Source organism: Xyrauchen texanus, chromosome 34 (genome assembly GCF_025860055.1).
Source record: "Xyrauchen texanus isolate HMW12.3.18 chromosome 34, RBS_HiC_50CHRs, whole genome shotgun sequence".
In the NCBI taxonomy this organism is placed as follows: Eukaryota; Metazoa; Chordata; class Actinopteri; order Cypriniformes; family Catostomidae; genus Xyrauchen; species Xyrauchen texanus.
Window position 1 is genome coordinate 16696987 of NC_068309.1, and position 62604 is coordinate 16759590.

Below are 62604 nucleotides of genomic sequence, written 5' to 3' on the forward strand. Positions count from 1 at the left end.
CAGTACTGCCAGTATTTATTTGATCTTTGCACAGACACATCCTGGTCCGCTAATGAATTGGTATGTAATTTGCCAGTGAGGCATGGTGTAATCTCCTGTTCTTTGCTGGTCTAAAATGAGCAGTATTCTCAAAGGACAGCTGTAAAACAACACATTGTTTTACTGATTAGCCAAATCCATTATGCTCTAATTAAATCACTAGATATTGTGCAATACTGCTCTGTAAGTGCTGCTGTGGCATTTATTACTAAAACCCTGAGACATTCATTTGATTTATTTGATTAGGTTGTTTTTCATTTCAAAGGAAGACCTGGAAAAAATCCAATTTTCAAAGTGAATTTTATATAGCCCCCTTTTTAATATTTTTCCCATTTTCAGCTTAATGGATCCGTTTAGAAGACTTTACAGTTGTGCCTCAATTGTAAAACATCATATAACTTATTTATCCTATATACTACTGTGCATTGAGTGCTTTTTATCACTAGCTTGAAAGTTTCTGTGCAGTGTTAAACACTGAAATAAGCCAATATTTATATCAAAAGGAAAGCTGTCAAGCTAAGGCAATTTCTCATATTATTTTGCTTCCTTCCTCCTTTTACCCTTTAACCTGATGTTAGACTAATGCTCTTGTCTAGAGCTAACCCACCTGGGGAGAGGGCAGCAAAGTTAATTGGAAGATCACTGTGACCCCTGAGGCTTCGTGACTTCATGTTGAATTGTCCAATACCGTCTCTCTGAATCTCTCATTACTATCACCAGAACCAAAGAGTTTGATTTTGATTCCTCTTAATGATTCTGGTTCCTTAAATGTTCCAGTATCAATTATTTTAGCATTTTTGAGGAAGAAATGTTTGGGAATAAGAAATGTAATTCTTATTGGATTTACTGCCCTCAGCAGTCTGTTACCAAATGATGAGTTCATTTAATATTTATACAGAACAGATTCTTGAAAATAGTGTGTTTTTAAATAATTAATACATTTTTATAAAATACTTCTACTTACAACTAAACTCATAATGTGTGTATTTAACTACATTGTCATATACACAACCACACAGTAATTTAGCTTCTTTAGCTTCATCTAAAGACGGACATGACAAAATGAATGACTTGTGGTTTAGTAAGATTTTGATTTACTAAATAGAACAAGCTGATAAAAGTAAAATGAACCAACTCCTAATGAGTGATTCAATCTGATTACATTGGTTGCATTGTACACTGGGGAGCCAAAGCATTATGACCACCTGCTTAATATGATGTTGGTTCTCCTTGTGCCGCCAAAACAGCACCGACCCACTAAGGCATGGACTCTACAAGAACCCAGAAGGTGCACTGTGGTATCTGACACCAAGACATTAGCAGCAGATCCTTCAAGTCCTGTAAGTTGTGAGGTGGAGCTGCCATACATCGGACTTGTTGGTCCAGCACATCTCACAGATGCTCAATCGGATTGAGATCTGGGGAATTTGGAGGCCAGGGCAACACCCTGAACTCAAACCATTCCCAAACAATGTGTGCAGTGTGGCAGGGTGCATTATCCTGCTGAAAGGGACCACTGCCATCAGGGAATACCATTGCCATTAGGGGTGTACCTGGTCTGCAACGATGTTTGGGAATATTATTCATTAATCAATTATATCAATATTCATTTGATGGCATGTGTCATATGGTTTCCCAGCAGAACATTGCCCAGAGAATCACACTGCCTTCACCAGCTTGTTGTCTTCCCACTGTGCATCATGTTGCAATCATTTCCCTAGGTAAGCAGCACACAAAACACAGCTGTCCACATAATGTAAAAGAAAATGGGACTCATCGGACCAGACGACCTTCTTCCACTGCTCCAAGATCCAATTCCAATGGTCCCGTGCCCATTGTAGGTGCTTTCGATGGTGGACAGGGGTCATCATGGGTACTCTGACTGGTCTTTGTCTACACAGCCCCATACGCAGCAGGGTGCGATGCACTGTGTGTTGTGATGCATTCCACCCATAACCAACATAAACATTTTCTGTTACTTGAGCCTCAGTAGACCTTTTATTAGTTTGGACCAGGCAGGATAGCCTTCACTGCCCTTGCGCATCAATGAGCCTTGGGCACCTAACACACTGTCACCGGTTTGTGGTTTGTCCCTCCTCAGACCACTGTCAGTAGGTACTCGCCACTGCTGACCGGTAGCACCCAACAAGCCTTGCCATTTCAGAGATGCTCTGGTCATAACAATTTGGCCCTTGTCAAAGTCGCTCAGGTCTTTTATTCCTGCCCATTTCTCCTGCACTCAACACGTTGACTTTATTCATTTGAAAATCAGACTACACTGGTCACGCTGGATGTTTCAGATTGTAGATTAAAAGAGCAGACTCATAGTGAGTCATTCATTTTCAAATCTGATTACTCTGGCCGTACTGTATGTTTCACTTTGTAGATTCCAATAAACAGACTCATAAAAAAATTATTCGGGAATCTGACCACACTGGTCATGCTGTATGTTTCGCACTATAGATTCAAATTAATCTACTCACGATGAGTCAATCTTTCAGGAATCGGACTACACTGGTCGCGCTCGATGTTTCACATTGTAGCTTAAAAAAAAAAAGACTCCTGATGAGTCGGAGGTTTGATACTGTGCTTGATACAATAATACTCTATAATGCTATAAAACCACTATACAAACATGTCAGTCAAATATTAAAAACATTAACCTATTATTTAAACATTTCGAAAAATGTCTAAACATTTATTGAAATATTTCTACAAACATATTTAAATTAATGATCATAAAATATATAACAGAGGCATACAACTAGAAAATGTCAGTAGACACATTACAGCACATTTAGGGTCTCTCTGTATCCAATCTCCAACCAGGTGGTTTAAATATCCTGACATGCAAACGCTTTACCATAATATACCATATTTATTCTGAACAACGCATGCTGGGGGGTATATAAATTGAGACTGATTAACAGTAATTGGCTATTTTACAGAAGACAAAATAATGAAAACAAATGTAAATGGTACACTTATTCGTTCGGACACTTACAGCGTTCCTAACCCAGTGTGTCATGCAGTCGTATCTGTCCGTCTAATAAATTTACCCCAAGCAGCGAGACATTGATGGTAGGTTTCCCCTTGCAAAGCTCTCACCGCACATTAACTTATAAGCACCTGACACATGGAAATTGGCTTTTACATTTTCTGCCCCTCTGCTCCTTTGGAACTTATCCCAGACAGACGTGTCTTTTTGAAAGATTACACTGAACTGCAACCAAATTTTTTTTTATAAAAAATCACTTCCATTCGAGTCAGTTGAGATGTTAGAGAGAAATTAACAGGTTTGAGGTTAGACAGAGGCTTCTAGATCATTCTAGATCCTTTTAAGACCACTCTGTCACTGCCAGTGTTATTTACAATGTTCAAATTTATTTTGGGATATGAGGTGCCAAAACTTCACAGGTGCTGTTGTGAAAAAAACCATCTGGTTCATTAATTTAAAGTATTCCAGAAAATTGCAGTCCCCTTTAGATAGCTTAAGTGCTCACAGCATGTGTAAATTGATTAGAGAGGAAAGTGTAAAAACGAATCACTGAGGAATTCCTGTAGCTTATGATGATTAAATGGGCTGACAGGCTGGTTTTTGAATACTAATACCTGGAAGTGACCTTTGAGGTATGGGGGCAGACCTCTCTTGGCACTGTTTGGCATGTGATGTAGTAGTGTCTTGAGAGGTGGGCATACTGTGAATTTATGAAAGACCCAACCCCCAAAAATTATAGTTCCACATAAACTTACAAAATGTATATCAGGGTTAGTGTCCTGCTGGTATGGTGTAGAGAGTAGACTAAGAATAATGGTATGGAAATATGGTGATGCAGTGACATCAGTTGCTCTCCCGCCTCCTACAGCTCAGTACGCATACACTTTTAAAAAAAAAATAAATAAATAAAAAAATAAAAAATATATATATATATATATATACTCTGATGGCCAAAAGTTTGGAATAATGTACAGATTTAGCTGTTTCTGAAGGAAATTGGTACTTTAATTCACCAAAGTGGCATCCAACTGATTACAAAGTATAGTCAGAACATTACTGATGTAAAAATAGCACCATCACTGTTTGAAAAAGTTATTTTTGATCAAATCTAGACAGAGCCCATTTCCAGCAGCCATCACCCCAACACCTTATCCTTGAGTAATCATGCTGAATTGCTAATTTTGTACTAGAAAATCACTTACCATTATATCAAACACAGCTGAAAGCTATTTGGTTCGTTAAATAAAGCTTAACTTTGTGTTTGTTTTTGAGTTGCGTGGCATAGGTCAATATTAGGTCAGAAATGGCAAAAAATAAACAGTTTTCTCTATAAACTCATCAGTCAATCATTGTTTTGAGGAATGAAGGCTTTACAATGCTTGAAACTGCCAAACAACTGAAGATTTCTTACAAATGTGTACACTACAGTCTTCAAAGATTTCAAATTGTTATAGTAATCTGTCACATGTCCTGACTATACATTGTGATCAGTTGAATGCCACTTTGGTAAATAAAAATACCAATTTCTTTCCATTAAGCAAAATCTGAACGGTATTCCAAAATTCTGGCCATCAGTGTGTATAAATACATACAGACAATTCACTCAACGGTGCTGCGGCATCGCTTTAGTAGATTGAAAAAGTTTCGGGTCAAAAGCCTACTCATTTTTCTGGCGGCCATACCTGTCATCACTTATTTCAGGTGGGCATACACAAAATCCTAAGAAAGATAGGTGGTCATACAGCGTACTGTATGCCTGTGTGCGCCCTAGACTACACTACTGATTCGCCCTAAGAGGGCAGGGCGGCGGTAATCTCCCACACTCTGGTTAACCTCCTGTCACTATGGGGCAGCGGATTTGAACCCCAATTAATGAGTCAACCACTCACATATGCTTTATTTAAGACCATTTGCCAAAAAATAGGTCCAACATATTCTAACCAGTGGAATCTTTAAGGGATTTTGACTTTATATAGTTGACTTTTAACAGTTTTTGCTGACCGACTTACATTGTCTCAGCTTTAACCATATAGGCCTTAATGCTTAGCAATACTTGTATCGCCCATGCCACCACTTTATAAAAACATACTATAATATAATTTTAATAAATTATGATGATGTAGGCTATTTATAATTATCTGGAATCAACTATTCTACACAGTGTAGTTCATTATCCAAACTGTAGGATATTTTCGGTTGCCAAGCGACATAGCAACTTGCCGCATTAATATTGAAGGCACAGCCACAGATGTATAGTAATTTGTGTAGGGGGAGGCTGCTCCCCATATAGAGTCATATTGCACTGACTTCGAGGCTCATCGGATCAGAATTTAGTCCGAACTTATAACACGCATTTTGAAAACATAAAATCACAGTTTGGACAAAATTATACTTTTTTTAAAGTGAAACATTCAAACTCATAAACAAATAGGTACAATAATTATCTGACAATTTATAATAAATACTGCAAGCAATAAATAATTATGTTCACCTGCTGCGAGTAGAATACACTCCATTATATCTAGACTTGGCAAGGCAAAGAAAAGAGGGAATAAATCAATTTGCCGTTTTAAGGGCCATCTGTCAGCACAGTGTTTTTAAAGTCAACATATTCATGCACATTCACTCCTTTATTCTGCTAGTTTAAGAAAAGACAATTAAACATACATTAGTACGTTTTTATGAGGGCAAAACCCCACAACAACTTAGTAAGTGGTGGACTAACATGTGTTTCCTCTCAAGATATCTGTGTGCATCTTTCAGGGATTTCTCACAGACATCACTAATGAAACCTAATGAGTGTGGAGACCCACTGTTCAGAATCCTTCTCAACGATTGTACAGGTGTTGGCACATGTGGGCAATAATGCTTCTTACAGGTGCATGTAACCTAAAAACTTAGAGAAGAGACTAACTTTTTAACAGTTAAAACTTGAGTCTACCATCTGCGTAATGCAGGTTTATGTGGGTAAATGCAATTGAAGAAACTGTTTACCAATGTGTCAATCAAGGAGGTCACTGGTGAGGTCGTATGCTGAAGTAATCAGATATGAAGTTCTCAACAGGGACTCAAATGAAGTCATTCCTGTGGCATGAGTTCGCTAACTTTTTTAACTTTTTTCAAAATATTTACTAAGCATTTTTGTCTTGTTTTCCAGTAAAAATATCTAAGAATCTTTAACCTCCTGAGACCCGAGCGTAACTCCTGTGTGCATTTTCCATTTCCCTTTTTGATTTGTATCTCGTAGCACCTAATAAACATGCAAAAAAAACAAAAAAATTATATTTGGAACAAGTAGTTTTCCTAAAAATGTATGGCAACATACACCGATCATCCGCAACATTAAATCTACCTGCCTAATATTGTGTAGGTCCCCCTCGTGCTGCCAAAACAGCGCCAACCCTTATCTCAGAATAGCATTCAGAGATTATATTCTTCTCACCACAATTCTACAGAGCAGTTTGCTGAGTTACAGTATACTTAGTCAGTTCAAACTAGTCTGGCCATTCTCTGTCGACCTCTCTCATCTACAAGGCATTTCCATCCACAGAACTGCCGTTGACTGGATGTTTTGATTTATTCTGAATAAATTCTAGAGACTTGTGTTTGAAAATCCCAGGAGATCAGCAGTTACAGAAATACTCAAACCAGCCTATCTGGCACAATATTCATGCAACAGAACAGAATGCTTGTTGATGAGAGAGGTTAACAGAGAATGGCCAGACTGGTTCGAATGGACAAAGTCTATTGTAACTCAGATAATCACTCTGTACAATTGTGGTTAGAAGAATAACATCTCAAAATGCTATTCTGAGCTGCGAGTTGGCGCTGTTTTGGCGGCACAATATTTGGCAGGTGGTTTTAATGTTGTGGCTGATCGGTGTTTGTGGACAGTGGGACTAAGTTGTGAAATTTTAAGTAATACCAAGCTATGGAAAGTCAAATTGTTTGTTATGTTTTCAGGAGTGTTTGTTATTCATGTTTTTGAGACGTTACAGACATTACATGAGAAATAATTTTGATTCAAAGTAATGGCCAGCATCATCAAATAACTGCCAACAATGTACAAAATAAAATTAAAAATGATAAATTCTGAATCATAGAACTGATTACCACTGTCCCATGTCTGCTAAACATGTGGTCCAAACATCATCTGCATCCTGAAATTGAACTTTTGATAGGAAGTTTGGAGTGAATGCACTTAGCTGCGTAGAGAATTATAGGATGCTCCCTTGCTCCCTATTTAGTGAACTACTAAACCTCCAGTTTGCTGTCTGTCTGCACTGGTCTCAGAACAGTTCGATATGAACCTTATTTCATCCTAACTCCATATAAAGCCTCCGAAAGCAAACTTTTTTCAGATTTTGAATGAACCCATTGATTCTAAATATAATGCACAGTAAATATAACATTTGTAATAAAACCTGGTGCTCTTGTACACACTAGTGTACATTGTGTACACATACATGATAAATGGTAAAATAAAAAAAAAATAGCATATATCGGGGGTGCCTGGGTAGCTCAGTGAGTATTGATGCTGACTACTACCCCTGGAGTTGTGAGTTCAAATCCAGGGTGTGCTGAGCGACTCTAGCCAAGTCTCCTAAGCAACCAAATTGGCCTGGGTGCTAGGGAGAGTCACATGTGGTAACCTCATCGTGGTCACTTTAATGTGGTTTTTGCTCTCGGAGGAGCACGTGGTAAATTGTGCGTGGATGCCGCGGAGAATAGCACAAAGCCTCCACACGCGCTACATCTCCACGGTAACACGCTCAACAAGCCATGTGATAAGATGCACGGATTGACATCTCAGATGCGAAGGCAACTGAGATTCGTCCTCCGCCACCCGGATTAAGGAAAGTTACTACCCCACCACAAGGACTTCTAGCACATTGAGTGCATTCCAAATTGGGGAGAAAAAGTAGAGGAAAAAAAATGGCTTATCGGATGGAACTACTCTAATATTTTGACTCAGACAGGTTTCAATGTAAAACATAATTAGGTTTCTTACCAGCTGTAGTTTTGTTGGCTTTTTCCCCAAAGACAAACTTGTTTGGTCACATGAGTGTGTCGAAAGTTTAACCCTTTACTGACTACTCAGAATCTCCTGAACTGAATAATTTAATTTAAATTAATTAAAATTATGCCTTGCGTATAGCGAAGCCAAAATACAACGTTCATGCATGTGTATGCGGGATCGTACGAGGTTAAAACAAGATGCATTTTCTTGCAAAGCAATAAAGGGAAATTGCATTAGATATCAAGTCTTGTTTTCAGAGAAATCTAACAAAATTAAGTGAGGTTTATGCTTAAAGCAAGAAAAAAACTATTTGCCAGTTGGCTAAGAAAAATAAACCTAATTTGAAGAGGAAATCTGTTTATTTTTCTTACCCCTTAGCAAATACTTTTTATTATTTTAGTATAAACTACCTAAATTTTGTAAGATTTATCTAAAAACAAGACTTAATTTAATTTGATAATTTTACTCTAAAATGTCATGGAGATCACAATCAACAATAAACTTGACTGAGAGTTCACAAATGAAGCCGTAGGTCTATGAATACTCATATTTCATCCTCTGTTATAATGCAGAATCAATTCAGGCACATACATCACAAACAAAACATCAGTGATTGCAAATCTACATTATTTCCCAAGTCAGGGCAAGACACAGCGATGGCAAATTCCAGCCAAATAAATAGAGATGCCTGTGAAACTATTTTTGTCACTTGGTGATGTCAATAAACAAAGAAGACATTGTAATGAGCTAAATAACAAACATCTATCAGTGCAGATAGGAGCAAACAAGAGAGGGATGGTTATTGAATGTTCATGTGCTGCTCTCCCTCAGAGTGATGGATCTCGCGCCACCGCTCCAGGGCTCACGCGACCCCAACGTCAGATTAAATCTGACACTCATGACCGCAACTGTCAGGGCCACAAAACGAATAGAATACCAAGAGCGACAGACTAATTAGGTCTTTCCTGAGAGGTTGTTTATTTTCATATTTACTCCAGAGTAGTGAAGGCCAAATACCGGCTCACCCCCAGAACTACCGTTCCACACAAACTTATCATAATTACAAAGAAAATAGCCCTGATTGCTTTTTGATTGGTTTAATAGGCATATTGAAACATACTTCATCTACTGACACATGCAGAGCACGTCAGGGGTGAGAAAAAGCACAGATTATTGGCCTTTATTAGTAGCAGAGACACAGATTAATGGCTTGTAATGAATATTGTTTGTATTCATCATGTCTGTGGGGAAACAGATTGAAAGCACAGGGCTGGGATTCCATTATTAGTCAGAATCGCACACAAGCACAGAATGAATCATGGGTCAAGAAAACAGTGAAGAATTCTGTAAATTACAAGCCATATTTGGGATTTATGGGACTGGTCTCTTGGTTTTTTGGGGTTTGTCAAGAAGAGGAAGGGGTGAGGTAGCTACCTACTCAAGATTTTAGAATGGCTGTTAAATGTGAATATTAAGCTGTGTGTGATATGAGGAGATATTATGAGATGTTCAGACAAGAATTCAGGGTTGAGTTCTAAATTAAGGCAAACATGTATTTTTAATTTTTTAATTTTGTTGACAAAGTAATGTTAACAAACTTAACATACATGCTTTGATTTATGAATGCGCAATATATCCTGTTCTAATAATATGTTTGAATAACTTAAATTCTTTCCTTTCCCTAGAGGATTGGCTGACCACAAAAATGGAGCTATACATTAAGCTTCATTACCTTTAGTAAATGATCTTGGTTTATTGTATTTAACATTTAGATGTTTGTTTCCCTGTTAGTGCTGGATTATTTTCAGTTTCATGCCACAATTTACCCTTTTCTATTGTTTACCAAATGTGGGAGGAAAATAAAATAAACCAGCCTTTGTTGATTGTGGCACCCTCTGGTGGCTCTTAAATGGAACAACATGCCTGTGGCTCTCATTCTGCCACACAAAGTGCTTAGCATGCTGCCTCTTAAGCACATAAATGAGCATTACTTGGAAATTATCTCCTTTTCACTTGGAAGCCTATAGGAATTGTCTACTAAATAGCAATTAGGATTTCTTTTAAATAAATGGAGACTTGATTTGGAGCTTGATTACAAACAAAAGTTAGGCACTAGACCAAAGACATTCCTGCCTGTCAAATGACGATGTATTAAATAAAATACATCTATAAAGTATTGGAACGTAATACTGCAAGTGAACAATGTGAAAATGTGTCGAGGCTGCATGTTTAAATATGTTAGTGTAAAAAGCTAATAGGAGTTTTCATTAAAGATAATTGTGGTTTTCTTGTTCAGCGTGCATTTTGTTGATGACATTGGCTGTGAAATATGGGTAGGAGTGTGTTGGGGTGGTAAGATCTATGTTTCCATCTCACTTACTCTATCTGAATCATAATTTGTGTTTTTTTTTTCCTCTGGCTGGATTTGTGATTGATCTTGCCCCAAGAATAATTATAGAGTATGCTTTAGCCTTGCTTTCTGTGATATTCAGACCAATAAAATTACACTTCACTCAGCCCATTTTTCATTCCATTGCCACTGTGCTGTTCTCTAAGTATAATCTTAGGTCTGGTGAAGCTAAGTTTCCCATGCCAACCACAATACAATGGTCCCAGATAGAGTCGCAGTTGCTTGATTATAGCATTTCCAGTGACCTCAAGCATGTACGAAAACAGAAAATCGCTACAACTATTCCCGATGCGCCTGCTTGCTTTGATAAGATTTAGATGTTAAGCAGAATGACAGCATTCTCCAGAGGAACAACTCCAGAGATCCAGACTGTAGGGCTCAGCAAGTATTACTGTAGATTACTTAAGATGTCATTGCAGGCCCCATTTCCCAAATCACCTACTAAATTTCAGACATGGATATTGAGGTATTCTTGATAGATGTACAAGATATCCTGCCAGACATTTGATTTCTGCGTAACCTTGTCCGACATAACAGTCATTGAATTGTTATTATAGGTTACTTTCTTTCCTTGGAACACAAAAGATGTTAAGCAAAATGTACAGTCTCAGTCACCATTCACCTTCGCACATATTGTTTTCATAGTGAAAATGAATGGGGACTGAAGCTACCTTTTACCTTTTGTGTTCCAAGGGGTTGAAAAAAAGTAATACGGTTTGGAACAGCATGATGATAAGTAAATTATGACAGAATTTTCCTTTTGGCAACCCCGTTACGCAATGCATTCGGGTTTTAAAGGGTGAAGAGGAATGCCAGAAAAGCTTTGAGTCCATTTTTATTCAGCCACACACACTCTCAATGAATAATGGAGTTTTGATTATCATTTCAGACCCATAATGATACTTGAGCTGAGATGAACCTTGAGCAATATACTAACAAATATTGGAAAGCTGCATGGAGGCATGGCTGCTTTAAATGTTATAAATATTCTGTGTTGCACAAAATGACTGACAATAGGGCTGGATATTGATTCAGATTTCAAGATTCTATTCGATTCTGATTCACAAGCTCTCAATTCAATTAGATTACAATTCATATGGTTATATTTCAGGGATAATGTTCATTTTGCTTAGATATGAAAGAAATTCTTTTTTTTTTTCTTCTTTTTTTTTGCTGTTAATTATAAAGGGGACCCTGTAACTAGGTACATTACAAAAATATTTTTTTTTTTTTACAAATTGTATTTTATCATTGTCACAAATGTAGACAGCTCTTTATTAAACAGATTTAATAAACAGAACTAGTAATGTTAAGGAAGAGCAAGAAACACTTTTAAAAGCAAATTAAAAAGTAAAAATGAATACATAAATGAATACATAAATGAGTAAATATATAAAGAATTAAAGAAAGTTTATGTTTGTTCTATTGAAGCTTTGTTTGATCATTGCATGTACTGTCTCTTTAAGAATAGCAACAGTTCAGTGAGGGTCTTGACTTGTTTTGGTTGATCGCATGAGGAAAGAGGGATTGAATGGCTTCTTTACTGCACCCAACCTGTGTGTGATTAGAATAAAATTTTAAATAAAAAAATTTAAAAAAACATTATTCACAACTGACTGTAAAGAACAGAAAAGGATATTAATATTCAATGCCAAATAAGTTGTGTGGATCTTGTCTTTGGACACACATACAGAGTCAAAACCAAACTTCTCTCATACTATTTAAAATGTATATCTCCAAATGTCTCTCAGGGTTTTTTTTTTCTTTTTTCTCCATACTCTTGGTTTTCTTTATGACAAAAATAGTACAAAAATAGCATAACGTTGTCTGACGTTAGAGCCATTTCATTATTTTTTTTAAGTAACTGAGGTCTGCTGGAAGGAAGAAGCAGTGATGATCAGTGATAACATAACAGTAATAGCATAAATGTGATCTTAAATGGATTTTGTAGTGAATCTGATATTATATTGTGCTTCTTCTAGCTGTCTATTTTCAGTTGAAATTTTGTGCTTAAAGGGATAGTGCATACAGAAATCATGTTGTTCCAAACCCCTATGATTAACTTTCCTTTGTGGAACACAATATGTAAGGGACTTACAGCCTCGATCACCATTCGCTTTCATTGTATCCTTTTGTATTCCACAGAAGAAAAAAGTCATATGGGTTTGGTACAACATGAGGGTGATTAAATAATGACTTAAATTAAATTTTTGGGTGAACAATTCTTTAAAGCCTCCTTTCAGTCCTTTTAACATTTGCATGTATTTACCTTGCTAAAATCTCAATATTTTCACACAAGATTAATTTACTTCACACCATTGTTTGTTAAGAAATGTGTTATTAAATGATCCATTTTGTCTCAGGATAAATAATAAAGGACCTCAAAACACTTTTTTCACCCTCATCATGTTCCTCTCCCAGGATCTGTAACCCCGGCTTCCTACAGGGGGATTAACCCGAAACACGTTTTGTGTGATGGCACCGGGCGGATCTGCTTATGGGATTTCAATAAGGCTCTATTTCTCTCTTGGCCTGAAAGATAATGGCCCGTATGGAGATGGATCAAGTAATGCTTCCCTTTTGCCACAGCAGATCTGAAAAACTCCAGGTACAGAGTGGAGAAGCGTGAAATAGATTAATAATACTGTCTGAAATGCATTTTGTTTGACACAGCTGCTGCCTCAAAAACCCATTTTGAGTTAAGACTTATATTGTGCTTATAAACAGCCCAGCAGATGCTAGTAAAGAGGAAAATGAAAGAAATTTGATACGTGAATTCTTGGTACACTCTAGGCTGCTGACTTCTCCGGACAAATCCTAACATGAAGAGAGAGAGAGTTTATTCCCCTTTAACCGGATATTGTAAACAACAAGTCTGAATGAAACTATAGCCACAGTTGAGGGCCGTGAGCAGTCATTGATGGGAGATTTTCACTGTGAGCAGAAGGTCAAGTCATTTTTATTTTGTATAGCGCTTTTCACGACACACACAGTTTCAAAGCAGCTTTACAGAAAATCATGCTTTAACAAAAAAAGTTGAAACTGTAATATCTATAGTCTTAGAGTGATCATTGTGTAGTTTGATTAAATATGATTGTAAATTGTGTATAAAAATTAAATAATTGTATTAATAACCCCAGTGAGCTAGCTGAAGGTGACTGTGGCAAGGAACAGAAAAACTCCATAAGATGTTGATTAATGGAGAAAAATAACCTTGGGAGAAACCAGACTCACTGTGGGGGCCAGTTCCCCTCTGGCAATCATCATGAATGTAATGTCAATATTACTTAATTATGTATCGTGCAAGTCATGGTTTAAAATGAGTAAACTAAGTAAGTTTTAAGGGTCAGTGTTTAAACAAAGATTTTGTAAGAACTGTAAGATTAATGACTAATGTCTTTGAAGTATATTCTGGATTAACAGCAGATGTTCACATAGATGCATTGTCCTTTGTTAGTTGGCTGATGAAGGCTTTTTTTGGCAATTAAATGAAAGTCTCTGTATTCCATTTGAAGAGTGTAGTCCATCAGAGATCAGTGAGGTGCATCACAGTTCAACCGGCAGGTCATTTGGCGAGGTTCGTTGTGGTCCATCCTAAATCCAAGGTTTATGCACTGGCATATGAAGTATCCGATGACTTACAGTTGAAGTTGGCATCAGTTCATCCTCTAAAGTCCATCAAAAAATACTAAAATAATGTCTGACTAGCACCGACTGCATTTAGTTGGGCAACACATGCCCCAAGAACAGAGCTGGATCTGGTCGGCCCTGGTAACCTCGGGATTTGAAACAAATAGAATAATATTAGCGTAATTTCAGAGTTATAGATCATGATAGATGTTTCTGGTTCTGGCAGACCTTTCTAAAGCAGCCCAATTGTGAGTTGATGGATAAATTAGGTGTATGCATGGCTAAATAGGTTCTGTATACATTTGCAGTTAGTTGAGGGCTACTTGGGTCATGTATCCTGCATCCCTGTTTATGAATGGCCCTTAAATATCACATTTATGTGAGGATTGGCCTTCTATTGGTTATTAACTCAATTTAGAAAAGTTTGGGGTCTACTGTGAGGGTCTGTTTTGGTTTTTAAAGGTGACTTTCAGAAATTCCTGTGACTTCTTGTGCTTGATCGCTGTGAATAAATTGTGGTTTGCTTTTTTGTTCCAACCTTGTCTCATAAAATCATGTTACCCATACCTACATTTTTGTTGGTTTGTTTTATTGTTTTTTCATCTCTCATTTGCTTTTATAACACTACAGGTAAGTTCAGAAGTTCAGATTTTGTTTTTATAACTTGATAAATCATTAACCTTAAAAACATATATTTTTTTATCTGCTTTTATGAAACTATCAGTTAGGTGTAGGTTTAAGGTTTAGGTAGGGAGGTAGTTTTTTTATTAAGAATTTGATAGAGTGCTAACCTTAATAACCTAATCTGTTTAGTGCAACATTTAATTTGCTTTTAGCGCCACACAGTGGACAATCCACCTCGGAACTGCCTCAATACGTGTAATAAACCATGTAATAAACCATGTAATGTGATTTAGCAAAAATGTCAAAGCGGTTACATCATTTTCAGGATATCAGACTGAAAGAATGAAACAGAAGCATTTTAGACACTGTTGCCATGCATATGACAGTTACCGTCTGATTCCTGTTGTTCTGGTGTACTTGTTACCTCTAAATTATTTCCATGGTATCACTTAGAAATGCCATGGTATCACTACACTGACTTGCATCTAACAGCTTTCTGAGTATTTGATTTCAGAATATTTCTTTTTATCTTTGATCTGTCTGCCCTTTCCACAGTAAGTAAAAAACAATCTGTCTGCCCAACCATTGCAAATGATGCCCACTTACACACTAATGAGCCCTGCTACCTTTCTCTAAACACAGTGAAGAAGCACAAAGGACAGAAAACAGCAATGGTGTAACAGCAAAGGCAAAAATGTTCCTCTCATCTGCTTGTTTTAAACAAACAGTATGCTGCTAACATTGTTGCATACTTTGTATGTTGGCACTCATTTGCCGGTGAATCACTGCAGTTTATTTGTCTGATCTGATTTTTTATTTATTTTTTACAGAACCTTATCCATGTTTTTATGTTACATTCCACAATAACTATGCCAAGAGCAATTGCCTAGACCTGATAAACTGTTCAGCATGCGGTTTTAAATTGCAGACAATGTGAGCGAGAACGACCAGAATGCTATTTAAAAGATAAAGCTGGGGGGAGGCTGGAAAAGCTTTGAGGGTATGTTAGATTCAGTCACACTCACTAATTCTGAATGGATAATGGAGTTTTGTTTTTAATTTCAGGTCTACATTGATACATGACCTGATGTGAACCTTGAGCAAGCAATATGCTAACAAATATTTTATTTTTCACATGGAAAAATCTGTTCAAAACATGAATTGTTACAGACTTGTTTCAGACTCTTGCAAGAAAAATGTCTCCAATTGTTATTTTTTCCACACTCTTGTTTATAGTTCATGACAGAAATAGCACAAGTTAAATGAAAAGTTCACCCAAAATGGAAAATTCCATCATTATTTACTAATGCTCCAAACCATTCACTCTTATATTAAATTTATATTTTATATTAAATATGATGGCTACATTGATTACATCAAACCTTTGTTCTGATTATCTATCTATCTACTGTATCTAATATTTGTATTTTCTTTTTTCAAACTTGAAAGATGGGAATCACAATTTACTTTCATTATATGCAGTGCTGGGTTTATCCGATTACAAATTAATTAGTTCCTGTAATCTAATTACATTTTTAGTCAAAAAGTAGTGTAAAGCATTACTTTTATAAAAAAAAACAAATCATATTAGAGTTACTTTTTATTAAAGTAATTAATTTTAAGTACATTACTTGTGCTAAAGTAATATGTATAATACATGTAAAATATTAATTTGCATATTATGTAAGTCAGTCAGCGTTTCTTTTGATTAATTAGTAATTAGTCATTTATAGTGGATTACTTATTTGAGTAATTTAGCCAACACTGATTATTTGGCAATAAACCATGTAAAGAAATGTTTTTTAATTTACCTTTTGTGTTCCCTGAATGTAAGAAAGTCATTCAGCGACATGAGGAACATGAAGGTGAGTAAATAATGACAGAATTTTCATTTTTGGTTGAACTATTCCTTTGAATCTGCAAATCCAGAGGTAGTAAGAAGATGGTTTATTAAAAAAAAAAAAAAAAAAACACACACACACATATCTCTTTTGAAGTAATACAATTTAGTCCATATAGACATTCAAATCTGCAAATGTCTCCCAGTGCAGAATAAACTGTTATTGACACACCATATATCACAGTAGTAGTTTGGAAAAATGTAATTGGCTTACCCATAAATCCTATCGGTTTTCCCCTAAACACTGGTCAGGCTGCAGTAACCTGCTTGTATTATATCTTTAACAAGGTACGTTGTTTTATGTTTATGAGCTTTATGCTTGGCCTAACTTAGCCCTAATTTGTTTTGTACCATAGGGTATAGAATAACAGCTATCATACTCAACATTCAGTAGATGTACACATTCAATAAAATTACCAAATGTATGAATGAGAAAAACATGTGTCCAGATAGAATAAAATAAACCCACTAGAGAATATTGTGGAACAATCCAAAGGCCAGTTAGGCAGCATTACAGCTTGAGCTCTCTGGTAGTGTTTTTGGCTGTAGTTTGACTGAAGGTATTATTGCCCTCTAAACTGACTGACATGTAGCAGAATCAGACTCTATCCAAACACATAGATGGATTTTAGGACTGAAGACCAGGCCACATACCATGTGGTCTTGCTGTTTAAACCCAATTCAAAGCTTTTTGGAAGGCATGCGGTTCTCAGTGCTGACCCCTGGAATGTGCACTCTGCATTTTCGCTCTTGTACATTTGGCAATGTGGTTCTGATGCAGTAAGGTAGTAACAGAGTAAAGCCCTCTGATTAACAGGATTTAGGAGCTGCCAAACACTCAGTTAGCTGAACACCGCACATCTCTCCTGGATTAAATCTTTTAATACGTGTTTTTGTGCTAACCCGCTCACCCACACATGCCAGAATTCCACCTTTATTTATTGTGGAATGTTTCATAGATCTCACCCCCTCTTTACATAAATTATTTCACTCAGTCCATCAGCTCTCCACCTACAGTACTGAGCCATTCAAAGCTGAGGGAGAGCAAAGAAAAACAGGCCAAACCAGTAAAAGCTGTCTAAAGGGAGAGCCTGCCTCACTTCATCTATTAGTGTACACAAATCGCTGTTGTTATTTTAGCCTTCACGAAGCCATATGTGCAACTGTGAGATTGACACTGTTTTTATTTCAGTCAATACACCTCTCTCTGAGATTGAGTTCTCACCAACTCAGAGCAAAGGAGGAAGTCTGCAAAGAGCAAGTTTAAACCTTAAAGTTACTGAAGTAAGTTACTTCAATATAAAACCAAGCATCATATTGCTAGCTGCAAGTCCCATCAGGCCATTGGATGGCTTTCCATATATCTCCATCTTTTTTAGAAGTTTGTTTTTCCCCATTTCTTGTTGTACATATTGCAAAGTTTGTATCTGCTGGGTCAACAGATTACATTGTAAATGTATTCAGACTTGTATTTTTTGGACAGGAAAAATATTGCTTTATATACTATTTGAACCACATTTGGTTTTCACCCATTGAAAATGTGTTAAATACAACAATTTATGCATGGAGTCACACTGAGAGCCCATTACCTCTGGGAGTTAACCATATAGTACCTTATATATGAAAATACCAAAAGCAAAGTTTGTTCTAAAGCAGAATCTAAAAAAAATATTAAGATGTCTTCAATACTTCTGGATTTAGGGGCACTCCGACTTTGAAAAACAACACAACTAAAAGTTTTTTTTTCCTTCAATTATTGGACTCACAACATTGGCAATAATGCAACCGAAGCCTGCTGACTTTAGTTTTTCACAGCTGTCAAAATCAATGTGTTAACTAATGTGATTAATTAAAAAATATATAATTAATTAAGAAAATTTTACACGTACATTTTTCTTAATTGTTTCTTAATATTTTTTTTTATTTCCATTAACATATTTACCATTAATAAAGCATAAACCAGCAGAAACACTAGTTGAAAGGGCGGAACCTTTGCGATGTGTTCGCCTGGAGTCATTACACTGACGCACACACCACAAACTCACACAAGTTGTGTCTAGCTAGGTAGGACGCGGCCTTTGAAGGGTGCAGTATACCGAGCATCCTCCTTTAAAAAACTAGAAAACCATTCACTGCTTTTGGCTGAACAACTTTAGTAGCTGTAAAAGTATTAATGCAATATAATAAAACAGTGACATTTTTAATAATAATAATATATATAATATTGTTAATTTTATGATAATACCGAACTCTGATGAAGAGAGAGTGTTAATTTGAATAATACATTTCCAGGGAAGCAGAGATGATAAAATAATGTATAATTATGCTCAGCCTTTTTGAAGTTTTTCTAATGCTTTATAGAAAGGTATCAACTTTTGTAGAGCAATACTTTAGGCAGAATATTCCCATCAGTCACAAATACATTTCAGAAAAATGCATCATGCATTAGAATGAGAACACAACTAGGTTGTATTTCAGGGCTAGATTATTCAAGGTCAGTAACGTAATATAAATAATTTGGATTACTCTTTCAGCACTGGCAGATAAAAAAAATATATTATAATTGTATTTCTTTTTTTACTATGAACAAGAGAATAATATCCAAAACATCTGCCAGTACAATAAGACAAAATAAACTTATATTTAAAAGTACATTTTCTGAAAAAGCCTAAAAAACTTGTGTAGTTAAACTTCTTAAGTACATTTATTTTAAGGCTTTATTAGATGTGAGAGAGCCCTCTGTGTGCTATAAATGAAACACATCATCAAAAAGTATTTCACCACTGTTCTAACACTCCTCAGATCGCATGATTTAAATGTATGTACGTTTTCCAACTAAACAGCCTAAATATTAAATTAAACTAATTACAATAAAATTCAGTAATCAAAATAAATTTTTGAATGTAACTCTATTCTGATTACCACTTATTAAATGTAGTGGAATGCAGTTACTTATATTTTGTATTTTAAATACTGTATTTAATGCCATTGATTATGACACTCATAGTTGTTCTTCATGATGCAGCTGATGTAATGTCAGACAAAAGTTTCGATTGGCTGCTGTTTGATACTTTGGCTTCATAGACAGTGCACATTTTGGTCATTATTCTACAGAAACATTGTGAACCATAGTCCTTCGCAACTTTGTAGCATTCTACTGTGACCTTTCTTGTCATTACGTCAAAAAGCAATCACTTCATATTCACTGTATGCTGTTTAAGTTTGTTCACGTGTACAGTACTCCGGTTGAGCGGTAATACATTTCATACTCAAAGCTTTATTACCAAGAGGATCTCCTAAGAATTATGATGTAATGAAAGACTAAAAACTCTTATTTTGGGGCTCATTTTATTCCAGCCCTCACGAATGCTTATGCGTGTGAACGTGCATGTAATTTATGATGCCCAGGGTATAAAAACATTCCTCACTGCAAATGAAGGGCTGTTTTTCAGTGCGGTAATAATGGACCATCAGCATATCATTTATCGGAGTATGAAATATGCAACAAGTTTGCATTTGTTTTGGTGTCATTTATCACTGATGTCATTTCGGTGCTTGGAGCTCCTGAATATATTAACAAGGCTAAATATTTGTGCATTTTGACTTCTGGAAAATTCTCAAGGCAAACTGTGCATCGAGTGTGTTGACGATTAAGGAAAAATAACACAATAAAACAGAATTGTAACAACTAAGCTGACAATAGAATCAGTTTGATTTGCAGGTTTAATAGTGAATTGCTTTATCAAATGCACTACAACAACAAATAAGGCTATTTCCCTTCCATTTATTAGTTTCATCCAAATGTGGAATTTTACAAATGCATAAAATATTTGTAGATAAAACAACAGGTCACAAATTTGAGATTGTTTTTTTGTTTGTTTTTTTAGTGTGTTTACACTTTAAACGCCTGCATCTAAAAGCCTATCTAAATGAAAATAACATCCATCAAACTTTTCCTTTAAGTTCAAAACCTTCGACTTGTTAATATCTCTAATTAAGCTGTAAACGCTGCGATATCGGATGCCTCTTTAGACAACCTTCTTGAGGACGAGAGAGAACTCATCAGGGTTTATTTATCTCGCTTCAGCCAGTCATTGTTTGGGAAGATGTTTCCCCCTCTGCATAATTTGCTGGTAACATTATTAGATCACATTATGTGCATAATCATTTTCTGTTCATCAAATGAGGCATCTGACATGGCCGTGACATTCAAAGGTTTTGTTTATGGGCTAATTTGTTTGATTATGCATGACATGTGCAAGTATGGACATTGATCACAGCATATGACTTCATTTGATCTCTTGCATCTCAGATTCAGATTAAAGCAATTATTTAAACAACTGCAGCTTTGGCAGTTTTATCACCAAAGGACAATACAAGTTTGATGATGTGCTGTTTTGTCAAGGCAGGGTCATTATATTCCCTTTGTTGCAAAGTAGTATAAATCCACACTGAGTTTAAGACTTTTTTTATGTATAAGCAAACATGATGGTATAAGACAATGAATATATGAATACATGACCATAACCTTTGGTGCTGCAACAGTGCCCCGGTGTTGTGACTTGCAAGAGTAAATGTAATTTTACAAGACAACATGTGGAGGAAAAGGACACTTTTTGGAATTACATAAATAGATTTAAAGCAAATATAATTTCAGTGCATGAAAAGAACATTTACATATGCAATTTGCATGAAATGTCAAGACATTCATATATGATGTCATACGTATCTGGACACATATCATTCCCAATATACTTGTTTCCTTCTACAGACTGATCCTTTGCCCAACAAACATAGCTTTGCCACTACAGTAAATGTACTTTCTGTAGACATAGACAACATCATTCAGAAATGAAAGATGGTCATTTTCACCAGGCTGCAGTGGTACAATACCTGTGGTCCATGTGTATTCCCACACTGAACATCCATACAGCACCAAACTTCAGGCCACAAGAATTCATTTGATCTTCTGTTCCTCAGAAGGAAGACTGGTCAGATTGCTGTGTTGTATGGGATTTTGGGTTGGACCATAGGCAGCACTGACAGCATTTTTGAGTTATTTTTCAAATAATTTGATTTAATAAAGAAGCAACTCAAAGCTTAGCAAAAAAGCAACATTTTATTGGAGTTGCCACAAACCACATAACAGCATTCTCCAAAACACTTTCTATGCGTCACCAAAATATTCCCAGCTGTGGCCTCGTTTATAAATTTTTTATTCTCTGAAGTAGTGAAATTTCAGTCATGATAGCTACGGTGTTTTCGAGTACTGCAGGCTGTGTGGTCGAGCTAGCCTTGCTGATTGCAGGGTACTCCAACTTAACTACAGGCTTTATTATAGGACATTAGAAAAAACACTGCAGCTAACCACAGAGTTGCTTGGAAAGGCGTCATATCAGAAACTACACTTGTGAAAAGATTACATCATGGTGGTCCCCTGTTGGCATCCACTTATTTACAACCAAGTTGTTTTCCCACAATGGTTGCACCGATCGAAAAGAGCACCAGCTTCCCAAAAAACACCTAAAGACACACAAGTGCTTGACTCACAACACCAATGCACTTACTCTGTCTTACTTTTTAGTGCAAAAGAAAATAAAAATGTCCTTGCACTTGTCTCACTGTGTCTCATGTAGCAGCTCATTCTTCTGTACTTTTTTATTAAGTCTGGCACTTTGTATGTCAATTCAATGTAAACCCTAATGCTCAAAATAATGAACTGTACAAATTATGTCAAATGAACCTTGATGAGTATAGAACTTTTTATTTTGAGTTCACGGAACAGACACCTTTTAAGTCACCTGCATTGTTTATTGTTTTCAGTTTGTTGTAGTGTAGTAGTGTAGTAAATGTGGTGTAGTAAATATTTCAGAAAATATTAAGTACTTCCTACATTGAGTAAGTTAGTTTAAGTATAAACTTAAATTCATCATATTCACTCAAGTCAAACATGTAAAAATGAATGCTTTAGCTTATAAATATTATTTATGATTGATTGTTATCTTTACCATGCATAATCATGTACCAATCTTAAAGTAGAAAACCTTATCATATTTATTAGCTATTTTGTGTATATTTCACAGGCAAATTAAATATGAAAAATTTGATCTGACTTTTTAAAGCTGGTGTTCCCAGCATGCAATGTGTTTGAATAATTAATGAGCTTGCATGGAGCAATTACTTTGCTAATTAAAGCATAGGTTGAGTTCAGAATGGCATTCCATACTACTTATACTATTTCTGCAATAGTCAGATATGGCAGAAGTAGTAAGATTAGTATGCCATTCTGAACTCAGCAATAGTGTTTTTTGTTAATATGTATGTGTTAGCTTAGTATTTCAAGTTAAGAGCAATTATGGATGTGTAGTACAACATCAAAATCTGAAAGTTCTATTAACTGAAACTTGGTAGTTTATTAACTTACATTTTTTTTTGAAACTCTCTTTGCCTCCATTTTTTTTAGTTCTGCTAACTTATAAGGATTTACAGTGTTGATGGACCCTTTTCAGCCTTATTTAGCAGCATAAATCTAGTAAACATGTTTTATATTTGCAATTTTTACATTATTCAGTGTAAGTTTTTAACTGTATACATTGTATCATATTGTCCTGGAATAAGTTTTAAAAATCGAGTTACTACAGCTGCGATAAGGTTTTGTAGCAAACGGGTCAGCAGAAATGTAATAAATGTAAACGTGAGTTGTTTTTATAAACTACTTGAACAGAAATATCTTAAGCTAATACCATTTTAGATCCTTCTGAAAATCAGTTTAACGCCACGTTAATTCTGCATGTTGCATATGCAGCCACTAGGTGGAGACACAATATTACAGGTTTTCACAGGCTCCGTCCAACAGAAGTGGGTTATTTTTTATTTTCTTTATTTATTTATTTTTAAGTAAGGGACAAAAATACATATTTGCATATATTTATAAGGATAGTTTTTTATAAAATACCTAAAATGTATTTAAAAAAAAATATTAAGATCTATCTTTTTAAAAGAAACTTAGATAAGATACATTTATTATTTTCTACCTCTCCTTGGCCCAGGCCATTGTCCCCACCTGCTTCAAACAGCCACCATTGTACCAGTACCAAAACATGCTGCTTGCACTGTTATGGCCACCTGCCATATAAATATATTTACATATTTATACCTCATTCTGTACAATTCACCTTCAACTTTATACTTCTTCATTTGCACCATGTACTGTATTCATAGACATTTGCATTGAGCTGGTCTCTGCTTCTCTACATCATACATTTTTATAAATGTATATATATATATATACATATTGCTATTTGCACTTCTGGTTAGATGCTAACTGCATTTCATTGGCTCTGTACTTGTATTTTGCACAATGACAATAAAGTTGAATCTAATCTAATCTAAAAATAAAAACAATTGCCTGTGTGATCATGATATCAGTTTTCATCCTAGGAATCTTGTCACTGTAGTCTGTTTGCAGGAACACAATTACTGGGTCATTAAATATGAATAAACAAAAGACAATGGCTGACCCAAGTTACTATTCTGAAAAATATGAAAATATATAATAACATTTCCTATATAAGGTACCTCCTCTATAATGTATTTATACAGTCACAGTGTATAAACAGAGTTAATCTTTGGAAAATGAAATGATTTAAATGAACACTTGCGTTTTAAACGAGTAACACAAGAGGGCGCCATTTAACATTAAAACATATTCTGTTTTTAGCACACTTAATCCGTCGAGTTCCTTCAAAGTGGTTTGGATTAATTAATTATCTTGGGCCTCTTTGAATCTCTGCCTTTTCCTAAAAATAGTGAATGTTTAGATCCTTCTGTCACGCTCTTTCTGAAATAGCACAAATTGCACGCAGAAGAAATGTAGGCCTACTATATCATTCCCCTTCTCGAAACTATTTTCTTTTTAAATAGGCTCTTTAAACATTGTATTCAATTATTTAAATTCTGCTTATGTTAAAAGAAGTAATTCAAATAACTAAGTTCAACTTTTAATTCCACATATAAGAACATTACTAGAGTTTTCCCAATTGCACTAACTTTTTTGGTGGCAGATCAGTTGCTTTGAAGGGAAATAAACTCATAAATACCCCAAAGCTAAATATGAAGACTTTTGTTTGCTGAATTCTTAGTGGTTGTTTAAGCTGTGATAAAAGGCACCGGTAATTTTTAGACAAAAGCCAGGATCCTCTGCCCATATGGCTGCCCTGTGGGACTCTTTTGTGGAATGATTGATATACTCACGTTAAAGGCCATCATCCTTGAAAGTTCTTCTTTCTTTTTTTCTTTTTTTTTTTTTTTGCCAGATCGAATCCCCATACCTTCCCCCTTCTATCCCCTCCTCCCTTTACTGCCACGAGATGTTGTATTTGCAAAGTGTGCCTTTCATTTTGAACACAAATCCTCAATGCCCCTTGTCTCCAAAATACCCCCACTGGTTCCAGACTTTGTATTTATGAAAAGGGGCATCTCAAATGTCCTGTGCAGGCGCAGCAGCTGCCACTGCTACCACGCTATTCTTTCAGAACATCAACAAAGGGAGGGGAGTTTTTTATCCTTTGTACAGGGGCCTCAGTGCACTTTTGTCACCCCTGACTCCCCCCACTCCCTTTCTCTTTGAGCTCAGAGTTGGAGAGAGGGCTGCAGCTTTTGTCTACTGGTGGAAAGGGGGGAGCCTCTCTGCACCTTCTGCTTTCAACCATCTGATATGGCTCCTCTGCAACCCTCGGGGCCCAAGCTGTGCCACTACAGACAAACTCTCTGACCCAAGCTCCTAACACAGTAACAAAAAACCACAACCAACCAGCCTGGTCTAGCACCATCAAGAGTGACTGCAGAGGGTGGTAAGCCTGCAGCAATCTCAAATAGTCATAACAAAGTCTGGCAGATAGAGCTACATTTTGTCAACAGTTGCCAGCATGTATCAGCACTGCACACCCTTGATCTAGTGCTGATATAATGCTGATTTGCTTGAAATCTCTTGAAATTTCAAGACAATGGACTGTTTACACATCCATGAAAGTGTACACAGAGACAGAAGCATGCCATACACAATTAGTGATCAACTCTTGTTAAAGGCAGTGGCGAATTCTCAGGGCCACCAAACATGTCGACACTCAGGGAGATATACAAAGTAAGTGATAAACATTCACTTTATTAAGTAATATCGATAAATGAGTTCATTTCCACAATACAGGATATTGAAGCATGTTTAACAAACGCCTGCAGAAACAGCTGTATAAAACATTATAATCTCTTGATAATCGTACACCTGAAGCACAAATGCTAGCGCTGCATCATTGTTTATCAGTTGGGTTGCTAGGAGACATCTCTAGTGAGAGTCAAACTACTGCTTAGCTAACGGGAGCGTTGCACTTCCGAATATCAGGGAATTGAATGCATTTATGGTTGGAGATATCAAACAGGAATATCCCACATCCAACTTGAATGGTACGTAGCATAACCGTGTACCCTGATGAAACTAAATATATTGCAAGCAACATTTAAATCGCAAATATTATTAGATAGATTTTTCCAGGTATTATAGACTTCCTTAGTAGATTCATATGACAAAATATGATTTTTGAATGTCTGTTCAGGAGAAGTTCATTTCACAAAACATTCATGCTGCAGTTAAAATTAGGCTTGAGCTTTAAGTGTTGTTTCAAGTTCTGGCTTTCGTGCGTGGACATGTTTTTAAAATGTAATTTGGTATTACTTGTTAGCTGCGACATAATGCATGATGCCCAAAGGCATAGGGCATCTTATTCATTGTGAAACTGTGTTTTCTTAATGGCATGAATCACACTGAAGGCCTAGACTTAAAATGCACGGCCCGCCACTGGCGGCATTGCACAGCATTGCAGATGTGTACTTTAATGGGTTGTAAACTTTACCAGTATTGTTCATTAGCCATACTTGAACAGCCACACTCTAGATTCAACATTGCAGAATTGTTTCTTGAACTGAAAAATATCCTTCCATAGATAATGGAATAAAATAAACATTGTTTGCACTATTTGTCACATTATAAAACAACAAAGCATACAGAAGCTATGACTTCTAGTTCTTACAAAGAATTGCATGCAAAATCAAAATGAGATTCAAGAGACTAAAGCTCCACATGTTTGAGCAGGTGATCTGGAGGAGAAAAGGCATTGGCGCTCATGCGGGGCTGTCAGCATTAGGCAGGAGGGCCAAACCTCTGACCTCAGCCATAAAGACAGCTGGCTCACACAATGAGTGATTAACATACACTGCAGACTGGAGCCTCTCTTACTGCAAACTATAATCTGCAGGCCTGCTCTCCAACCTGCCAGAGCAACAAGGGCAAAATATAACTAATTAAGAAGTCTATGCTTGAAGAAACTGATGTTGCCCACTGAACGTTGGAAAGAACCTTTATCAAATTAACAATCTGTGAATGTTTGATATTTGTTTCTGTTCTAACTTCTAAATAATAAGAAATCTAGTTTGATAGCATTCTTCTAGTACACAAATTAGCATATTAAGTGATGTATATGTATGGTAGAAGTAGACTATAGAGTATAAAAACAAAATAAACAGTGTAGCTCATCAAGAAGCTTGTTGATTCTGTTGACATTACAACCGAAACATCCCTTCATATGCTTGTTCCCTCGTTGTTTTGTAACACCCCAAGGCTGTTTTGTGATAAGGTGTTTGTTGGGACAACAGAAATACCGATGGCTGTAGCCTCGGCAACAGGAGACCCCTTCCCAATTCACCCTTCATCACCATCTGCTGCTGTTCCTGGGGCATCACCGGTTCATATTTGGATTGGGAGGGGGATGAAAGGGCCATTCAGACCCATGTAATAGGGTGAGTCAGGGCCAGAGAGATAATGTAATAATTAATTAGTAATTAAAGGGAAAGTTAACCCAAAATGTTAATGATATAATTATTTACTCCCCCTCACGTTGTTCCAAACCTGTAGGGCTTTAATGTTAAGGCACAGTCAAATTTACAACCACACATCTAAATTTCTCAGAAAAAATACAGTCATCTCAATGGGAATCCGTGCAATCTTGAATTTGACTTCCGATGGCGAAAAATTTCCCCTCACTGATTTTGCGTGCATTTCAAGATTCGTGAACATTGACAGGCAAATTCGCCATATTCACAATGGAAAAGGACATCATTTTAGCATCAAGTTTATTTTTAACCTCACTCTCACAAAGTATAAAGTGCAGCATTAAAAAGAGGCTGCTTGGCTCTTCGTTTTTTGATGGTTTCACATGCGCTTAACATCCACCCACACCTTCTTCACCTCCGTGCAAAAGTAAATGTGGCCGAGCCTTTAGGAAGAATGCACAGTCTCAGTCACCTTTATTGCATCTTTTTTTTCCTTACAATATTAGTGTATTGTGACAGAGACTGAACATTCTCCCTAATATCTTATTTTGTGTTGAACAGTAGAAATATCTTTATATGCATTTTAAACAACATGATGAGTAAATGATGAAAGTATTTACATTTTTTGGTAAGCTATCCCTTCAAAGCCTCTAACATACTACGGTGGCTGGGGGGTAATGCTCTTATATCAATATATCAAAGGTGTGTGGACGTAACAGCAGACTTCATCTCTGGAACAGTGCAGACTGTCCCTCAGTTCTCCAAAGTGGTTCACCAGCATGCCCTAATTTGGTGAATCCGCTTAGCTCTTGTGAGAGCCATTGAGTGGTAAGGGTAAGATGCAGATATCCCAGGGGAGAATGGTTGTATAGGGACTGGCTTGTGCCAGGCACAGGGCGGCCATGTCCCTCTCTCTCTCTCCCCCCTACTAGGCACCTACACTCCAGCTCATTATGCACAAGAGCAGATGGAGTAGGTTTTTATGGCCTAGTCTCTGGGTATACTAAAGGTTTTAGTTTTTAGGGCATGGCTTTATTTGTATTCTGCAGGCACTGGCTGTCTGAAAGAGTAAAGTGGGGCCGCCTGCATGCTGGCGTATTGTTCTGCAGGGGCTTATTTGATTGCTTCATTACCCTTATTGGTAGTCTAGAACAAAGCTGGAGATGCAGGGGTAAAGCAAGTTCAGCCATACTGTTGCAAGGTTATACAATGTTTTAGAAAGTGGTAAGAAAGTGTATTGCATGTATATATATATATATATATATATATATATATATATATATATATATATATATATATATATATATGACACAAAAACATTATATGTTGATACCATAAGATACCATTTAGTTCAGTGGAAGAGATGCTTATATTGAAGACAAGTTTTGTTAATATACATTTTTCTGTATACTGGAGATTCTTTGTTGTAATTGGTGCATTATCACTTAAATTCTGCCATTCCCTGCCTATGACAACCATTATCGCCAACCATTATTGACAGTGAGTGGAGAGAGAGAGAGTCACCCTCACACTGAAGCAGTATCAGGTAAAATTAAGTAACAAAATATGCCAAACGTCCTGTAAAATAAGGAATCGTCCCATAATTAAGGGAAAAAATTGTGTTCCGTATGAAATCCATACGCGATGCCATTTGTCCCATATTTTAGGGTCACACTCCCAAACTGCTGAGAATGTTTCTCAAAACGAGAGAAATGGACCTGAAACACACACACACACGCACCTATTCATGACATGCCATTATATTTTATTGCATACTATGTCAAAGCTCATTCTGGAAGAGAGAGAGAGAGAGGTAAGAAAAACTGCATTACTGCATTAATTCAAAATAAAAGTACAGTAGTACAGGTGAAGTTAAAACACTTCATGTGATTTTCTTACATTTCCCTTATGATAAAAACTATTGACATTACTGCCAAACCAACGACACTAATCCAAGGTAAATACACTATTTTCATTTTTAGCCTTTCTCTTTCTTTCACTCTTCTTCTTGGTCGTTATATTAAAGCGTTTTTCATTTTAAGTTTAGTAGGGGACGTTTGCACTGAACGCATTTTGGCCATTGTCCGAGCTGTTTTTCAATGTAAAGCAGTGTTTCGCACAGTAACACCTGTAGATATGGGTCATTTAAAAATTCTCTGTCATTTAAGTCCCCATTTCAGGTGTGTGCTGTACTTATATTGTTTAATTTCACCCGATAACCATTTTGATAGGCTTTTTAAAAAGAATAAAGACTTTTTATAATGTTACAAACTTCTGTGGATTTAAAAGTTAAATTTTAATAATTTAAATCCTTTTATATTACACTGTATCATTTCATGCCCCAAAACTGCATGTCAAACATCTTTGACAAAAATAAATGCTAAATCTCTGGATTTAAAATTTTCACCCACATACAGTTAAGAGTTTAGTGTTATATTCTCTCACTAACGTGTTAATTTTTGGTAAATGTGTCATTTTAACACTGATTATGGAGTTGTTTTGTGTGTCCCTTGATGTCTTGATACTATGACTATCACTGAAGATATACTGAATGCTAGGAAATTACATCACACACACTAAAAGTGTACATCACCCATTCTGCAAAATTACTTTTGAAGTTTATAACTACATTTTTTAATGTTTTCCTTTATTTTTAACATGTCTATCCTGATATGAGAAGATATATGGGAAATTCATATAATTTTTTAATTTCAATATACAGTATTTCTATTAACAGAAATACATTCATAAAATGTATGTCAGCTGGCTATTCTCCATTGACCTCTCTCATCAACAACATCTACAGAAATGTAAGCGCAGCATAGTTCCAGCGTAGTTCTAGCGGGAAGACTATAGCATTAGTTGGGTAATTCCTAGCCAATCGCATGTAAGCCATTGCTTTATACTGTAAGTCTAATCACAATCTATTACATTGCTGTTTCAGTGTGCTAACATGGCAACCTCCACCACCCCACCACCACCAGTTGAGCCCTGTCCCGCACGGGGGTAGGCTCCTCGCCCCTGCCTCCTATCTCCGGCAGGATATGACGGTTCCGAGTACAACTCCCTCAGACTGCCAGACGGGGCCTACGCCAAAGAGAGACATTACTTTTCTGTTATACATTCATCAAATAAATGGCATCTTAAACCTCACTCAAGCCTGCGTGTCTTCCCGATAGAACTGCCGTTCACTGGATGTTTTTTGAGTAAACTCTAGAGACTATTGTGCGTTAAATTCCCAGGAGATCAGCAGTTACAGAAAAACTCAAACCAGCCCATCTGGCACCAACAATCAAGCCATGGTTGAAATTATTATTTTTTTTTTCCTAATTCTGATGGATGATGTGAACATTAACTAAAGCTCCTGACCTGTACCTGCATGATTTTATGCATGGTACCACTGCCACATGATTGGCTGATTAGATAATCACATGAATAAGTAGGCATAAAGCTGTTCCTAATAAAAGTGTTCAGTGAGTGTAGATATTTCACTTATGATTACAAAGTGTTTGTCCAACAGGATTGACTGCAATGAGAGTATTGTAAGTTGCTTTGGAACATACACATCTGCAAAATTCCAAGTCACTAAATATTACTATTCTAATTCTATTCTTTGGATGTTTATGTTTATTAATACTATAAAAATCCATATTTACAGGTCAGACAAGAAGTCCCCCAATACAGATTAAATTTGATGTTTGCCATGTTTGATGTTTACACTTTAAAAATGATAAGGAACTCAATGCACCATTTGTTTGCCAAACTGAGTGAACCCTCTGGAGATTCTCTAGATATCTTTTCAGTTTTCTGACAAACTTGCTTTTAGTGCCTAGAAGACCTAAATAACACAAAGGACTGTTAATTGTTCCTTTGGTAACCCCATAAAAAAAAAGGCTTCCTTGAGTTCCTTGATCGCTAGATGTTTCTGCCTGTGTGGTAAATGAGGAACCCCAAATGGTACCTCAAGTATCTTTTAATTTTTACAATGTATGGTGGTCTGCTCACAATTTTATCAGTCAAAATTGTTGTTTCCTTTTCACTCATCAAGTTTCACATGGCAGTCAAGCAGATTTAGAGTCATTGTAAATGTACATATATAGGCTAAATGTAGTCATTTTATATGCAGAAAATAGACTATAAGTAACAGTTCAGTTTTTTTTTAGACTTCTGCAGCGGAACAATTGTTGGCTTAGAAAGAAACTAAGAGGGCATGCATATGGCGCTTTCAGTTATGGCCTATATGTGTATAATGTTTGTGTGAATACAAATCAAGTACCTGATAATGAAATATTCTGCTTAAACAGTTCTCCTAAAGTTGCACAAAAAATGTAAAATGTAAGGCGTATAAAGTCAGATGATGAATCAATTATTATTATGACATGTACAAGAAAAACTTAAACAAGTGTAATTCAATCTTTTATTTGTATTCCTTTTTCTGATACAAAAACCATTGTGAAATCTTAATACAAAGATCATCATTTTCTCATTGGTTTTAGTTTTCATTTTAGTCTACGATGAAAGGATTTAAAAATAGTTTTATAAAGTGAAACCGGTCACTTTTTACATCCATTAACATTAGTTAATGTATTAGGTATCACGGACAAACAACGAACAATATATTTTTACATCACTTATTAAAATTAGTTAATGTCAGTTAATAAAAACACAAATGTTCATTATTAGTTCATGCTAGCATAGTGCATTAACTATTGATAATATATGCACTTTTGATTTTAAAAATGTATATGTTGAATCTAACTTTACAGCATTTACTAATCTTATTTAAAAGTATTGTTCACATGTTAACTAATGTTAACAAATGGAACCCATAGTTTAAATTATTCATATTTACCCTCTTTATTCATTGTTTTTGTCATTTTATTTTTTTCTAAAGTGAAACCTTTAGAGATTTAAAATATTAATATTATTGTTATTTAACTTTTTCATTTTTTGTCATTTTTATTTTTCTAAAGTGAAACCTTTAGAGAATAAGACAATTCTGGAAAGTGGAAAGCACATTGCTGACAATAAGGTACGTTATATTGTGCAGCAATTTCATTTTGAAAAATGTCCATGTTGTTAAAGTCCATTTTTAAAAACGTTGCTTCGACGCACCGCCGCGTCCTCTGCGTGTCCAACGCATGCGATATTTGCTCTGTGGAAACAGAGGCAAAACTCGCTTCTCCTTCCTCTCCAAACCTCATCCGCACAAAGAATGAGGGCCATTGTGTCGCTCTCGTGGCATACCTGACCTCATTCACATAAAGAATGAGGAGCATCTTGGCATGGACGAGACGAGAAACGACGTAGAACCGCGAGGGCCACTCGGGCCTGCCTCGCGCTGCCTGGACTGATCGGTCTCCTCAGGAGCATCCAGGGATGTGGAAACATCATCATCCTTGATTCAAAGGATGAGCCGAGTATTCCTCAAGGTTTGCAGCATATCAACAGAGAAGAGTGAACTTCTAGCTCAACGCTTGAGGGTGATCTCAGGAACCCACTCGTTGTAGCTGCGACTTTCTTCACAGAACAGGTGAAGCTTTTCCAGAGCTGGATCCTCCCATGAACCTTCAGTTGGGTTCTGGGAAAACAGAATGGAAACGTTAAAAAAACAAGCCTTTAAAATGAGTTTAATTGTTCATTTCAACGTTATATTTGAGTAGCACACATCCTTACCGTTATGAGAACACAGTGAGCGTCCTCAAGCTGACCTTTGAAGCCAACAAGATCACTGAGATGTTTCAAGTCGTTCACTCTGACGATGCTGATGTCGTTGTCAAAGCAAAACGCTTGAATCAGAGTGAAGTGAATCTGAAGAGCGACGTCACACTCAAAGTCATCAGTAGCCAAAAGGCAGAACGACACACTATCAGGGTCCCTGTGAAAACAAGATGAAGGTTTGAAGTTAATTAACGTGCACATAAGCCTAATATGGATCAATGGATCGAACCTGGCATTGAATATTAAATGGAAGATGTTCTTCTAGACTTACTCGTTCATTATTTTCGCGCACTCATAGACACCAACAGTGAGGCGACCATCAGCCTTGGCAGCCAGCAGGGCCTCAGACAGGGTTGTTCCTTCATTAACCATCCTGGTTTGGAGTAAAGTTGGCTGTAGCAGTTTAAATATAGTAGTGGCTCGAGTGGAGCGAAATTAGTTTGAAGTGAGATTCTACCTGACACGCGACCAGTATTTATAGTGATATAGAGGCACGCGCTTCCACTGCACAATCTGATTGGCTGTCAAGAACAATAAAGAAACGGACTTGTCCCAGACGCGTGCCTTGAGACATGCGTGACATCTATAGAAATCTAAGAAAGTATTCAATTCTGAGCCCTTAATTACATATATATATTTTTTTTTTTGTCAAAAGACATACCAAAAACGTTTCATGCTGAGAAGCATTTCATATTACTGTACACATGAACTATATTCCAACATAACCCAATCTACGAATAGGCATATGTGTTTAAGTTTTTGTTGTTTGTATGTTCTCAAAAGAGAAGAAAAAAAGAGAAGAAAATATAAGAATGGGGGTTATTTAAATTAATTAACAGAAATAATATCTCTTGATATTGCAGGTGCAAGTATTTTTGTTAAGATAATGTAAATGTGTAGTTGTCCCAAATGAATCAAATTTTTGCTGTTGATTTGGTGTGTATAAAGTTATGTATCTGTTTCTGATTGTATCAGACACGCGTGGCTAATTTGCATACCCTGACCGGACTCGAGGCGCGTGGCATCTGGACAGGCTTCTCTTTTGCTATGGAAACACTCCCCATCTGCTGATGGGGGAAGATTATAAGATCAGCTGATTAAAGTTCGGCAGTATTTAGCAATTGGAACTAATATGCAGACACAAAAAACTATAGCCAATTTATGGTGCATTTAAAAGGCTTTTTCAAAACGCTTTTTTTTTTTTTTTTTTTTGTTATTATTCTATTCTTAATTACTGTTCTGTTCTTTGTAGGAATATTCTTAACTGAATTTATAATAGCCATGGGTCTGAACTTAACTTTTATTGTTTAGAAGCCCATAGTATACAATTATTGTTTAGTCTTGACCATATCTGTGTAAACTTTTTCTGACTTTCATTGCTTTGTTGATTGTAAGTCATCTATAGAGAAAAATAAAATGTGCGTTATGACAGCTGACGCTACTAATATGCAGCTGCATGAACTACATAAAAGCAATTGTTAGATTAGTCAACTTTGTGCTTGAGCAGGTTTGTCTTGGAACACCTGTCACTCTCGCGCACTAAGGTGGCGGGGGGTAGCAAAGAGCTGTCCGGACTGCAGATGTGATACCAGAACAATGCATACCCGATGCAAGTGTCTTTGAGATTTGAAACTACTTCTTCAGTTGCTGTTGTTGTTTTACGTTATATTGTGTAATACAACGATTTTATAGGAAGATCTGAATGCATGCATACATGCATGCAAAAAAAAATCTAAATGCATATAAACATTTTTGCATACGAAACTCAATCTGAAATTGACATCTCAATAATGTAAAAAAAAAAAAAAAAAAAAATGTTTCTAGCATTTATCCTCGATGTAGCTTCACTACCTATATGAAAAACTAAAATTGCACCTATTTTATATTCTATTCTGAAGTAGACAAAAAAACTTGCAAACAATAGTGATACGTGCTACTGGGTTGTGAGGGGTGAGTGGGTGCGTCCTAAAGTGAGGCCTCTCCATCTGCTCCTGTTCTGCATGGAAACAATGGGCCTGACTAATCAGTCATCGTCAACCTGTCATTTTGACCCTCTCAAATAACAGCCTTCTTACACTCGTTCCATATAATCTTGCAGTCAGTGATTCTGAATTGTTTCTTCACTATAAAACTGGTCATATTTTTCTAAATGTGATATGTTTCTAACTCTAATATTTTTCTCAAATAATTGCTCTGCAAAGCTGTTTAGAATAACAAAAAGGTGACCAAATCACGGATGTATGTAACGCAAGTCGTTTTCTTGCATAACAATAATAGTTTTAGAGCTGAGAATGCTTCTGCACACGGAGAAAAGATGTATAAAACAATATAAACAGTACTGATTTTGCAGGGTGGCCTACATTTGAAAAGCTGCATCTTGTCACGTGGTCTGTGGCTGTATAGCAGCAGGCCAGATTGGGCAGCAGGGCGTCATGGCACGCGCATCTTATTTGCATTTGTAAAGGCGTCAAATAATAGAAGTTTCTAAACTCACAATAGGGCCGTTTCAGTGTGTCCACAGATGGCCACACTCCACCTGTCTTTTTTGCTGGGGGCGGGGGAGTAAATCCCTTATCCACTTTTGCTCACTTTTACCATAACATTCTTAGCTAAAAAATACTGAAATTCACTGACAAACTAGCATATTTGTTGCAGTGTATGCATCCGTTTAGTGGTAGTAACCTAATAGGGGAGAGTGTTTTTTAATAAACTAAAACTCTGAATCACTTTCAGACTGTGAATAACAGTTACCATATATTTCTCTGCGAATATACATTTACTGAAACAAAAAAGCTCAAGAAAAGACGCAATGATAATATATGTTGTAGTTTAATTTCCGCAAATGAAATAATCCGAAATTAATCAAACAGAAATAATCAAAACAATTACTCAAGATAAAGGCTGCAAGCGTTAAAAAGTGACATTACAGCCCTCATCAATCTGCCACGAGCCGGAGGGTGACAATAACATTAGCATACCAATGCACCATTCAGTTAAACCAATCAGATGACGCTGCTTTCAGCCGCCACAAGCCGGAAAGTATAAAAAGGACGAGCACACTCCGTTTGAGCACCAATCATTCAGATAACCTCCAACTGAAGTTCTGCTATCGATCAGCTCCCTTGTGGAATAACTACCAGCATCATGACTCTTGAAGAAGTTCTAATCCAGAAGCTCAGCGAGAGAGCTCAGTGCACTGGAAAAGCCCTCGAAGATGTTTTGGTTTCCGCCAAAGCTAACGAATGCCTCACCATTGGGGTTTATGAATCGGCCAAAGTTATGAATGTGTGAGTATTCTGTTCGTTTTCCTCCCTTATTCAACACCTTCTTCAACCATTTACGCAAGAGTTTTGAATGATTCATTAGTGCAAATTATGCTAATATCATGTTCTTCTTGTATTTCAGTGACCCAGACAGTGTGTCTTTCTGCGTCCTGGCGATGGATGAAGAATTTGAGTGTGATGTCGCTCTTCAGATTCACTTCACTCTTATCCAAGCCTTCTGTTTTGACAACGACATCAGCATCGTCAGAGTGAATGACATGCAGCGTCTCTCTGAAATTGTTGGCGACAAGTCGGAACAAATTGATGATGCTCACTGTGTTCTCATCACGGTATGTATACGAGAAACGTTTAGCTCTCATGGCAATAACATAACAAAAAATGAGGTTTTTACAACTTGTTTTGAGGTCGTATTAATTGCGTATTTATTTTGATCACAACAGAACCCAACTGAAGGTTCATGGGAGGATCCAGCTCTGGAAAAGCTTCACCTGTTCTGTGAAGAAAGTCGCAGCTACAACGAGTGGGTTCCTGAGATCACCCTCAAGCGTTGAGCTAGAAGTTCACTCTTCTCTGTTGATATGCTGCAAACCTTGAGGAATACTCGGCTCATCCTTTGAATCAAGGATGATGATGTTTCCACATCCCTGGATGCTCCTGAGGAGACCGATCAGTCCAGGCAGCGCGAGGCAGGCCCGAGTGGCCCTCGCGGTTCTACGTCGTTTCTCGTCTCGTCCATGCCAAGATGCTCCTCATTCTTTATGTGAATGAGGTCAGGTATGCCACGAGAGCGACACAATGGCCCTCATTCTTTGTGCGGATGAGGTTTGGAGAGGAAGGAGAAGCGAGTTTTGCCTCTGTTTCCACAGAGCAAATATCGCATGCGTTGGACACGCAGAGGACGCGGCGGTGCGTCGAAGCAACGTTTTTAAAAATGGACTTCAACAACATGGACATTTTTCAAAATGAAATTGCTGCACAATATAACGTACCTTATTGTCAGCAATGTGCTTTCCACTTTCCAGAATTGTCTTATTCTCTAAAGGTTTCACTTTAGAAAAATTATAATGGCAAGAAAAAAAGAGAGAAAAAAATTCGAATTAAAAACTCTAAAGGTTTCACTTTAGAAAAATGTGTATATATATATATATTAAAAAACTAATTTAAATATTTGAAGGTTTACCTTTAGAAAAATGTATTTGACGAGAAAAAAAAAAAAGTTTGATATGAAAAATGAAGAAAAAATATTTAAATATGCTCTTTGTTCAATGTAGAAATGACTCAATTATGCATACACATAATAAATGTATTAAATATATATCTGTGTCATGTGTTCAATCTCAGTGTATGTCTGTCTATGTGTGGCCCTGCAATGGACTGGCGACCTGTCCAGGGTGTCCCCCGCCTTTCGCCCAATGTTAGCTGGGATAGGCTCCAGCCCCCCGCGACCCTGTACACAGGATAAGCGGTTGACGATGGATGGATGGATGGATGTGTTCAATCTCCTGCAGCTGGTAGAAAGTCATCAAAAAGGAATTGCACTCTCTTTTCATTCTAAAATAACACTGGATTGTTGGCAGCAGATAGCGTCAGCTGCCATCTGCAGCCGCCAGGGGATCTGCATGTGTATAGCTACAATACAATAGTAGCGTGCTGTCCCGTTAAATTGGGGGCCCCAGCACAAGGAACCCATTGTTACTTCGGCAGATGTCTGAGTTAGGACGCTGCTCAAGCTGAGCAGATGGAAGGTTGAGGCGGTGGAGGGGGTGAGTGTAGGGCTGGCACTCGTATGTCTCCCTATCAGTTGCTGTATTGTTTACAAACTGCCTATGGCTTCTGCACGGATTGCAGCAGCTCTCCGCTTCGAGTGAGGGCTTGAATGAAAACACAGAGACTGTAAACTGATTATGCATGCATATTCTAAGAAAACAAGGGGGACGTTTGTCCACACACACACACACACACACACACACACACACACACACACACGAAGCAAAACAAGAAAAGAAAAGCTGTGTTGGCCAGTGACCAATAAACAGCAAACAAATTGTGTCATACATTTTATTTGCAAAAATAGAAAACAACTACCTGGCATGTAAAAACTGAAACACATAAATGTCACATAAATTAAGCCACTCATAGAAGCCACATTTCCTATCAGAATAATACAAGTAAGCCACTGGCCAAAGGAAATCATTTTAAAAGTACAATATATAAGCATATATTTTCTAACTGAATACTTAATTTATACTGAGAGCACGTATGGTCTAGATTGACTTTTCTGTCAAAAGACTGTTTATATTTGTTCATCATGAAAAGAGGCATTACGATGTTGCAATAACACTTAGAAACAGAAATTAAATAGGACATTTTCTGATTTTATTAGTGACAGCTAGTGACAACAATGCAATTTAGTGCAATACTAATAGCCATCATAACTGAAATGCAAAGTCACATTGTGTTACGCTGATTAATAGAATAGAATCCTTTATTTTGGTCACACATTATACACACAGTTTTTTGCATATATACAGTGAAATTTATTAGTTTTTCACATATCCCAGCTAAGCTGGGGTCAGAGCGCAGGGTCAGCCATGATACAGCGCCCCTGGAGCAGATAGGGTTAAGGGCCTTGCTCAAGCGCCCAACAGTGGCATCTTGGTGGTGCTGGGGCTTGAACCCCCAACCTTCTGGTCAGTAACCCTGAGCCTCAACCACTGAGCCACCACTGCCCATTAAGAGAGGACACACAGTTTTGAGGAGTGCAGTAAATTCTTGTAGGCACGGAGACTATCTCTTTTAGGATCTTTGACAACTCCACTGATTATTGGTGCACACTCTGCCCCGCTGCTTATTTGAACTCTGTGCAACAATATGCGGTAAACCCCTATAATGGGACTGCGAATACTTTTTCCTTGGTTATTGAGAATATGTTCCTCAGTGATTCCCAGGTCCTTCAGGACTTCTTTTACCTCCTCCAGGTCTCTGTCTAGCTCCCCGGGGCCAGCCTCCAGGAGATAAACAGGGTTGAGCTGGGATAAGTGAGGAAGTGGGCGAGAGAGTTCCACTGGCAACAGCCACTCACAGCCCAACATCTGGTCCAATGCACATCGGTCTGATGGGTCTGGCTTCAGGATCCCCTTGATCAACCGCTGACACGGAGCTGATACCCAGGTTGGCAGGGCGTAGGCCCCCTCCAGCACGCTGAGGCGAAGCTTGGCTACAGTGTCAGCAGGGAAAGGCAAGGTGCCAGTCACCATGAAAAAGAGGAGGATGCCCATTGCCCACACATCCACAGGTGGCCCAATGTAATACTCGTCTTTAAAGAGCTCCGGAGCAGCATAAGGGGGAGAACCACAAAAAGTGTCTAGGGCTTGGTTGTGATTATTGACCCTTGTGCTGAAGCCAAAGTCAGCTACCTTTACACAGCCGTTTTTGGTATAGAGAACATTTTCAGCCTTCAAATCGCGATGAATGATGTTGTTCTCGTGCTGAAATAAACACACATGCAAATTGTCATCATTCATCAACTCAAAAATTAAAATTATTTCACAGACTTGCTACCTACAGTCTAAAGAAGTAGTTCTCAACCTTTTCACCCCCTCCCATTTTCCAAGACTATATTCAAAGCACCCCCCCGCACACACACACACTTTACAAGGATAGTTCACCAAAAAATTGTAATTCTCTCATCATTTACTCACCCTCATGCCTCATGTCATACACTCACCTAGATGTGTAAGACATTCTTTCTTCTGCTAAACACAAACTCTGTATGTCCATACAATGCAAGTGAATGGTGGTCAGAACTTTGAAGGTCCAAAAAGCACATAAAGGAAGCATAAAATGAATCTTTAAAACTCCAGTGGTAAAACTAATATCTTCAGAGGTGATATGATAGGTGTAGGTGAGTGTCACGAACCCCGCTCCTCTGCCCCATCTCCGCTTCCGCGAGCACGCACACATGCACTCCGCGAGCGTGCTCGCTTCCCACTCCCTCGCTCCGCCCCCTTGAACTCATACGCTCTTTTTCCTCCCTCGGGCTTCCACGCCTGGTTTTGCTATTACGAGCTCTCGCTCGTAAACTCTCTCCCCCCTCTGTCTCATGCTCGCTTCTCACACGCTTCAGCCAGAACATTATGACCACCTGCACTCACGCGCTTCCTATCCCCACACACTGTATACACCTGCACTCATCCCTATCACCTGTCATTGTTTACACCTGCACTCGCCCCTATAAATACACTATCCTTCCGTTTGTATCCCGTTGGTTATTGTATTTAGATTCCCGTGTTTTGACCCCCGCTAGTCTCATCTAGTTTTGCCCCCGCTAGTCTCGTCTAGTTTTGACCCCCCCTGTGATTCGTTACCTCTTAACTTGCCAGCTCCCCATTCCTCTCGTTCCCCTGTCTTTGTTCCCGCTAGTCTCGTCTTGTTCTTCGCCCTAGTTATACATCCTGTTTACCCCGACTTTGACCCTCGCTCCCCTCGACTACTCTCCCGGATTTGCCCCCTTTATATCTTTGATTCCCCGGCTTTTGACCCTACGCTACCCTGACTATTCTACTCTGGATTTACCCTGTTTTGTACTTTTGCCTGCACTGTTTTTAATAACATTAAAAGCAGTTTCATCCAACATTGTGACTGTCTCATCTTGTGTGTGTGTGTCCGGGTTACAGTGAGAAACAGGTAAATATTTAAGTCCTTTTATTTACTATAAATCTCCACTTTCACTTTCTTCTGTTTTTGGCAATTTGCATTCTTTGTGCATATTACCACCTACTGAGAAGGGAAGAGAATTTATAGTAAAAAGGACTTAAATATGTAACTGTTTCTCACCCACACCTATCATATCGCTTCTGAATATATAGATTTAACCACTGGCATCATATGGATTACTTTTATGACACCGTTATATGCTTTTTGGACCTTTAAATTTCTGGCCACCATTCACTTGCATTGTATGGACCCACAGAGCAGAGATATTCTTGTAAAATTATTGTTTGTGCTCAGCAAAAGAAAGAATGTCATACACATCTGGCAGAGTAAATGATGAGAGAAAGACTCAAGAACTATATGCCCTTCAATGTAACCAACAGCTGTTGAGGGGACAAATTAAAATTTAGACCATTTTGATTGCCAATGTTTTTATATAATTTTAAGTCATCTTGCAGCCCCCTTGGAAGTTTGATGTGGCCCCTTAGAGGGCCCAGGCCCCCTGGTTGAGAACCACTGGTCTGCGGAAACAAAATAGAATGTCCAGTAATGTATTGCTATAATGTGGCACAGGTCTAACCATGTATTTGACTGCTGATAGAATTTGGGCAAATATAATCTTGCTCTCTCGGTCAGAGAGTTTTCCTCCTGTGCTGATTCTGGTGTGGAGGTCACCTCCTCCAGCGAACTCCAGAACCAGGTACAACCGACTTGGCGTCTCCACAACCTCATAGAGTTGCAGTAAGTTTGGGTGATACAAACTCTCCATGTTGAATATCTCTCTGGCCAGCATCCTCTGGGTCTGCAGCTCAAACCTCATCTTCTCTAGGATTTTAATGGCAACTTTGTCTGATGGGATAGTGAATATTAGATTAGGTCACTACATATTAATCCTTTTACCCTGTTATTTCTGATCTACTGTTACAAATTTCCAAAGAGCTTGTTCTGTCTGACCTGTGTGATAATGTTTTAACTACACAGTCACATGTGGCAATATTTATTATTTGCCAGTCAAATCTATTCTAGTTCTTTAAAATTATGTACCTTTGGTGAGGGCATGGAAGGCCAGTTTGACTTTCGAAAAGTTCCCACAGCCTATTTGACCACGGACTTTGTAGAAGCCTACCCTTCTACCAATGGTTATTTCCTTTATGGTGTCTTCGTTATTGCACATCTCAAGTGTTAACTTTTGCAAGGGTGTCAGGTGCTTGGAAGGGTCTACCTCTTCTTTCTCTGACCCACATTCTGAGCTCTCCTTCCGAGTGTAAAGGTTGTATCGCTGTACCTGTGGAGACACCTGACTTTCCCTTGTACGCATCTTGCAGCTGTTTAAGGCTGAAATGAAAATAGAAACCCAAAGGCAAATTATTGAATGCAGACATGCTTATATGTGCAATGGAAATGGATACTTTTGAAAATGTTTGATTTACATAAATACGTAAAAAATCTATTTCTAAGTAATATATCTAAAGACCTCAAAATGAATATGTGATATTAAGCAGACCTCTGGTGTGATTTTGTGTAACACATTTACAGGCCAAACTTGCTCTTATCACAAAGAGTTTTACAATGAATAATGTCAGCAAGTGTAAAATAATTGAGCTTACCTCTGTGCTATCCATTTTGCAGTAGACCAAAGCATTGCTCCGTTTGTTTTTTATAGGATTAGAAGTTACTGAATATGTCCACATGTCCATTTTTATTAGATTTGTAGTTCTGAGGAAAACAATTTTGTTTCACTAATGAGTGCCCTTTTCACATGCAGACAATCCAATCAAATAAGGTTTTTGTTAAGGTCAAGTTTGACCAACATGCAACTACTCATAATTGTATTAGCATTCTATAACTGCATGAAAGACAAGCATTTGTGTTGTTCCCTCAATCCAATGTCTTTGATGTCCTTTAGCTACAGTCCTGGATAGTCTGACCGTCTCCATTGAATATTTTCTCCTGTCTTCAGTTGCTCGTACCCAGACAAAGTGAAACAGAACATGCTGGTGTCATGTTTCTTAATCTGCCAGCTTTATTTAGAGCTACCTTAATCCTCCCCTCTGTCCAAGACGATGCCCCTGATGCACAAAAGGCAAGAAGCACAGAGAAGTGAGGGTGAATAACTGGCAATCTTATGCATCACTGATTCTTTTGATGATCTCATATGATAGGTTGTATTGTTAAGTTATTGTCAGCTGGATGCTATCACAGAACAGGTTTGAAGGCCCAACAGACATGATTATTTGTGATCTCAATGAGGCTGATCTCTGACCCTACAGTGTAGGATCAGATGTTATGTAACAGCACCACCAAATGAGATTAGTGTGGTCCCTCCTTGACACATGAAAGGGGTTGGCCGATAATATGATTACCACTAGACTACCAGCCTTCAAAGTGAATTATGTGGCTTTAGTGCACATTCTATTCAGGCGTGCCGCTCTAGTGAGAAGAAAACACTTACAAGGTGCATAGTGTTATTTTCCGTGTATGTATTTCTGTGCATATATTCTCTTCTAAATAAGGTCGAAAATAAAATATTCCATAGCCTTGCACTTAACAGCTTTATCTCTGATGCAATTTTTCACACTCAAATTTAAAAGCTCACCATTCAGACATACCCAAACTAATTGCAAAATAAAAAGTCATAAATACTAATGTATATTTTTACAATCTTGTGATAAACAGAGTTTATTTTACCTTTTGTTTTTCCCTAACTTTGTAAGCTTGAAATTCTGGGTCTTTTTGCTCTTTTTCCCAGCCAGAAATATGATTTCATTCCACTATGGCAGATTTCTTTCTCTGTCACCTTCCATCTTAAAATGCAGATCTGAAATGTAGGTGGTGCTCTAATACATTTCAGCTCTCACAGATGTGCTTGTCCATAGACATTCAATCTAATGTACAGTTCATGCACCACCCCTATTGTTTAACTGAATATCTTGGCCTCTCAGAGGACTATAATCTCAAGCGAGATCCACCCCTTTGCAATGATTTATACAATGTTATCACCAATAATCGATAGCATATTTTTCTGATAAATTGTTTAGCATGCTTGTCCTGCTGGATGGCATATTTTGTTCTGGACCTCTAAAATATTACATTGGATTCTTCTCCCAAGCAAGCTCACTGACAAATAAAATAAATATATAGTAGATATAAAGTTTGTGGCAACTTGGGGCTTACAGCAGCAGCGATCAGCGCATAAAAAAAGACATTTGTATTTAAAGTCTTACAGAAAAAATATTTCACGTTGTGAACAAAATAAGCTATATAATCACATTCCCGAGAATGAGAGGTTTCATTTCATTTTCTTTCACATAGCACTTAAATGGACAAGTGATATATACACTTGTCCATTTAAGTGCTATGTGAAAGAATTTAATACAATACAGATCTACTACAAGATCTCTACGTGGCGCTTATTTGCGACAGAGTCTAAGCTTTCAAATGATTCCTCATATGCCTGACTTATGTATCAGGGGACATTCAAGTTTTAAACGTAAACTTAGTTTGTGAACTATCCAGGTGTGGGGGGATCAAATTATTATTATTATTATTATTATTTTGGCTCCTGCAATGGGTATGGGGGCGTCCCATCCCTGTGTGTTGAGCTGACCAGATGAACCAGTTGTTTCCATTGCTGACGGTCTTGTGCCATCTGCTCTGCATCCTCCACAGCAACTCCATGTTGTTGGAGGTCGCCCGCAAGGACGTCAAGCCATCGGGTGCGGGGTCTACCTCGTGGTCGTCATCCAGCCTGCGACTCTCGGATCAAACTGGAGAATGGCTCTTGTCGGGTGGTCAGGAGGCAAACGGAGGACATGGCCAAGCCAGCGGGTGCGACGTTGCGCAGCCAGGCAAGATGCTCTGGGCTGGCACGTGCGGGCTCTAAGCACTTGATTGGAAATCCGCTGGGGCCACCTGATCTTCTCAATGGTCCTGAGGGCCCTGCTATCAAAGCCATCTAATCTTGTAATCAGTGTCTTATTTAAGGGCCAAGTCTCCGAGCCATAAAGCAGGATGGAGAGTACTGCTGAGTTGTAAATCCGAGCTTCGTCTTGCGTGAGATGGACAGGTGCCTCCAAAGTGGTTTCCAGAGAGACTGCAGAGCTGACGCAGCCAGGGCTCTTCTGCGTGGTAATCTCTGGTTTTAGGTCCCCGTTGTCTGTCACTAAGGATCCCAGATACACAAAGTTGTTGACAGGCTCTACAATATCATTGCTAAACTGCAGGGAGGTTGGATGCGGTCCATCACCGACATACATAAACTTGGTTTTTGTCCAGTTCACCTGAAGGCCAAGCTTCTCAGCCTCTTCGCTGTATATGCCCAGAGCGTCTCTCAACTGGCTGTAGGACGTGCTGAGCAGGATGGTGTCATCAGCGTACTCCAGGTCAGTCAGGTGGTAACTGCCGAAGGACACTCCGGGGACCCGCTCACAAACCCTAGACATCAGATGGTCAATGATGCAGTTGAAAAGGTCAGGAGCAGCCACGCAGCCCTGGCGAACGCCACTGGAGATGGGAAACCAGTCTGAGTCTCTGCCGTTAATACGGACACAGCTCTGAGCGTTGCTATAAAACAGCTTGAATAGTGCAACGATCTTGGGTGGTGCTCCAAGGGCGTGTAGGATACTCCACAGTGAAGTATGGCAAACGGTGTCAAAGGCAGCCTTCAGATCTATGAACCCAATGTAAAGATGGTGACCTTTACGGAATTCATAGGTCTTCTCTATCATCAAGCGAACGGCAGAGATTTGGTCTATCGTGGAGCGGTTAGGCATGAAGCCAGCCTGCTGGGGGCGGGCGGCTGCTTCTGATGGCTGGGAGAGCACGAGTGAGCAAAATCTTGGTAAAGAGTTTGCCTGGGATGGAGAGCAGGGTAATGCCTCTGTGGTTGCCGCAGACTAGCCTGTCACCTTTATGTTTCCAGAAGGGCAGGATGACTCCTCTGGTCCAGTCGCTGGGAAGCCTTTCTGTCTCCCACACCTCATTGAATATGTGGGTAAGCCACTTCGACAATGGTTTCACTCCCAGAATTTAGCATCTCAGCGGTTATTGCACAGATGCCGGGGGCTTTCCTGTTGTTTAGTTTTTCCAGAGCGGCTCTGACTTCCTCAGGTGTGACAGGGTCTGTATTGCAGACAGCACTTAGGGCTGTAGCATTAACGGTCGATAAGGTGGCGGTATCAGCAGGGGAGGTACCGTGCTGCAGAAGGAGGCTGAAGTGCTCTTTCCAGCGTTCAAGGCAGTTTGCTTCAGTTGCTATAAGATTGGCATCGGAATCTTTCACCAGGGCTGTCTTGATGCGTGGACCATTACGGGCTTGGCGCAGCAGACTGAAGACACGGCTCATATTATTGTTATTGGTCACGGACTCTAGGTGTTTAGCTTCTGCCTGCCAGAACTTCTCCCTATCCTCAGCTATAGCCACATTGCGCTGACGGTTCAGTCGCCGATATTCCGTCATGTCACCTCGGAGGCGGGCCTCACGTCTCCAGTCGATGATGTTGAATGTTCTCTCTGATATCCAGGGCTTTTTCGGGGAGGGTCGGAAGCATCCGAAGACATTGTGAGCTGACTGGATGATACTTTCCTTGAAGGTCTGCCAGTCGTTCACCTTGTCGGTAGCCAGGTTATCAAAGGTGCGGCGGATGGCGCAGCTGAAATCTGTGGCGATGTTTGGATCACTGAGTAGGGAGGAGTCAAGGCGAGGCTGAGTCTTGGTGTGCTGGTTGACTCGCAGCTTTAGCTTAAGCTGGGCCACCAGCAAGCGATGGTCGGTGTTGCCAAGCTCTGCTCCTCGGTACACACGGCAGTTGGTGACAAACGGCTTCCAGCGTCGAGAGATGAGGATATGGTCCAGCGCTTTCCCAGTTCTGCCATCTGAGCTGTGCCATGTCCAGTGATGGATAAGCTTTCGGGGAAACCAGGTATCAGCAACACAGAGATTGTTGTGATGGCAGAGAAGGAGAAGGCGGTTACCATTGTCGATTGTGAACCTGTCAGCAAAGGTTGTGCCGACAGGTGAGCCTGTGAGCCGATCACTGCTAGACAGAGTGGCGTTGGCATCGGTGAGGATGATGGTGATGTCGTGTGGTGAGGCTTGGCCAACAGCCTGGTGAAGTTGGTCAAAGAAGGCATCCTTTGCTTCCTCGTCAGCAACATCGGTAGGGGCATAAGCAACGATTACTGTCATCTTGCCGTGTTGATGGAGAAAGCGGGCCGACAGTAATCTGTCGCTCAGGGGTGTCCAGTTGATGAGGGACTTGCGGAGGGTTTTTAGGGATGGCAAGTGCCACGCCATAAAGGCCTGTCCGTCTCTCAGGGCCACTCCAGAAATAGCAATGGTCGCCTGCTGTTGTTTCGCCATTACCATGCCATCGAACTTCACAGAGCCCTGCCAAGGAGATGTTATAGCGGCAGAGCTCTCGGGACAGCAGGGTGGCAGCTCCGGAGCGAAGGAGTGTCTGAACATTCCATGTGGCGACCCGGGTCTTGTGACGAAGGCTGATCCGTACTCGTTGGTCGAGGTCAGGCTGGGGTCCGTTGTCGTGTTGGGCTGTCCGGCTACTTTCTCTGATCGGTTTCGTAACAAAAAAGTTTTTTTTTCCTGGGTGGGTTGTTAGCCCTCCGCAGGATAGTCGGTTGGTGGGGCTGCCACCTTACAGCATACCGACATGCTGGGGTCTTTGTTTGTCGCTCTCCGGGGTCACTGGAACACGCAAGCCCTCTCGCCATGTCAAGGCCAGACCCAAGAGAGAGTCAAACAAAACAAGCAAAAATATCCAGGTGTCAAACACCCCCCCTCCCCACACACACCCCACCCCACCACACACACACACACACACACACATTTTTATGCCATGTTTAATGGAAACAGGTAAATGCTTCACATAGAAAAATCTACACCCTTGTGTAGTCTAGTCCCCCTCTTTGGGTCCATAGAGTTTAAGAGGATTTAATGTCTGCATTGAACATATCACTTTGATCAGAAAATATATTATAGTTCTGGTAACACTTTATTTTAGGGTCCTTGTAACACATATTACATGTATTAACTATAGTAATAACAGTCAATTATGAAGCATTACAAGCAACTAACCCTAAACCAAACCCTTACCCTAACCCTAAACCTATAGTAAGTGCATGTTGCTAATTAGTAACAATCAGCAATTACTGGTGTAATTACACTATAACAAGGACACTAAAATAAAGTGTAAACCTAGTTTTTGCAGATTTCTTTACTGCTTCACTTTAATAGCTGTTACCAAAATCATGTAAACTTTACTTAATTGCTCCAGTTTAGTTCTCTGAATAAATCAGCATTTTCCTGGTATTTGATGTCATGAGTAAAGTACTTCCTCTTTGTTATTTGTGATGTGTGTGTGCCTGTAGAAAATAACAAATGAGCAAGTGTCTCTTTTGATGAGCTTATAAGCTTTATCCAGAACATGGTGGATGTGTTTACATGTATGCTGACCCCATGCAGGAACACCCAGGCTGTAATCCCTGGATGTCCTTGTCACCTGCCAAATCCTCCCCTACTGAATGACCTCCCCTGTACCAGTCTATACAGCATTATTTCATATACTATTTTATATTCAATGCGTAACAATGGAACAGCAAGAATGTGTTCATTGAAATTAAGAATACAACATAAAGAAAAATAAATGTACAAAATTTCAACAAATATTGAGAGTGAAATAAATTTTCAAAGACAGAAAAGTTGAACACAATCAGATGTATGACTTTGGCCCTCAACATGGGTCCGTGTATCATCCGATCATTCGATTATTCCATTTAATCTGGCAAACCTAAACGAAATAACGAATCAATGTTTTGTTTTTCTGTTTTTCTGTATGAACCAAATATGAAAATTTTCGTTCGTTTGATTGCTTTCAGCTCGAAACGGGAAATATAATAAACAAGGAAACCAAAACGAAATAATGGGTCGAATATACGTTGTCTTTATTTTTCTTTATTTGTTTTCCTATTTCCCACGGTGGATTCAATTCTGTTTCACGTATGCGCAGTGGATAGTTTCAAAGGAGTAGGTCGCTGAGCGCCAAAAGCGTAGGGTTCGGTCCCAGTTGGTCAAACTTTCCAGTTCAAATGGCACTCGAACCATACATGTCTTTTATTGAGGACATGTTTATGAATGGAATGCCATATCATGAGATCTCAGTAAAGATGCAAGAAATGGGTGTCCAGCGTGGAAGCTCTGAGATCAGCATCCGGAGACTACTTGCCTATGGGATCAATTCCATGCCACATATATTTGCAAAAATATAAAGTATTGCAAAATAAAATAAAGTTTTGCAAAACAAAAAAAGTATTGAGCAAAAAAATTTTTTTAAAAAAACAAAAATTAAGTATCACAAACGTAAAATAAAGTATCGAGAGAAAAATAGAAAGTTTTGCAAACAAAAATAAAGAATTGCAAAATATAAATATAATATAGCAAAAACCAAGATATAATTAATTGCAAAAATCAATGACTGTTGTAAAAGAAACTAAAGAACTTTTATCCTTTTTTTATCTCTGCAACAGATTTTTAGGCAGCAATGATTTTGCCACACATCTTTTTCTTTGCAATGCCTACTAATTATTTTGCAATGCTCCTTTTAATCTGCATTTCCATCACGTGTGAGCTCGTGATACCGTTTTGCCTTTGTGCTTCACTTTTCTCTGCGTTTCACTTTATGGCACTGTTTTGACGTGGGGGTGGAGTCAGGGGATTGGGGCTCAGTGGGATTACAACGGGCTCAGTGATGCCTCCCTGGAAGTTACCTCATTAGCTTGAGACACTGATCAAACATCATGGCTGAGCACAGGCATGCAGGTGGATCTCAGGTATATAAAGTTGATTGTTTCCTTTTATTTAATTAGCATTAAATGTGCTTTAACAGCGTTTGTGTCAGATAAAGAAGTTAGAGATCAGTTAAAGCGGTGGATTTATTAGCCATACGTGCTAACATAGCCAGCATCTGCAGTTTTTTCTCTCTCAATTGATTGGACTATTGATTGGTTCTTATGTTTACTTTATAGATTATAATTGTCTATACCATAGTATGTTGTCTTCTAATGAAAAAATGTAAACTCCATATTTAGATGTAACATTATCACTGTTAAAGTAGACAATAAATAGATTATAAATAAAAAGTTAAACGATTGTAACAAACGTGCATGTGTTCTGTCTTTAAATATAAAGTTTTGAAATATAAAATGTTCACATCCCCTATATTCTTAACCCTGCGTTATACAGCTATGTGGCATGGGGGGCGTGGTCGTGTGTCAGTCTGCGGGAGAGAGAGAGCGGTAAGGCTTGTCACCTGGTTTGTAATTATCTCTAACACCTGTGTCTTGTTGTAGTGATACGGAGAGAGACATTTAAAGGGACGCCAAGTGTCGAGAGGGAGAGAGAGAGTGGATCCAGAAAGCTCCACAGACTGAGTGTGATATTGTTTTGTTTACATTTCTACGGCGGTGACCGTCGTATGTTCGTGAAAGAAATTAAAGTGCTGATTTCAAACCTGCTTCGCTGTCTTTTGACTCCTCCATTGCTCAACTGAACCTGTTCGCAAGCTACTTAAGTTCTTACGATGCTCACAGTAAATGTACGTGTATCTAGGTCATCTCATGTAATGATTTGCCATGTCACATTTAGCAGAAAGAATATCCAGATGTCGTGATGAATCTTATTAGTGTTCTGACTCAAAGCTTCGGTCATATTCAGGCGGGTCAGCAGCAACAACAGCTTTCTCCTGCTGTTTCTCTGCCTCGAGTAGAGCAGGATATAACCAGTTTATCAGCACCTACTCTTAAGAATCAATGTTAAATTTGTTTTGCTTTTGCACAATTAACATTATAAGTGATGTTCTTTTTATTGTTTGTAGATCGTTTCCTGGGATGCTTATTTGTTACGATCGTTTAACTTTTTATTTGTAATCTATTTATTGTCTCCTTTAACAGTGATAATGTAACATCTATTTATATATTTTTAAATATGGAGTTTACATTTTTTTAGAAGACAACATACTATGGTATAGACAATTCTAATCTATAAAGTAAACATAAGAATCAATCAATAGTCCAATCAATTGAGAGAGAAAAAACTGCAGATGCTGGCTATGTTAGCGCGTATGGCTAATAAATCCACCGCTTTAACTGATCTCTAACTTCTTTATCTGACACAAACGCTGTTAAAACACATTTAATGCTAATTAAATAAAAGGAAACAATCAACTTTATATACCTGAGATCCACCTGCATGCCTGTGCTCAGCCATGATGTTTGATCAGTGTCTCAAGCTAATGAGGTAACTTCCAGGGAGGCATCACTGAGCCCGTTGTACACGCCCCAATCCCCTGACTCCACCCCCACGTCAAAACAGTGCCATAAAGTGAAACGCAGAGAAAAGTGAAGCACAAAGGCAAAACGGTATCACGAGCTCACACGTGATGGAAATGCAGATTAAAAGGAGCATTGCAAAATAATTAGTAGGCATTGCAAAGAAAAAGATGTGTGGCAAAATCATTGCTGCCTAAAAATCTGTTGCAGAGATAAAAAAGGATAAAAGTTCTTTAGTTTCTTTTACAACAGTCATTGATTTTTGCAATTAATTATATCTTGGTTTTTGCTATATTATATTTATATTTTGCAATTCTTTATTTTTGTTTGCAAAACTTTCTATTTTTCTCTCGATACTTTATTTTACGTTTGTGATACTTAATTTTTGTTTTTTTTAAAAAATTTTTTTTGCTCAATACTTTTTTTGGTTTTGCAAAACTTTATTTTATTTTGCAATACTTTATATTTTTGCAAATATATGTGGCATGGAATTGATCCCATAGGCAAGTAGTCTCCGGATGCTGATCTCAGAGCTTCCACGCTGGACACCCATTTCTTGCATCTTTACTGAGATCTCATGACATGGCATTCCATTCATAAACATGTCCTCAATAAAAGACATGTATGGTTCGAGTGCCATTTGAACTGGAAAGTTTGACCAACTGGGACCGAACCCTACGCTTTTGGCGCTCAGCGACCTACTCCTTTGAAACTATCCACTGCGCATGCGCGAAACAGAATTGAATCCACCGTGGGAAATAGGAAAACAAATAAAGAAAAATAAAGACAACGTATATTCGACCCATTATTTCGTTTTGGTTTCCTTGTTTATTATATTTCCCGTTTCGAGCTGAAAGCAATCAAACGAACGAAAATTTTCATATTTGGTTCATACAGAAAAACAGAAAAACAAAACATTGATTCGTTATTTCGTTTAGGTTTGCCAGATTAAATGGAATAATCGAATGATCGGATGATACACGGACCAAACATGTTACAACATACAGATCTCGTTAGTTTTTCCTTTTCTGACAAAAGTCTACCAGTCCATGGAGGCTCTGCTGTGGGCTTATAAAATATAGACTGTTTTTGATTACAACATATTTTTATTTAAAAACATCTTGGGGATTAATAAACTGAACTGGGGCCAAACTTTTTATCCATGTTTATCTTACCTAACACTTTTATTGTAACTAACATGTTATTACATACTGCCAACTTAAAGCACTGTCTGTGGCAGTGGACCAGAAGCTTGTGTCTGTGGCTGACTCTTTAGTGACGTGCTCTGGGCTCTTGCAAGCTTAGCATCGAACCGCGAAGTCACGAATCACGCTAGAGCACAGCTAATTTTTTTATTTTTTTAGTTCTTAACAACCAAAACAATACCATTATTTATTTATTTAAATAATAATAATAATCAAATGTTTTAGGGGGTTAAAATTGCTTAAAAAAATAGAGTTAAAGCATCATTCATTGAACTGATAGGTTACTGAATGGAACCACTTTTTTTCTTTACATCCTTTTGAAGTTTAACGATTTTAAATATTTTTCTTTCTCCTCCCTCATCTATGGGATGATTTTAATCTCAATATGATTAATGAATGCACACACAATTATGCATGTACTAGATACATTTTGTGAATATGTATTTTACTAACCACAAACAAATGCCATTTGCTTTGAATCTGTGGAATTCGGGATTGAACGATTGTGCAGCGATTTGTACAAATACAGACATGTTTGCAAATAAACATGTTCTGTTCTACATTAATAAATCAAAAATTGCTCATGCAAAAATGAATCCGTGCATTTATTGACATCTTGTTCGAATCGATCGTGTTCGGTTCATTTGGATTTTGAGACTTCCTTTTCGCAGTTTACGGCATTCCACCCACACATACACACAGACATACACACACAACTAACGAACAAGCCAGTGCTCTTCATTAACGTGAACACGATTCGTAAATGTGTGTCACTATACAATGAAACAAATGCTTTTCAACCGGTGTCTGTAGAATTAAGAATTACATAAATGTGCAGCAATTTGTACAAATAAAGTCATGTTTGTGAGTATAAATGTTCTGCTTTGTATTAAAGTGTGACAATTTCCGCGTGCAAAAAGGAATCCGTGCATTTCTGGATCAGAAGACACGCGTGCATTTATTGAGTCCTTGTTCGAATCGATCCTGTTCGGTTCATTTGGATTTTGAGACTTGCTTTCCGCATTTTCAGCATTGACGATCCACACGTAACTGAAAGGCAAGGCAGGCAGCTACCACTAGATGGCAGTCGCAGAGAATTACAGAGTTGGCCTGCCCTGGTTTGAGAACAGCTGATAATGGACAATGTTCGCGTTCTCCCGAAGAACCTTTAAAACATGGATAATACCATTTTAAACCAACAAGCTGGTTGGGTAAGTGTCTTTTTTTCTTTTTTTTTCTTTTATTGCATACTGAAAAAAAAAAAAGTAACTTCCTGTAGACTAGCAAGTTAAAAACAATGTACATTTTATATATTTGACATATTAATTACATTTTATAAATATTCATTTGATGAGATATTAACAAAAATATGTTGGCTCTTCATTATGTATGTTATATTATGGTTTAGAGTGCGAGCTGATCAGGGAGGAGAGAATGTTGGCGTGGCTCGTCTGATGATTTCTATAAGTGGGCCAGACAGTAACTGCTTTATAGCAGGCAAAAGTGTGCACAATCAGAGGCAAGATAGATTCATCTAAGATTGTTTAAATGTCTTTAACTACTACTTGAAAGACTTGTAATGTCATTATTTTTTGTAATTTGTCTTTTTTAAATGAAGAGTAGAGAGACTCTGGTGTGATCTCTGGATGGGAGTCACCAGCGTGTTCTACCAAATCTTGCACACAGGAACAGGACATGCTGGATTTGAGCAGCACTCTTCACCTGTTTTGCTGCCATTATGTATTTTTGCCCCGACTGCAAGCAAACCTCAATGTGTTCCGTGAGGGATGGGACAACCACCCATTGAGAACAGAGCAAAACCTCTCACCAAACCAACTGTGGGTGGTTGGTCAGATGGAAAATCCCATTGACAACCCAGAGGTACTGAAGCAGTTAAACAAAGAAAATATCATTTTACAGGGATAGTTCACCCCAACATTTTAATTTAGTCATTTACTCACCCTCAAGTTGTTCCAAACCTGTATGAGTTTCTTTCTTTTGTTGAACAAAAAGAAGATATTTTAAAGAATTTTGGTAATCAAACAGTTGGTGGCACCCATTGACACCTTTAGTAGTCAATGGTGAGAGGTTTTGCTCTGTTCTCAATGGGTGGTTGTCCCATCCCTCACGGAACACATTGAGGTTTGCTTGCAGTCAGGGCAAAAATACATAATGGCAGCAAAACAGGTGAAGAGTGCTGCTCAAATCCAGCATGTCCTGTTCCTGTGTGCAAGATTTGGTAGAACACGCTGGTGACTCCCATCCAGAGATCACACCAGAGTCTATCTACTCTTCATTTAAAAAAAGACAAATTACAAAAAATAATGACATTACAAGTCTTTCAAGTAGTAGTTAAAGACATTTAAACAATCTTAGATGAATCTATCTTGCCTCTGATTGTGCACACTTTTGCCTGCTATAAAGCAGTTACTGTCTGGCCCACTTATTCGCTATGTGCACAGGTGACGCGACGAACGTTCGAAATCTGCGTGGTGGGCGGGGGGACTTCCGGTTTAGGTTACTACCGGTATTTCCGATGTAGATGTTGTGGAAGAGTGAGTGGCAAGCTATCAGTGAGTACCGTATGTAAAATGTTAACAGTAAATAAGAAACGTCTTACATATCAGTATCAAATTGGCAACTCTAAATTACATTGTATTGTTCCTCGATGTGCCGTTTCATCGAGGTATAATTCCGAAGTTTTCATCGTTTTCCGCATCAGCCTGAGGTACGTGGCTAGTCAAGATAAGACGCGAGAACTTCACTCCTACCGATAACACCCGGGTATTTAGTCGACATTTTAAGCTAGAAGATTTCATCATAACCACAGGACGCCGAAAACTTGTTCAAGGAGCTGTGCCATGTCTTTTTGAGTGGAACAATTTTTGTTTACCAGCGCCAAGGACTGTATTTTTCTCTATGAGCTTCCATATACTGCTTATATATTTTGTAATTTACTATGCTGTTTGTTTTTTTGTATCTTGTGATATACCTTTCAGAAAATTGTCTGAAATATTGACAATGTTTACATGTCATTTATTGTCTTTTACACTGCCAGGAGGAACACAAATACATGAGTTAATTCAGACATTTATTATACAAAGACACAAGCTGTCATACTACACTCAACAATAACATGGCTCCTATAATTGTAACATTGTGATGCAACGTTTGACATTTTGTATGTTATGAGTTTGTAGATAACTAGTCCACATAACTGCACATAATACAGTACTCAACAGTACTTTAATGCTTCTTTGCACTTCTGGTTGGATGTCAACTGCATTTCATTGGCTCTGTACCTGTACTCTGCTAAATGACAATAAAATTTAATGTAATCTAATAACTACTAACACTGAATTCATAATAACAAAAGGTACCTTGTATAGGTTTGTTGTTTATGTACATACATGTGCATTTCTTAAAGAGAACTATTTACATTGATTTTCACACAAACACATGTTTTGTACAGTCTGATACAGTAATGCAACATTATGATTAAGGCTCTGCCAGCCACACAGGAGCACTGAACCTCATAGAGCTGAACAGGAGTGGAGTCTTCTAGGACAATCTTTTAAAAAACAAAAAAGTGTGTTATAATCAGCAGAGATCACAAACTGATCAGATATCTAAAAGTCAAAAGTGCATTTTGCATTATTTTTCAAGTTAGCTACTATGAGTTAGAGAATGAGGTTACTTTAGGGTTAGTAAGAAAGTAAGTTAAACACAACACAATATAAACAGCAAAGCAACTGTCTCAACAACCAGCTTCTGGGGTTTCACATAGGAATGGTAGGTCTACTAGAACACTAATAGGGCAGGCACGTGTCATCATAGTGTTACCTACTTCAAACATTTGGCTAGCTAGATAGTTGTCTAAGATGTTCAACTTGTTTAGGTAATTATACATTTGTTTGCCAGTTTAACCCATCATTGCCAAATTGAAGCCCCAGAACAGAACTGGTTGGATCAGACGAACAACTGAACTGTCTTTCATCCTACTCTGATGGTGTGAGGTTTCTCATGTTTCCTCAAAGATCTATGACAGGTAGCACGGATGCTGACTCTCCCTGTCTGTCTTTACTTGATACTGGGGATAACCAAATACTGTCAAAACATGTAACTGGACAACACAAGTCATTAGTATATGGGTGATTCTTAGACTATGGGCACTTTTATGTACTTTGTAACCAAAAATGTCATTTTTTAAAAATATGACCAAAGTACAATTGATATGGATTGCAAGAATAGATTTGTGTAATACTTTTTATATTATAATACATTACAATACTTTTTATATTTAGATTATAATATTATTTTTATTTCTAAATTATACTTTTATATTAATTGATTTCATTTAGATGAATGAAAATTCAATTTTGTTGCATCATTTATTGCTTATATTTTTGCCTTGCCATAAGTTGTGTCAGTTATTTACACGCACTGTAACCGTTCATCTGTGAGACAAATCAGTTGTATACATCAAACTCAGCACTACACTAAAAACAGTTGTGGTTATGTTTAATGGCTTTGTGAATTGAGTTTACTGAGTGTGATGAGTTTAATTGTTTTTCTAATAAACATCTCACTGTTTCTCTACATTCACGTTAATTCATTGTAATTTCCATCACCACCCACATTTTTAAAAAATATTTAAAAAGTTCTCATCACACATTAAAAATGTATCCACAATTTACTGAGATCATGCTCTACTTAATATAAAAATGCAAGTCATTTATTTTCTAATAAGCTCTTGCCCAAACCAGTATTACGTTTCAGAGTGTGACAGGTGTACTGTTCACCGTTTGGTCCTTAGGGCAGTTAATTTATCTCATTGACAAATGTATAATTATTGTACATTGTGGAAAAACTGATAAAACTAGTTACAAAAATGACCCTAGACAATTCTTGACTGACATAAGTTATTCTGTTTTTAAATAACAGCATTGAGATGTGGTGGAAATGACATTTCACTGCTGTTATCTAAAAACAGAATAACTCATAACTTCTTAGTTACTGAGACTAACACAGTCTCATAACTTCTCTTGTAATCTAAGTTTGTCCTCTTACAGACCTTAAAACTAGACAAATAATTTAAACTTATGAGACGGTGTTACGTGACTTTTGAACAAGTTTTTTTATTCAACTTCACAAGCCTAAAAATGCCCCTTGTTGAAGAAACGCCCATACATTTATTCAATGTCAGATAGTAAAATGAACATATAATAAACCACATGTCAAACAACTAAAATTAATCGTTTAATAAGTATTTTGTAAAGGTTACTTTCTAGCCTAACGTCACCTAGCATCATCGCTAACGTTAGGGCTACAGCTAGCTAAAGACATAGCATAACTTACCTTCATAATTGTCAATGAATGAAGAGACGTATATCTTGAAACCCTTTTCCCTCTTGCTCTTGGGAGCCGATGATGACGCTTGAATTATTCGGTGTACGTCATTTATCGTTATCCTTGGCAGATGTTGAAGGGATCTGGTGTAGAAAGCCATGTTTATCTGGTCCTAGACTTACCTGATAGTTACCGGCGTCGTCGATGAACCTAACGTAGCGTTAGACCGGAAATACCATCGCCCACCAGTGACGTCTGACAATCATGGAACGTTCGTAAAATCAACTAGCCAATAGAAATCATCAGACGAGCCACGCCAACATTCTCTCCTCCCTGATCAGCTCGCACTCTAAACCATAATATAACATACATAATGAAGAGCCAACATATTTTTGTTAATATCTCATCAAATGAATATTTATAAAATGTAATTCATATGTCTAATATATAAAATGTACATTGTTTTTAACTTGCTAGTCTACAGGAAGTTACTTTTTTTTTTTTTTCAGTATGCAATAAAAGAAAAAAAAGAAAAAAAGATACTTACCCAACCAGCTTGTTGGTTTAAAATGGTATTATCCATGTTTTAAAGGTTCTTCGGGAGAACGCGAACAATGTCCATTATCAGCTGTTCTCAAACCAGGGCAGGCCAACTCTGTAATTCTCTGCGACTGCCATCTAGTGGTAGCTGCCTGCCTTGCCTTTCAGTTACGTGTGGATCGTCAATGCTGAAAATGCGGAAAGCAAGTCTCAAAATCCAAATGAACCGAACAGGATCGATTCGAACAAGGACTCAATAAATGCACGCGTGTCTTCTGATCCAGAAATGTACGGATTCCTTTTTGCACGCAGAAATTGTCACACTTTAATACAAAGCAGAACATTTATACTCACAAACATGACTTTATTTGTACAAATTGCTGCACATTTATGTAATTCTTAATTCTACAGACACCGGTTGAAAAGCATTTGTTTCATTGTATAGTGACACACATTTACGAATCGTGTTCACGTTAATGAAGAGCACTGGCTTGTTCGTTAGTTGTGTGTGTATGTCTGTGTGTATGTGTGGGTGGAATGCTGTAAACTGCGAAAAGGAAGTCTCAAAATCCAAATGAACCGAACACGATCGATTCGAACAAGATGTCAATAAATGCACGGATTCATTTTTGCATGAGCAATTTTTGATTTATTAATGTAGAACAGAACATGTTTATTTGCAAACATGTCATTTGTACAAATCGCTGCACAATCATTCAATCCCGAATTCCACAGATTCAAATAAAATGGCATTAGTTTGTGGTTAGTAAAATACATTCACAACATTTATCTAGTACATGCATAATTGTGTGTGCATTCATTAATCATATTGAGATTAAAATCATCCCATACTCATCTGCCTTCTCATCTCCTCTAAAGTGGAGAGCCACTTTCAGTTCAGTATCTTTAGCTCCACTTTGAAAACAAATGAATGCTTAATTTTGCAAACCGTATAACAGTAACAAACTATACTGCTAGCCGTCTCATCTGTTCTATTTCTGTTGATATAATAAATGATAGAATGAGGGGCAGTCCTTTTCACTTACGTTTGCTTTGTGTTTCTTTATAACGGTCGTCCATCTCCCTCTGGTGTTGATCTTTTAAAGCTCCCATCTCAGTTGTCAGTCCCTGAATCTGAGCCTTGCTTTCCTACAACCACAAGAGGGCGGAATCGAGCACATACACGCGAAACTGATGTTTACCCTTCACGTGAACAGCAGCACAATTTAATTAAACATATTTACTCTTTTACCTCCAGTCGGGCCTCATTTACTTTCTTCATATGAAAAGCAGATTTTTCTAGCCTCTCGTTCTCAACTACAAAGGTTTGTGTGTCAATGTTAATGCAGAGTTTTATTTGGATTGGCATTACAATATTAAAGAGATAATTCACACAAAAATGAAATTTCTCTCATTATTTACTCACCTTCACAGTTGAACACAATCAAAGAATATTTAAACTCCACACCATGCAATTAAATGGTGGCCAGAACTTTGAAGATCAGAAAAGCATATAAAGGCAGCATAAAAGGGATACATACGACTCCAGTGGTTAAATCTATACCTTCAGAAGCAATATGATAGATGTGGATAAGAAACAGATCAATATATATGTCCTATTTTGCTATAAATATCCCTTTTCACTTTCACTTTCACATTCTTCTTTTGTTTTTTTGCGATTTGCATTCTTTGTGCATCTTGCCACTTACTGGGCAGGGAGGAGAATTATTTGTGATGAAAGACTTAAATATTGATCTGTTTCTACCCCACACATAAGATATAACTTCTGAATATATAGATTTAACCTTTTGGACCTTCAAAAGTTCTGGCCACCATTCAATTGCATTGTGTGAGTTTACAGAGCTGAGATGTTCTTCTATAAATCTAAGAAAGTCATAAACTTCTGGGTTGGCATGTAGATGAAGAAATATTAAGAGAATTTACATTTTTGGGTGAACTATTCCTTTAATCCAAAAGTGTGGGCTGCAGTTAATTCTGTACCTCTGAGGTCGCACTCTTCTTGAAAATTGTGTTGCAGACCTTTGACCTTTCCAAAAGTAAAATCATGTAAAAAAAAAAAAAACAACAACTATTTTATATATATTTAGAATAAATAAAGGGTATGGAGATATATATTGTTAAAAAAAAACACATCAAATCTGCACTTCATCGTCCTCATTCCTACAATATACCACTAGAGAACAGCAACATGTTCAAAACATTCTGACCTGTTCTGAGCTAGCTTGTCAATATCTACATTTTTATTTTACCAAATATTTATGTGTCTCTCCTTCAATTAACTGTTTCTCGTGGATATGGGTGAGACTGTTAGCCTCGTCTAGTTGCATTTCAAGATAATTATTTTCCCCTTTTATTGCCGTTATTTTCTCCAACACACAACGTCTCAGTTATGTATGTAACCTCGGTTCCCTGAGATGAAGTGAACGAGACATTGCGTCACAAAGCTGACATTATGGGGAGTGTCCTTCTACATGACCCAGTTGAAACTCTCTACAATAACATCAATTCTAAAATTGGCTATGGTGTTTCAGCTCCACCCTTTTATGCGCAAAGCAGTCCGCTATAAAAGCAGGTATGCAGGCACCATTCCTCAGAATTTTCTGACAGAGCGTCAAAGGGCACATTGCTCGCACTTCAAAGAACTCTGAGTCTGTAGTGTGGGCAGCTTATGCAATGTCGCATTCCCTTCATCTCATGGAACCGAGGTTACATATGTAACCGAGACGTTCCCTTACAATTCAGTTCACTTGACATCGTGTCACTAAGATGACACTATGTGGAATAGAGTCCCATCACAGCACACTACATGACATAACCCTCCCACACAGGAAACATGGTGGCGCAGTCCCGCGGGACAGAGACCGACATGAGTATGCCGCAAGTGAATGACCCTCATAGTGAGCCAGGAGGCAAACACTCATAATCGATATATTAACTAAGAAAGTAGGGGAGTTAGCTCAGTGGTAGAACACCAAACACTTGAGCGCCACAGACCTGGGTTCGATCCCTGCCTATGGCTTCCCTATTACATGAAGGGGCCATGCCTCTAGTTGAGTGTGCTTTAACACCAATTGGGCAATTCACAACCCTGCAACTCATAAGCCAAGGCAATCGAATCAACGATCCAGTGATAAAGTCTTTGCTTGGTGATGGACATTCCTTTTGTGTATCCTCCATAGCACACAAAGAGCTGGGCAGAGAGTCTGAACTGGCAGGCGCGCTCAACGTATGTGTGTAGTGCTCGCACTGGTCATAACAAATGCAAAGACTGTTCCTCATCCAAATTAAATGGAGGAGGGAAAAAAGCTTGAAGGATAACCACCTGCACTCTGAAGAGCGTGTTTAAATCCTTAGGCACATAGCCATTCTGGGTTTAACAGTGGCTTTTGAAAGACCCTGTTTGCCTATAGAGGTGCCAGGTGCGTGATATGCAGATAAAGTTGCCACATAAACTTTAAGGGTTGACGGAGTAAGCCCTGCGTCCAATCACTCTTGAAGAAATGAAAGAATTTCAGTCAGTTCTGGCAGTTTAGCGTGCTCCGTTCAGGGGCTACACATGAAGGCTCCACAGGGCTGGCGATACCAGATTGTGCCCTGCGCTTGAGAGAGGAGATCAATCCTCAGCTGCACTCAGGGGCGGGGCCCAATCCTTTCTGTTAACAAATGCTATTGCCTGCTGACCAAATCCTGTATTGATTGGCTGCATCTCTTCGAATCTTTCGTGCCAAGGCAGAATTAGTTCCCTGCCAATGATGAGACTGACGCATCGCCTCCTCCTGTGGAGCAAGTGTTACCCCCCTAACCTGCGGTAACATACAGTATGTCCCAGGCCGTCTGAATTACGGTGCAGACCTATCTCGCGCGTGTGTACAGATCTGCGCGCGTGTGCAGAAAATAGCTCGCGCATGTGTTCAGATCTTTTTTGTTA

At 38.1% G+C, this 62604-nt stretch overlaps 3 protein-coding genes across 3 annotated transcripts; 1 reads left to right on the forward strand and 2 right to left on the reverse strand.

Moving 5' to 3' along the window:
* Positions 1–32367: 32367 nt before the first annotated feature.
* Positions 32368–33806, reverse strand: LOC127627959 (growth arrest and DNA damage-inducible protein GADD45 gamma). Its single transcript, XM_052104587.1, is given in 5 exon segments — positions 32368–33083; positions 33179–33380; positions 33495–33630; positions 33633–33758; positions 33761–33806. Coding segments are annotated over 5 exon segments (621 nt in total). The 3' UTR covers positions 32368–32972.
* A 2416-nt stretch (positions 33807–36222) lies between these two features.
* gadd45gb.1 (growth arrest and DNA-damage-inducible, gamma b, tandem duplicate 1) lies at positions 36223–37705 on the forward strand. Its single transcript, XM_052104564.1, has 3 exons — positions 36223–36510; positions 36629–36836; positions 36948–37705. The coding sequence occupies exons 1-3, from the start codon at positions 36368–36370 to the stop codon at positions 37056–37058; spliced, it is 462 nt and encodes a 153-aa protein (XP_051960524.1). The 5' UTR covers positions 36223–36367; the 3' UTR covers positions 37059–37705.
* Positions 37706–38598: 893 nt separating this feature from the next.
* nim1kb (NIM1 serine/threonine protein kinase) lies at positions 38599–58766 on the reverse strand. Its single transcript, XM_052104463.1, has 6 exons — positions 58663–58766; positions 58298–58464; positions 42828–43289; positions 42265–42555; positions 41801–42069; positions 38599–39995 (listed from the first exon to the last, which is right to left on the reverse strand). Exons 4-6 carry the CDS (start codon positions 42536–42538, stop codon positions 39240–39242), a joined length of 1299 nt encoding a protein of 432 aa, XP_051960423.1. The 5' UTR covers positions 42539–42555; positions 42828–43289; positions 58298–58464; positions 58663–58766; the 3' UTR covers positions 38599–39239.
* Positions 58767–62604: the final 3838 nt, after the last annotated feature.

Bases quoted from the DNA above. Each gene is read 5' to 3' on its own strand.
- nim1kb (XM_052104463.1), bottom strand. From the start codon at position 42,538: ATGCGTACAAGGGAAAGTCAGGTGTCTCCACAGGTACAGCGATACAAC. The intron at 42,070-42,264 runs GTACATAATTTT...CTATCCCATCAG, and splicing joins CTTCCATGCCCTCACCAAAG to ACAAAGTTGCCATTAAAATC. The intron at 39,996-41,800 runs GTTAGACCTGTG...TGTTTATTTCAG, and splicing joins TATCAGCAGTCAAATACATG to CACGAGAACAACATCATTCA.
- gadd45gb.1 (XM_052104564.1), top strand. From the start codon at position 36,368: ATGACTCTTGAAGAAGTTCTAATCCAGAAGCTCAGCGAGAGAGCTCAG. The intron at 36,511-36,628 runs GTGAGTATTCTG...CTTGTATTTCAG, and splicing joins TCGGCCAAAGTTATGAATGT to TGACCCAGACAGTGTGTCTT. The intron at 36,837-36,947 runs GTATGTATACGA...TGATCACAACAG, and splicing joins CTCACTGTGTTCTCATCACG to AACCCAACTGAAGGTTCATG.